Source organism: Phyllobates terribilis, unplaced genomic scaffold (assembly GCF_046119375.1).
Source record: "Phyllobates terribilis strain yellow unplaced genomic scaffold, ASM4611937v1 Scaffold_2__4_contigs__length_985480577, whole genome shotgun sequence".
NCBI classification, from domain to species: Eukaryota; Metazoa; Chordata; class Amphibia; order Anura; family Dendrobatidae; genus Phyllobates; species Phyllobates terribilis.
In genome coordinates this window covers 564,883,161-564,955,249 of record NW_027362762.1, presented here as the reverse complement: position 1 = coordinate 564,955,249, position 72,089 = coordinate 564,883,161, and positions in this window count along the sequence as shown.

Below are 72,089 nucleotides of genomic sequence, written 5' to 3'. Positions count from 1 at the left end.
TTAGTGGATATTTTCACAAAAAAGTGAAATTTTCAAAAATCCAGAAAATTGGCTGAAAACGACTAAATATCAAGGACTCATTGGGCGTATCGCTCTGGAACTGAAATCGGAACGCTCACTGACATTTCCCCTATCTGAAAGTCTGATCAACGCCAGAAAAATGATTAAGTCCAAAAAAAACTTTTTTTCAACTTTTTTCAATTTTACCTCAGTCGGATATATATTCTACCCACACACATTTGGAACTCTTCTGGGGTACCCTCACACTTATTATTCCCTCATTTAGTGGATATTTTCTCAAAAAAGTGAAATTTTCAAAAATCCAGAAAATTGGCTGAAAACGACTAAATATCAAGGACTCATTGGGCGAATCGCTCTGGAACTGAAATTGGAACGCTCACTGACATTTCCCCTATCTGAAAGTCTGATCAACGCCAGAAAAATGACTAAGTCCAAAAAAAAAATTTTTTCAACTTTTTTCAATTTTACCCCCGTGGGATATATATTCTTCCCAAACACATTTAGAGCTCTCCTGGGGTACCCTCACACATATTATTCCCTCATTTAGTGGATATTTTCACAAAAAAGTGAAATTTTCAAAAATCCAGAAAATTGGCTGAAAACGACTAAATATCAAGGACTCATTGGGCGAAACGCTCTGGAGCTGAAATCGGAACGCTCACTGACATTTCTCGTATCTGAAAGTCTGATAAACGCCGGAAAAATGACTAAGTCCAAAAAAAAATTTTTTTCAACTTTTTTCAATTTTACCCCCGTGGGATATATATTCTTCCCACACACATTTGGTACTCTCCTGCGGTATCCTCACACATATTATTCCCTCATTTAGTGGATATTTTCACAAAAAAGTGAAATTTTCAAAAATCCAGAAAATTGGCTGAAAACGACTAAATATCAAGGACTCATTGGGCGTATCGCTCTGGAACTGAAATCGGAATACTCACTGACATTTGCCCTATCTGAAAGTCTGATCAACGCCAGAAAAAAGACTAAGTCCAAAAAAAATTTTTTTTCAACTTTTTTCAATTTTACCTCCGTCGGATATATATTCTACCCACACACATTTGGAACTCTCCTGGGGTACCCTCACACATATTATTCCCTCATTTAGTGGTTATTTTCACAAAAAAGTGAAATTTTCAAAAATCCAGAAAATTGGCTGAAAACGACTAAATATCAAAGACTCATTGGGCGAATCGCTCTGGAACTGAAATCGGAACGCTCACAGACATTTGCCCTATCTGAAAGTCAGATAAACGCCGGAAAAATGACTAAGTCCAAAAAAAAATTTTTTTCAACTTTTTTCAATTTTACCCCCGTGGGATATATATTCTTCCCACACACATTTAGAGCTCTCCTGGGGTACCCTCACACATAATATTCCCTCATTTAGTGGATATTTTCACAAAAAAGTGAAATTTTCAAAAATCCAGAAAATTGGCTGAAAACGACTAAATATCAAGGACTCATTGGGCGAAACGCTCTGGAGCTGAAATCGGAACGCTCACTGACATTTCTCGTATCTGAAAGACTGATAAACGCCGGAAAAATGACTAAGTCCAAAAAAAAAATTTTTTCAACTTTTTTCAATTTTACCCCCGTGGGATATATATTCTTCCCACACACATTTGGTACTCTCCTGCGGTATCCTCACACATATTATTCCCTCATTTAGTGGATATTTTCACAAAAAAGTGAAATTTTCAAAAATCCAGAAAATTGGCTGAAAACGACTAAATATTAAGGACTCATTGGGCATATCGCTCTGGAACTGAAATCGGAACGCTCACTGACATTTCCCCTATCTGAAAGTCTGATAAACGCCGGAAAAATGACTAAGTCAAAAAAATTTTTTTCAACTTTTTTCAATTTTACCTCCGTCGGATATATATTCTACCCACACACATTTGAAACTCTCCTGGGGTACCCTCACACATATTATTCCCTCATTTAGTGGATATTTTCACAAAAAAGTGAAATTTTCAAAAATCAGGAAAATTGTCTGAAAACGACTAAATATCAAGGACTCATTGGGCGTATCGCTCTGGAACTGAAATCGGAACGCTCACTGACATTTCCCCTATCTGAAAGTCTGATCAACGCCAGAAAAATGATTAAGTCCAAAAAAAACTTTTTTTCAACTTTTTTCAATTTTACCTCAGTCGGATATATATTCTACCCACACACATTTGGAACTCTTCTGGGGTACCCTCACACTTATTATTCCCTCATTTAGTGGATATTTTCTCAAAAAAGTGAAATTTTCAAAAATCCAGAAAATTGGCAGAAAACGACTAAATATCAAGGACTCATTGGGCGAATCGCTCTGTAACTGAAATTGGAACGCTCACTGACATTTCCCCTATCTGAAAGTCTGATCAACGCCAGAAAAATGACTAAGTCCAAAAAAAAAATTTTTTCAACTTTTTTCAATTTTACCCCCGTGGGATATATATTCTTCCCACACACATTTAGAGCTCTCCTGGGGTACCCTCACACATATTATTCCCTCATTTAGTGGATATTTTCACAAAAAAGTGAAATTTTCAAAAATCCAGAAAATTGGCTGAAAACAACTAAATATCAAGGACTCATTGGGCGAATCGCTCTGGAACTGAAATCGGAACGCTCACTGACATTTCCCCTATCTGAAAGTCTGATAAACGCCAGAAAAATGACTAAGTCCAAAAAAAAATTTTTTCAGCTTTTTTCAATTTTACCCCCGTGGGATATATATTCTACCCACACACATTTGGAACTCTCCTGGGGTTCCCTAACACATATTATTCCCTCATTTAGTGGATATTTTCACAAAAAAGTGAAATTTTCAAAAATCCAGAAAATTGGCTGAAAACAACTAAATATCAAGGACTCATTGGGCGAATCGCTCTGGAACTGAAATCGGAACGCTCACTGACATTTCCCCTATCTGAAAGTCTGATAAACTCCGGAAAAATGACTAAGTCCAAAAAAAAATTTTTTTCAACTTTTTTCAATTTTACCCCCGTGGGATATATATTCTTCCCATACACATTTAGAACTCTCCTGGGGTACCCTCACACATATTATTCCCTCATTTAGTGAATATTTTCACAAAAAAGTGAAATTTTCAAAAATCCAGAAAATTGGCTGAAAACAACTAAATATCAAGGACTCATTGGGCGAATCGCTCTGGAACTGAAATTGGAACGCTCACTGACATTTCCCCTATCTGAAAGTCTGATAAACGCCAGAAAAATGACTAAGTCCAAAAAAAAAATTTTTTCAACTTTTTTCAATTTTACCCCCGTGGGATATATATTCTACCCACACACATTTGGAACTCTCCTGGGTTACCCTCACACATATTATTCCCTCATTTAGTGGATATTTTCACAAAAAAGTGAAATTTTCAAAAATCCAGAAAATTGGCTGAAAACGACTAAATATCAAGGACTCATTGGGCGAAACGCTCTGGAGCTGAAATCGGAACGCTCACTGACATTTCTCGTATCTGAAAGTCTGATAAACGCCGGAAAAATGACTAAGTCCAAAAAAAAATTTTTTTCAACTTTTTTCAATTTTACCCCCGTGGGATATATATTCTTCCCACACACATTTGGTACTCTCCTGCGGTATCCTCACACATATTATTCCCTCATTTAGTGGATATTTTCACAAAAAAGTGAAATTTTCAAAAATCCAGAAAATTGGCTGAAAACGACTAAATATCATGGACTCATTGGGCGTATCGCTCTGGAACTGAAATCGGAATACTCACTGACATTTGCCCTATCTGAAAGTCTGATCAACGCCAGAAAAAAGACTAAGTCCAAAAAAAAATTTTTTTCAACTTTTTTCAATTTTACCCCCGTGGGATATATATTCTTCCCACACACATTTAGAGCTCTCCTGGGGTACCCTCACACATAATATTCCCTCATTTAGTGGATATTTTCACAAAAAAGTGAAATTTTCAAAAATCCATAAAATTGGCTGAAAACAACTAAATATCAAGGACTCATTGGGCGAATCGCTCTGGAACTGAAATCGGAACGCTCACTGACATTTGCCCTATCTGAAAGTCTGATCAACGCCAGAAAAATGACTAAGTCCAAAAAAAATTTTTTTTCAACTTTTTTCAATTTTACTCCCGTCGGATATATATTCTACCCACACACATTTGAAACTCTCCTGGGTTACCCTCACACATATTATTCCCTCATTTAGTGGATATTTTCACAAAAAAGTGAAATTTTCAAAAATCCAGAAAATTGGCTGAAAACGACTAAATATCAAGGACTCATTGGGCGAAACGCTCTGGAGCTGAAATCGGAACGCTCACTGACATTTCTCGTATCTGAAAGACTGATAAACGCCGGAAAAATGACTAAGTCCAAAAAAAAAATTTTTTCAACTTTTTTCAATTTTACCCCCGTGGGATATATATTCTTCCCACACACATTTGGTACTCTCCTGCGGTATCCTCACACATATTATTCCCTCATTTAGTGGATATTTTCACAAAAAAGTGAAATTTTCAAAAATCCTGAAAATTGGCTGAAAACGACTAAATATCAAAGACTCATTGGGCGAATCGCTCTGGAACTGAAATGGGAATGCTCACTGACATTTCCCCTATCTTAAAGTCTGATAAACGCCAGAAAAATGACTAACTCCAAAAAAAAAATTTTTTCAACTTTTTTCAATTTTACCCCCGTGGGATATATATTCTACCCACACAAATTTGGAACTTTCCTTCGGTACCCTCACACATTTTATTCCCTCATTTAGTGGATATTTTCACAAAAAAGTGAAATTTTCAAAAATCCAGAAAATTGGCTGAAAACGACTAAATATCAAGGACTCATTGGGCGAATCGCTCTGGAACTGAAATCGGAACGCTCACTGACATTTGCCCTATCTGAAAGTCTGATAAACGCCGGAAAAATGAATAAGTCCCAAAAAAAATTTTTTGCAACTTTTTTCAATTTTACCCCCGTGGGATATATATTCTACCCACACAAATTTGGAACTCTCCTTCGGTACCCTCACACATATTATTCCCTCATTTAGTGGATATTTTCACAAAAAAGTGAAATTTTCAAAAATCCAGAAAATTGGATGAAAACGACTAAATATCAAAGACTCATTGGGCGAATCGCTCTGGAACTGAAATGGGAATGCTCACTGACATTTCCCCTATCTTAAAGTCTGATAAACGCCAGAAAAATGACTAACTCCAAAAAAAAATTTTTTTCAACTTTTTTCAATTTTACCCCCGTGGGATATATATTCTTCCCACACACATTTAGAACTTTCCTGGGGTACCCTCACACATATTATTCCCTCATTTAGTGGATATTTTCACAAAAAAGTGAAATTTTCAAAAATCCAGATAATTGGCTGAAAACGACTAAAAATCAAAGACTCATTGGGCGAATCACTCTGGAACTGAAATGGGAATGCTCACTGACATTTCCCCTATGTTAAAGTCTGATAAACGCCAGAAAAATGACCAAGTCCAAAAAAAAATTTTTTTCAACTTTTTTCAATTTTACCCCCGTGGGATATATATTCTAGCCACACACATTTGGAACTCTCCTGGGGTAACCTCACACATATTATTCCCTCATTTAGTGGATATTTTCACAAAAAAGTGAAATTTTCAAAAGTCCAGAAAATTGGCTGAAAACAACTAAATAACAAGGACTCATTGGGCGAATCGCTCTGGAACTGAAATGGGAATGCTCACTGACATTTCCCCTATCTTAAAGTCTGATAAACGCCAGAAAAATGACTAACTCCAAAAAAAAAATTTTTTCAACTTTTTTCAAATTTACCCCCGTGGGATATATATTCTACCCACACAAATTTGGAACTTTCCTTCGGTACCCTCACACATTTTATTCCCTCATTTAGTGGATATTTTCACAAAAAAGTGAAATTTTCAAAAATCCAGAAAATTGGCTGAAAACGACTAAATATCAAAGACTCATTGGGCGAATCGCTCTGGAACTGAAATGGGAATGCTCACTGACATTTCCCCTATCTTAAAGTCTGATAAACGCCAGAAAAATGACTAAGTCCAAAAAAAAATTTTTTTCAACTTTTTTCAATTTTACCCCCGTGGGATATATATTCTACCCACACACATTTGGAACTCTCCTGGGGTACCCTCATACATATTATTCCCTCATTTAGTGGATATTTTCACAAAAAAGTGAAATTTTCAAAAATCAAGAAAATTGGCTGAAAAAGACTAAATAACAAGGACTCATTGGGCGAATCGCTCTAGAACTAAAATCGGAACGCTCACTGACATTTCCCGTATCTGAAAGTCTGATAAACGCCGGAAAAATGACTAAGTCCAAAAAAAAATTTTTTTAGACTTTTTTCAATTTTACCCCCGTGGGATATATATTCTACCCACACACATTTGGAACTCTCCTGGGGTAACCTCACACATATTATTCCCTCATTTAGTGGATATTTTCACAAAGAACTGAAATTTTCAAAAATCCAGAAAATTGGCTGAAAACGACTAAGTATCAAGGACTCATTGGGCGAATCGCTCAAGAACTGAAATCGGAACGCTCACTGACATTTCCCCTATCTGAAAGTCTGATAAACGCCGAAAAAATGAATAAGTCCCAAAAAAAATTTTTTGCAACTTTTTTCAATTTTATCCCCGTGGGATATATATTCTACCCACACAAATTTGGAACTCTCCTTCGGTACCCTCACACATATTATTCCCTCATTTAGTGGATATTTTCACAAAAAAGTGAAATTTTCAAAAATCCAGCAAATTGGCTGAAAACGACTAAATATCAAAGACTCATTGGGCGAATCGCTCTGGAACTGAAATGGGAATGCTCACTGACATTTCCCCTATCTTAAAGTCTGATAAACGCCAGAAAAATGACTAACTCCAAAAAAAAATTTTTTTCAACTTTTTTCAATTTTACCCCCGTGGGATATATATTCTTCCCACACCCATTTAGAACTCTCCTGGGGTACCCTCACACATATTATTCCCTCATTTAGTGGATATTTTCACAAAAAAGTGAAATTTTCAAAAATCCTGAAAATTGGCTGAAAACAACTAAATAACAAGGACTCATTGGGCGAATCGCTCTGGAACTGTAATCGGAACACTCACTGACATTTCCCCTATCTGAAAGTCTGATAAACGCCGGAAAAATGACTAAGTCCCAAAAAAAATTTTTTTCAACTTTTTTCAATTTTACACCCGTGGGATATATATTCTACCCACACACATTTGGAACTCTCCTGGGGTACCCTCATACATATTATTCCCTCATTTAGTGGATATTTTCACAAAAAAGTGAAATTTTCAAAAATCAAGAAAATTGGCTGAAAAAGACTAAATAACAAGGACTCATTGGGCGAATCGCTCTAGAACTAAAATCGGAACGCTCACTGACATTTCCCCTATCTGAAAGTCTGCCGGAAAAATGACTAAGTCCAAAAAAAAATTTTTTTAGACTTTTTTCAATTTTACCCCCGTGGGATATATATTCTACCCACACACATTTGGAACTCTCCTGGGGTACCCTCACACATATTATTCCCTCATTTAGTGGATATTTTCACAAAGAAGTGAAATTTTCAAAAATCCAGAAAATTGGCTGAAAACGACTAAGTATCAAGGACTCATTGGGCGAATCGCTCTGGAACTGAAATTGGAACGCTCACTGACATTTCCCCTATCTGAAAGTCTGATAAACGCCGGAAAAATGACTAAGTCCGAAAAAAAAATTTTTTCAACTTTTTTCAATTTTACACCCGTGGGATATATATTCTACCCACACAAATTTGGAACTCTCCTTCGGTACCCTCACACATATTATTCCCTCATTTAGTAGATATTTTCACAAAAAAGTGAAATTTTCAAAAATCCAGAAAATTGGCTGAAAACGACTAAATATCAAAGACTCATTGGGCGAATCGCTCTGGAACTGAAATGGGAATGCTCACTGACATTTCCCCTATCTTAAAGTCTGATAAACGCCAGAAAAATGACTAAGTCCAAAAAAAAATTTTTTTCAACTTTTTTCAATTTTACCCCCGTGGGATATATATTCTACCCACACACATTTGGAACTCTCCTGGGGTACCCTCATACATATTATTCCCTCATTTAGTGGATATTTTCACAAAAAAGTGAAATTTTCAAAAATCAAGAAAATTGGCTGAAAAAGACTAAATAACAAGGACTCATTGGGCGAATCACTCTAGAACTAAAATCGGAACGCTCACTGACATTTCCCCTATCTGAAAGTCTGATAAACGCCGGAAAAATGACTAAGTCCAAAAAAAAATTTTTTTAGACTTTTTTCAATTTTACCCCCGTGGGATATATATTCTACCCACACACATTTGGAACTCTCCTGGGGTAACCTCACACATATTATTCCCTCATTTAGTGGATATTTTCACAAAGAACTGAAATTTTCAAAAATCCAGAAAATTGGCTGAAAACGACTAAGTATCAAGGACTCATTGGGCGAATCGCTCAAGAACTGAAATCGGAACGCTCACTGACATTTCCCCTATCTTAAAGTCTGATAAACGCCAGAAAAATGACTAACTCCAAAAAAAAAATTTTTTTCAACTTTTTTCAATTTTACCCCGTGGGATATATATTCTACCCACACAAATTTGGAACTCTCCTTCGGCACCCTCACACATTTTATTCCCTCATTTAGTGGATATTTTCACAAAAAAGTGAAATTTTCAAAAATCCAGAAAATTGGCTGAAAACGACTAAATATCAAAGACTCATTGGGCGAATCGCTCTGGAACTGAAATGGGAATGCTCACTGACATTTCCCCTATCTTAAAGTCTGATAAACGCCAGAAAAATGACTAACTCCAAAAAAAAAATTTTTTCAACTTTTTTCAATTTTACCCCCGTGGGATATATATTCTACCTACACAAATTTGGAACATTCCTTCGGTACCCTCACACATTTTATTCCCTCATTTAGTGGATATTTTCACAAAAAAGTGAAATTTTCAAAAATCCAGAAAATTGGCTGAAAACGACTAAATATCAAAGACTCATTGGGCGAATCGCTCTGGAACTGAAATGGGAATGCTCACTGACATTTCCCCTATCTTAAAGTCTGATAAACGCCAGAAAAATGACTAAGTCCAAAAAAAAATTTTTTTCAACTTTTTTCAATTTTACCCCCGTGGGATATATATTCTACCCACACACATTTGGAACTCTCCTGGGGTACCCTCATACATATTATTCCCTCATTTAGTGGATATTTTCACAAAAAAGTGAAATTTTCAAAAATCAAGAAAATTGGCTGAAAAAGACTAAATAACAAGGACTCATTGGGCGAATCGCTCTAGAACTAAAATCGGAACGCTCACTGACATTTCCCCTATCTTAAAGTCTGATAAACGCCAGAAAAATGACTAACTCCAAAAAAAAATTTTTTACAACTTTTTTCAATTTTACCCCCGTGGGATATATATTCTTCCCACACACATTTAGAACTCTCCTGGGGTACCCTCACACATATTATTCCCTCATTTAGTGGATATTTTCACAAAAAAGTGAAATTTTCAAAAATCCTGAAAATTGGCTGAAAACAACTAAATAACAAGGACTCATTGGGCGAATCGCTCTGGAACTGTAATCGGAACACTCAATGACATTTCCCCTATCTGAAAGTCTGATAAACGCCGGAAAAATGACTAAGTCCCAAAAAAAATTTTTTTCAACTTTTTTCAATTTTACACCCGTGGGATATATATTCTACCCACACACATTTGGAACTCTCCTGGGGTACCCTCATACATATTATTCCCTCATTTAGTGGATATTTTCACAAAAAAGTGAAATTTTCAAAAATCAAGAAAATTGGCTGAAAAAGACTAAATAACAAGGACTCATTGGGCGAATCGCTCTAGAACTAAAATCGGAACGCTCACTGACATTTCCCCTATCTGAAAGTCTGCCGGAAAAATGACTAAGTCCAAAAAAAAATTTTTTTAGACTTTTTTCAATTTTACCCCCGTGGGATATATATTCTACCCACACACATTTGGAACTCTCCTGGGGTACCCTCACACATATTATTCCCTCATTTAGTGGATATTTTCACAAAGAAGTGAAATTTTCAAAAATCCAGAAAATTGGCTGAAAACGACTAAGTATCAAGGACTCATTGGGCGAATCGCTCTGGAACTGAAATTGGAACGCTCACTGACATTTCCCCTATCTGAAAGTCTGATAAACGCCGGAAAAATGACTAAGTCCGAAAAAAAAATTTTTTCAACTTTTTTCAATTTTACACCCGTGGGATATATATTCTACCCACACAAATTTGGAACTCTCCTTCGGTACCCTCACACATATTATTCCCTCATTTAGTAGGTATTTTCACAAAAAAGTGAAATTTTCAAAAATCCAGAAAATTGGCTGAAAACGACTAAATATCAAAGACTCATTGGGCGAATCGCTCTGGAACTGAAATGGGAATGCTCACTGACATTTCCCCTATCTTAAAGTCTGATAAACGCCAGAAAAATGACTAAGTCCAAAAAAAAATTTTTTTCAACTTTTTTCAATTTTACCCCCGTGGGATATATATTCTACCCACACACATTTGGAACTCTCCTGGGGTACCCTCATACATATTATTCCCTCATTTAGTGGATATTTTCACAAAAAAGTGAAATTTTCAAAAATCAAGAAAATTGGCTGAAAAAGACTAAATAACAAGGACTCATTGGGCGAATCACTCTAGAACTAAAATCGGAACGCTCACTGACATTTCCCCTATCTGAAAGTCTGATAAACGCCGGAAAAATGACTAAGTCCAAAAAAAAATTTTTTTAGACTTTTTTCAATTTTACCCCCGTGGGATATATATTCTACCCACACACATTTGGAACTCTCCTGGGGTAACCTCACACATATTATTCCCTCATTTAGTGGATATTTTCACAAAGAACTGAAATTTTCAAAAATCCAGAAAATTGGCTGAAAACGACTAAGTATCAAGGACTCATTGGGCGAATCGCTCAAGAACTGAAATCGGAACGCTCACTGACATTTCCCCTATCTGAAAGTCTGATAAACGCCGAAAAAATGAATAAGTCCCAAAAAAAATTTTTTGCAACTTTTTTCAATTTTATCCCCGTGGGATATATATTCTACCCACACAAATTTGGAACTCTCCTTCGGTACCCTCACACATATTATTCCCTCATTTAGTGGATATTTTCACAAAAAAGTGAAATTTTCAAAAATCCAGCAAATTGGCTGAAAACGACTAAATATCAAAGACTCATTGGGCGAATCGCTCTGGAACTGAAATGGGAATGCTCACTGACATTTCCCCTATCTTAAAGTCTGATAAACGCCAGAAAAATGACTAACTCCAAAAAAAAATTTTTTTCAACTTTTTTCAATTTTACCCCCGTGGGATATATATTCTTCCCACACACATTTAGAACTCTCCTGGGGTACCCTCACACATATTATTCCCTCATTTAGTGGATATTTTCACAAAAAAGTGAAATTTTCAAAAATCCTGAAAATTGGCTGAAAACAACTAAATAACAAGGACTCATTGGGCGAATCGCTCTGGAACTGTAATCGGAACACTCACTGACATTTCCCCTATCTGAAAGTCTGATAAACGCCGGAAAAATGACTAAGTCCCAAAAAAAATTTTTTTCAACTTTTTTCAATTTTACACCCGTGGGATATATATTCTACCCACACACATTTGGAACTCTCCTGGGGTACCCTCATACATATTATTCCCTCATTTAGTGGATATTTTCACAAAAAAGTGAAATTTTCAAAAATCAAGAAAATTGGCTGAAAAAGACTAAATAACAAGGACTCATTGGGCGAATCGCTCTAGAACTAAAATCGGAACGCTCACTGACATTTCCCCTATCTGAAAGTCTGCCGGAAAAATGACTAAGTCCAAAAAAAAATTTTTTTAGACTTTTTTCAATTTTACCCCCGTGGGATATATATTCTACCCACACACATTTGGAACTCTCCTGGGGTACCCTCACACATATTATTCCCTCATTTAGTGGATATTTTCACAAAGAAGTGAAATTTTCAAAAATCCAGAAAATTGTCTGAAAACGACTAAGTATCAAGGACTCATTGGGCGAATCGCTCTGGAACTGAAATTGGAACGCTCACTGACATTTCCCCTATCTGAAAGTCTGATAAACGCCGGAAAAATGACTAAGTCCGAAAAAAAAATTTTTTCAACTTTTTTCAATTTTACACCCGTGGGATATATATTCTACCCACACAAATTTGGAACTCTCCTTCGGTACCCTCACACATATTATTCCCTCATTTAGTAGATATTTTCACAAAAAAGTGAAATTTTCAAAAATCCAGAAAATTGGCTGAAAACGACTAAATATCAAAGACTCATTGGGCGAATCGCTCTGGAACTGAAATGGGAATGCTCACTGACATTTCCCCTATCTTAAAGTCTGATAAACGCCAGAAAAATGACTAAGTCCAAAAAAAAATTTTTTTCAACTTTTTTCAATTTTACCCCCGTGGGATATATATTCTACCCACACACATTTGGAACTCTCCTGGGGTACCCTCATACATATTATTCCCTCATTTAGTGGATATTTTCACAAAAAAGTGAAATTTTCAAAAATCAAGAAAATTGGCTGAAAAAGACTAAATAACAAGGACTCATTGGGCGAATCACTCTAGAACTAAAATCGGAACGCTCACTGACATTTCCCCTATCTGAAAGTCTGATAAACGCCGGAAAAATGACTAAGTCCAAAAAAAAATTTTTTTAGACTTTTTTCAATTTTACCCCCGTGGGATATATATTCTACCCACACACATTTGGAACTCTCCTGGGGTAACCTCACACATATTATTCCCTCATTTAGTGGATATTTTCACAAAGAACTGAAATTTTCAAAAATCCAGAAAATTGGCTGAAAACGACTAAGTATCAAGGACTCATTGGGCGAATCGCTCAAGAACTGAAATCGGAACGCTCACTGACATTTCCCCTATCTGAAAGTCTGATAAACGCCGAAAAAATGAATAAGTCCCAAAAAAAATTTTTTGCAACTTTTTTCAATTTTATCCCCGTGGGATATATATTCTACCCACACAAATTTGGAACTCTCCTTCGGTACCCTCACACATATTATTCCCTCATTTAGTGGATATTTTCACAAAAAAGTGAAATTTTCAAAAATCCAGCAAATTGGCTGAAAACGACTAAATATCAAAGACTCATTGGGCGAATCGCTCTGGAACTGAAATGGGAATGCTCACTGACATTTCCCCTATCTTAAAGTCTGATAAACGCCAGAAAAATGACTAACTCCAAAAAAAAATTTTTTTCAACTTTTTTCAATTTTACCCCCGTGGGATATATATTCTTCCCACACACATTTAGAACTCTCCTGGGGTACCCTCACACATATTATTCCCTCATTTAGTGGATATTTTCACAAAAAAGTGAAATTTTCAAAAATCCTGAAAATTGGCTGAAAACAACTAAATAACAAGGACTCATTGGGCGAATCGCTCTGGAACTGTAATCGGAACACTCACTGACATTTCCCCTATCTGAAAGTCTGATAAACGCCGGAAAAATGACTAAGTCCCAAAAAAAATTTTTTTCAACTTTTTTCAATTTTACACCCGTGGGATATATATTCTACCCACACACATTTGGAACTCTCCTGGGGTACCCTCATACATATTATTCCCTCATTTAGTGGATATTTTCACAAAAAAGTGAAATTTTCAAAAATCAAGAAAATTGGCTGAAAAAGACTAAATAACAAGGACTCATTGGGCGAATCGCTCTAGAACTAAAATCGGAACGCTCACTGACATTTCCCCTATCTGAAAGTCTGCCGGAAAAATGACTAAGTCCAAAAAAAAATTTTTTTAGACTTTTTTCAATTTTACCCCCGTGGGATATATATTCTACCCACACACATTTGGAACTCTCCTGGGGTACCCTCACACATATTATTCCCTCATTTAGTGGATATTTTCACAAAGAAGTGAAATTTTCAAAAATCCAGAAAATTGGCTGAAAACGACTAAGTATCAAGGACTCATTGGGCGAATCGCTCTGGAACTGAAATTGGAACGCTCACTGACATTTCCCCTATCTGAAAGTCTGATAAACGCCGGAAAAATGACTAAGTCCGAAAAAAAAATTTTTTCAACTTTTTTCAATTTTACACCCGTGGGATATATATTCTACCCACACAAATTTGGAACTCTCCTTCGGTACCCTCACACATATTATTCCCTCATTTAGTAGATATTTTCACAAAAAAGTGAAATTTTCAAAAATCCAGAAAATTGGCTGAAAACGACTAAATATCAAAGACTCATTGGGCGAATCGCTCTGGAACTGAAATGGGAATGCTCACTGACATTTCCCCTATCTTAAAGTCTGATAAACGCCAGAAAAATGACTAAGTCCAAAAAAAAATTTTTTTCAACTTTTTTCAATTTTACCCCCGTGGGATATATATTCTACCCACACACATTTGGAACTCTCCTGGGGTACCCTCATACATATTATTCCCTCATTTAGTGGATATTTTCACAAAAAAGTGAAATTTTCAAAAATCAAGAAAATTGGCTGAAAAAGACTAAATAACAAGGACTCATTGGGCGAATCACTCTAGAACTAAAATCGGAACGCTCACTGACATTTCCCCTATCTGAAAGTCTGATAAACGCCGGAAAAATGACTAAGTCCAAAAAAAAATTTTTTTAGACTTTTTTCAATTTTACCCCCGTGGGATATATATTCTACCCACACACATTTGGAACTCTCCTGGGGTAACCTCACACATATTATTCCCTCATTTAGTGGATATTTTCACAAAGAACTGAAATTTTCAAAAATCCAGAAAATTGGCTGAAAACGACTAAGTATCAAGGACTCATTGGGCGAATCGCTCAAGAACTGAAATCGGAACGCTCACTGACATTTCCCCTATCTTAAAGTCTGATAAACACCAGAAAAATGACTAACTCCAAAAAAAAAATTTTTTTCAACTTTTTTCAATTTTACCCCGTGGGATATATATTCTACCCACACAAATTTGGAACTCTCCTTCGGCACCCTCACACATTTTATTCCCTCATTTAGTGGATATTTTCACAAAAAAGTGAAATTTTCAAAAATCCAGAAAATTGGCTGAAAACGACTAAATATCAAAGACTCATTGGGCGAATCGCTCTGGAACTGAAATGGGAATGCTCACTGACATTTCCCCTATCTTAAAGTCTGATAAACGCCAGAAAAATGACTAACTCCAAAAAAAAAATTTTTTCAACTTTTTTCAATTTTACCCCCGTGGGATATATATTCTACCCACACAAATTTGGAACATTCCTTCGGTACCCTCACACATTTTATTCCCACATTTAGTGGATATTTTCACAAAAAAGTGAAATTTTCAAAAATCCAGAAAATTGGCTGAAAACGACTAAATATCAAAGACTCATTGGGCGAATCGCTCTGGAACTGAAATGGGAATGCTCACTGACATTTCCCCTATCTTAAAGTCTGATAAACGCCAGAAAAATGACTAAGTCCAAAAAAAAATTTTTTTCAACTTTTTTCAATTTTACCCCCGTGGGATATATATTCTACCCACACACATTTGGAACTCTCCTGGGGTACCCTCATACATATTATTCCCTCATTTAGTGGATATTTTCACAAAAAAGTGAAATTTTCAAAAATCAAGAAAATTGGCTGAAAAAGACTAAATAACAAGGACTCATTGGGCGAATCGCTCTAGAACTAAAATCGGAACGCTCACTGACATTTCCCCTATCTTAAAGTCTGATAAACGCCAGAAAAATGACTAACTCCAAAAAAAAATTTTTTACAACTTTTTTCAATTTTACCCCCGTGGGATATATATTCTTCCCACACACATTTAGAACTCTCCTGGGGTACCCTCACACATATTATTCCCTCATTTAGTGGATATTTTCACAAAAAAGTGAAATTTTCAAAAATCCTGAAAATTGGCTGAAAACAACTAAATAACAAGGACTCATTGGGCGAATCGCTCTGGAACTGTAATCGGAACACTCACTGACATTTCCCCTATCTGAAAGTCTGATAAACGCCGGAAAAATGACTAAGTCCCAAAAAAAATTTTTTTCAACTTTTTTCAATTTTACACCCGTGGGATATATATTCTACCCACACACATTTGGAACTCTCCTGGGGTACCCTCATACATATTATTCCCTCATTTAGTGGATATTTTCACAAAAAAGTGAAATTTTCAAAAATCAAGAAAATTGGCTGAAAAAGACTAAATAACAAGGACTCATTGGGCGAATCGCTCTAGAACTAAAATCGGAACGCTCACTGACATTTCCCCTATCTGAAAGTCTGCCGGAAAAATGACTAAGTCCAAAAAAAAATTTTTTTAGACTTTTTTCAATTTTACCCCCGTGGGATATATATTCTACCCACACACATTTGGAACTCTCCTGGGGTACCCTCACACATATTATTCCCTCATTTAGTGGATATTTTCACAAAGAAGTGAAATTTTCAAAAATCCAGAAAATTGGCTGAAAACGACTAAGTATCAAGGACTCATTGGGCGAATCGCTCTGGAACTGAAATTGGAACGCTCACTGACATTTCCCCTATCTGAAAGTCTGATAAACGCCGGAAAAATGACTAAGTCCGAAAAAAAAATTTTTTCAACTTTTTTCAATTTTACACCCGTGGGATATATATTCTACCCACACAAATTTGGAACTCTCCTTCGGTACCCTCACACATATTATTCCCTCATTTAGTAGATATTTTCACAAAAAAGTGAAATTTTCAAAAATCCAGAAAATTGGCTGAAAACGACTAAATATCAAAGACTCATTGGGCGAATCGCTCCGGAACTGAAATGGGAATGCTCACTGACATTTCCCCTATCTTAAAGTCTGATAAACGCCAGAAAAATGACTAAGTCCCAAAAAAAATTTTTTTCAACTTTTTTCAATTTTACCCCCGTGGGATATATATTCTACCCACACACATTTGGAACTCTCCTGGGGTACCCTCATACATATTATTCCCTCATTTAGTGGATATTTTCACAAAAAAGTGAAATTTTCAAAAATCAAGAAAATTGGCTGAAAAAGACTAAATAACAAGGACTCATTGGGCGAATCACTCTAGAACTAAAATCGGAACGCTCACTGACATTTCCCCTATCTGAAAGTCTGATAAATGCCAGAAAAATGACTAAGTCCAAAAAAAAATTTTTTTAGACTTTTTTCAATTTTACCCCCGTGGGATATATATTCTACCCACACACATTTGGAACTCTCCTGGGGTAACCTCACACATATTATTCCCTCATTTAGTGGATATTTTCACAAAGAACTGAAATTTTCAAAAATCCAGAAAATTGGCTGAAAACGACTAAGTATCAAGGACTCATTGGGCGAATCGCTCAAGAACTGAAATCGGAACGCTCACTGACATTTCCCCTATCTTAAAGTCTGATAAACGCCAGAAAAATGACTAACTCCAAAAAAAAAATTTTTTTCAACTTTTTTCAATTTTACCCCGTGGGATATATATTCTACCCACACAAATTTGGAACTCTCCTTCGGCACCCTCACACATTTTATTCCCTCATTTAGTGGATATTTTCACAAAAAAGTGAAATTTTCAAAAATCCAGAAAATTGGCTGAAAACGACTAAATATCAAAGACTCATTGGGCGAATCGCTCTGGAACTGAAATGGGAATGCTCACTGACATTTCCCCTATCTTAAAGTCTGATAAACGCCAGAAAAATGACTAACTCCAAAAAAAAAATTTTTTCAACTTTTTTCAATTTTACCCCCGTGGGATATATATTCTACCCACACAAATTTGGAACATTCCTTCGGTACCCTCACACATTTTATTCCCTCATTTAGTGGATATTTTCACAAAAAAGTGAAATTTTCAAAAATCCAGAAAATTGGATGAAAACGACTAAATATCAAAGACTCATTGGGCGAATCACTCTGGAACTGAAATGGGAATGCTCACTGACATTTCCCCTATGTTAAAGTCTGATAAACGCCAGAAAAATGACCAAGTCCAAAAAAAAATTTTTTTCAACTTTTTTCAATTTTACCCCCGTGGGATATATATTCTAGCCACACACATTTGGAACTCTCCTGGGGTACCCTCATACATATTATTCCCTCATTTAGTGGATATTTTCACAAAGAAGTGAAATTTTCAAAAATCAAGAAAATTGGCTGAAAAAGACTAAATAACAAGGACTCATTGGGCGAATCACTCTAGAACTAAAATCGGAACGCTCACTGACATTTCCCCTATCTGAAAGTCTGATAAACGCCGGAAAAATGACTAAGTCCAAAAAAAAATTTTTTTAGACTTTTTTCAATTTTACCCCCGTGGGATATATATTCTACCCACACACATTTGGAACTCTCCTGGGGTAACCTCACACATATTATTCCCTCATTTAGTGGATATTTTCACAAAGAACTGAAATTTTCAAAAATCCAGAAAATTGGCTGAAAACGACTAAGTATCAAGGACTCATTGGGCGAATCGCTCAAGAACTGAAATCGGAACGCTCACTGACATTTCCCCTATCTTAAAGTCTGATAAACGCCAGAAAAATGACTAACTCCAAAAAAAAAATTTTTTTCAACTTTTTTCAATTTTACCCCGTGGGATATATATTCTACCCACACAAATTTGGAACTCTCCTTCGGCACCCTCACACATTTTATTCCCTCATTTAGTGGATATTTTCACAAAAAAGTGAAATTTTCAAAAATCCAGAAAATTGGCTGAAAACGACTAAATATCAAAGACTCATTGGGCGAATCGCTCTGGAACTGAAATGGGAATGCTCACTGACATTTCCCCTATCTTAAAGTCTGATAAACGCCAGAAAAATGACTAACTCCAAAAAAAAAATTTTTTCAACTTTTTTCAATTTTACCCCCGTGGGATATATATTCTACCCACACAAATTTGGAACATTCCTTCGGTACCCTCACACATTTTATTCCCTCATTTAGTGGATATTTTCACAAAAAAGTGAAATTTTCAAAAATCCAGAAAATTGGATGAAAACGACTAAATATCAAAGACTCATTGGGCGAATCACTCTGGAACTGAAATGGGAATGCTCACTGACATTTCCCCTATGTTAAAGTCTGATAAACGCCAGAAAAATGACCAAGTCCAAAAAAAAATTTTTTTCAACTTTTTTCAATTTTACCCCCGTGGGATATATATTCTAGCCACACACATTTGGAACTCTCCTGGGGTACCCTCATACATATTATTCCCTCATTTAGTGGATATTTTCACAAAGAAGTGAAATTTTCAAAAATCCAGAAAATTGGGTGAAAACGACTAAGTATCAAGTACTCATTGGGCGAATCGCTCTGGAACTGAAATCGGAACGCTCACTGACATTTCCCCTATCTGAAAGTCTGATAAACGACGGAAAAATGACTAAGTCCAAAAAAAAAATTTTTTCAACTTTTTTCAATTTTACCCCCTGGGATATATATTCTTCCCACACACATTTAGAACTTTCCTGGGGTAACCTCACACATATTATTCCCTCATTTAGTGGATATTTTCACAAAAAAGTGAAATTTTCAAAAGTCCAGAAAATTGGCTGAAAACAACTAAATAACAAGGACTCATTGGGCGAATCGCTCTGGAACTGAAATGGGAATGCTCACTGACATTTCCCCTATCTTAAAGTCTGATAAACGCCAGAAAAATGACTAACTCCCAAAAAAAAATTTTTTCAACTTTTTTCAATTTTACCCCCGTGGGATATATATTCTACCCACACAAATTTGGAACTTTCCTTCGGTACCCTCACACATTTTATTCCCTCATTTAGTGGATATTTTCACAAAAAAGTGAAATTTTCAAAAATCCAGAAAATTGGCTGAAAACGACTAAATATCAAAGACTCATTGGGCGAATCGCTCTGGAACTGAAATGGGAATGCTCACTGACATTTCCCCTATCTTAAAGTCTGATAAACGCCAGAAAAATGACTAAGTCCAAAAAAAAATTTTTTTAGACTTTTTTCAATTTTACCCCCGTGGGATATATATTCTACCCACACACATTTGGAACTCTCCTGGGGTAACCTCACACATATTATTCCCTCATTTAGTGGATATTTTCACAAAGAACTGAAATTTTCAAAAATCCAGAAAATTGGCTGAAAACGACTAAGTATCAAGGACTCATTGGGCGAATCGCTCAAGAACTGAAATCGGAACGCTCACTGACATTTCCCCTATCTGAAAGTCTGATAAACGCCGTAAAAATGACTAAGTCCAAAAAAAAATTTTTTTCAACTTTTTTCAATTTTACCCCCGTGGGATATATATTCTACCCACACACATTTGGAACTCTCCTGGGGTACCCTCACACATGTTATTCCCTCATTTAGTGGATATTTTCACAAAAAAGTGAAATTTTCAAAAATCCAGAAAATTGGCTGAAAACGACTAAATATCAAGGACTCATTGGGCGAATCGCTCTGGAACTGAAATCGGAACGCTCACTGACATTTGCCCTATCTGAAAGTCTGATAAACGCCGGAAAAATGAATAAGTCCCAAAAAAAATTTTTTGCAACTTTTTTCAATTTTACCCCCGTGGGATATATATTCTACCCACACAAATTTGGAACTCTCCTTCGGTACCCTCACACATATTATTCCCTCATTTAGTGGATATTTTCACAAAAAAGTGAAATTTTCAAAAATCCAGAAAATTGGATGAAAACGACTAAATATCAAAGACTCATTGGGCGAATAGCTCTGGAACTGAAATGGGAATGCTCACTGACATTTCCCCTATCTTAAAGTCTGATAAACGCCAGAAAAATGACTAACTCCAAAAAAAAATTTTTTTCAACTTTTTTCAATTTTACCCCCGTGGGATATATATTCTTCCCACACACATTTAGAACTCTCCTGGGGTACCCTCACACATATTATTCCCTCATTTAGTGGATATTTTCACAAAAAAGTGAAATTTTCAAAAATCCAGATAATTGGCTGAAAACGACTAAAAATCAAAGACTCATTGGGCGAATCACTCTGGAACTGAAATGGGAATGCTCACTGACATTTCCCCTATGTTAAAGTCTGATAAACGCCAGAAAAATGACCAAGTCCAAAAAAAAATTTTTTTCAACTTTTTTCAATTTTACCCCCGTGGGATATATATTCTAGCCACACACATTTGGAACTCTCCTGGGGTACACTCATACATATTATTCCCTCATTTAGTGGATATTTTCACAAAGAAGTGAAATTTTCAAAAATCCAGAAAATTGGGTGAAAACGACTAAGTATCAAGTACTCATTGGGCGAATCGCTCTGGAACTGAAATCGGAACGCTCACTGACATTTCCCCTATCTGAAAGTCTGATAAACGACGGAAAAATGACTAAGTCCAAAAAAAAAATTTTTTCAACTTTTTTCAATTTTACCCCCTGGGATATATATTCTTCCCACACACATTTAGAACTTTCCTGGGGTAACCTCACACATATTATTCCCTCATTTAGTGGATATTTTCACAAAAAAGTGAAATTTTCAAAAGTCCAGAAAATTGGCTGAAAACAACTAAATAACAAGGACTCATTGGGCGAATCGCTCTGGAACTGAAATCGGAACACTCACTGACATTTCCCCTATCTGAAAGTCTGATAAACGCCGGAAAAATGACTAAGTCCAAAAAAAAATTTTTTTCAACTTTTTTCAATTTTACCCCCGTGTGATATATATTCTACCCACACACATTTGGAAATCTCCTTCGGTACCCTCACACATATTATTCCCTCATTTAGTGGATATTTTCACAAAAAAGTGAAATTTTCAAAAATCAAGAAAATTGGCTGAAAACGACTAAGTATCAAGGACTCATTGGGCGAATCGCTCAAGAACTGAAATCGGAATGCTCACTGACATTTCCCCTATCTGAAAGTCTGATAAACGCCGGAAAAATGAATAAGTCCCAAAAAAAATTTTTTGCAACTTTTTTCAATTTTACCCCCGTGGGATATATATTCTACCCACACAAATTTGGAACTCTCCTTCGGTACCCTCACACATATTATTCCCTCATTTAGTGGATATTTTCACAAAAAAGTGAAATTTTCAAAAATCCAGAAAATTGGATGAAAACGACTAAATATCAAAGACTCATTGGGCGAATAGCTCTGGAACTGAAATGGGAATGCTCACTGACATTTCCCCTATCTTAAAGTCTGATAAACGCCAGAAAAATGACTAACTCCAAAAAAAAATTTTTTTCAACTTTTTTCAATTTTACCCCCGTGGGATATATATTCTTCCCACACACATTTAGAACTCTCCTGGGGTACCCTCACACATATTATTCCCTCATTTAGTGGATATTTTCACAAAAAAGTGAAATTTTCAAAAATCCAGATAATTGGCTGAAAACGACTAAAAATCAAAGACTCATTGGGCGAATCACTCTGGAACTGAAATGGGAATGCTCACTGACATTTCCCCTATGTTAAAGTCTGATAAACGCCAGAAAAATGACCAAGTCCAAAAAAAAATTTTTTTCAACTTTTTTCAATTTTACCCCCGTGGGATATATATTCTAGCCACACACATTTGGAACTCTCCTGGGGTACACTCATACATATTATTCCCTCATTTAGTGGATATTTTCACAAAGAAGTGAAATTTTCAAAAATCCAGAAAATTGGGTGAAAACGACTAAGTATCAAGTACTCATTGGGCGAATCGCTCTGGAACTGAAATCGGAACGCTCACTGACATTTCCCCTATCTGAAAGTCTGATAAACGACGGAAAAATGACTAAGTCCAAAAAAAAAATTTTTTCAACTTTTTTCAATTTTACCCCCTGGGATATATATTCTTCCCACACACATTTAGAACTTTCCTGGGGTAACCTCACACATATTATTCCCTCATTTAGTGGATATTTTCACAAAAAAGTGAAATTTTCAAAAGTCCAGAAAATTGGCTGAAAACAACTAAATAACAAGGACTCATTGGGCGAATCGCTCTGGAACTGAAATCGGAACACTCACTGACATTTCCCCTATCTGAAAGTCTGATAAACGCCGGAAAAATGACTAAGTCCAAAAAAAAATTTTTTTCAACTTTTTTCAATTTTACCCCCGTGTGATATATATTCCACCCACACACATTTGGAACTCTCCTTCGGTACCCTCACACATATTATTCCCTCATTTAGTGGATATTTTCACAAAAAAGTGAAATTTTCAAAAATCAAGAAAATTGGCTGAAAACGACTAAGTATCAAGGACTCATTGGGCGAATCGCTCAAGAACTGAAATCGGAATGCTCACTGACATTTCCCCTATCTGAAAGTCTGATAAACGCCGGAAAAATGAATAAGTCCCAAAAAAAATTTTTTGCAACTTTTTTCAATTTTATCCCCGTGGGATATATATTCTACCCACACAAATTTGGAACTCTCCTTCGGTACCCTCACACATATTATTCCCTCATTTAGTGGATATTTTCACAAAAAAGTGAAATTTTCAAAAATCCAGCAAATTGGCTGAAAACGACTAAATATCAAAGACTCATTGGGCGAATCGCTCTGGAACTGAAATGGGAATGCTCACTGACATTTCCACTATCTTAAAGTCTGATAAACGCCAGAAAAATGACTAACTCCAAAAAAAAATTTTTTTCAACTTTTTTCAATTTTACCCCCGTGGGATATATATTTTTCCCACACACATTTAGAACTCTCCTGGGGTACCCTCACACATATTATTCCCTCATTTAGTGGATATTTTCACAAAAAAGTGAAATTTTCAAAAATCCTGAAAATTGGCTGAAAACAACTAAATAACAAGGACTCATTGGGCGAATCGCTCTGGAACTGTAATCGGAACACTCACTGACATTTCCCCTATCTTAAAGTCTGATAAATGCCAGAAAAATGACTAAGTCCAAAAAAAAATTTTTTTCAACTTTTTTCAATTTTACCCCCGTGGGATATATATTCTACCCACACACATTTGGAACTCTCCTGGGGTACCCTCATACATATTATTCCCTCATTTAGTGGATATTTTCACAAAAAAGTGAAATTTTCAAAAATCAAGAAAATTGGCTGAAAAAGACTAAATAACAAGGACTCATTGGGCGAATCACTCTAGAACTAAAATCGGAACGCTCACTGACATTTCCCCTATCTGAAAGTCTGATAAACGCCGGAAAAATGACTAAGTCCAAAAAAAAATTTTTTTAGACTTTTTTCAATTTTACCCCCGTGGGATATATATTCTACCCACACACATTTGGAACTCTCCTGGGGTAACCTCACACATATTATTCCCTCATTTAGTGGATATTTTCACAAAGAACTGAAATTTTCAAAAATCCAGAAAATTGGCTGAAAACGACTAAGTATCAAGGACTCATTGGGCGAATCGCTCAAGAACTGAAATCGGAACGCTCACTGACATTTCCCCTATCTGAAAGTCTGATAAACGCCGTAAAAATGACTAAGTCCAAAAAAAATTTTTTTTCAACTTTTTTCAATTTTACCCCCGTGGGATATATATTCTACCCACACACATTTGGAACTCTCCTGGGGTACCCTCACACATGTTATTCCCTCATTTAGTGGATATTTTCACAAAAAAGTGAAATTTTCAAAAATCCAGAAAATTGGCTGAAAACGACTAAATATCAAGGACTCATTGGGCGAATCGCTCTGGAACTGAAATCGGAACGCTCACTGACATTTGCCCTATCTGAAAGTCTGATAAACGCCGGAAAAATGAATAAGTCCCAAAAAAAATTTTTTGCAACTTTTTTCAATTTTACCCCCGTGGGATATATATTCTACCCACACAAATTTGGAACTCTCCTTCGGTACCCTCACACATTTTATTCCCTCATTTAGTGGATATTTTCACAAAAAAGTGAAATTTTCAAAAATCCAGAAAATTGGCTGAAAACGACTAAATATCAAAGACTCATTGGGCGAATCGCTCTGGAACTGAAATGGGAATGCTCACTGACATTTCCCCTATCTTAAAGTCTGATAAACGTCAGAAAAATGACTAACTCCAAAAAAAAATTTTTTTCAACTTTTTTCAATTTTACCCCCGTGGGATATATATTCTACCCACACACATTTAGAACTCTCCTGGGGTACCCGCACACATATTATTCCCTCATTTAGTGGATATTTTCACAAAAAAGTGAAATTTTCAAAAATCCAGATAATTGGCTGAAAACGTCTAAATATCAAAGACTCATTGGGCGAATCGCTCTGGAACTGAAATGGGAATGCTCACTGACATTTCCCCTATCTTAAAGTCTGATAAACGCCAGAAAAATGACTTAGTCCCAAAAAAAAATTTTTTTAGACTTTTTTCAATTTTACCCCCGTGGGATATATATTCTACCCACACACATTTGGAACTCTCCTGGGGTACCCTCACACATATTATTCCCTCATTTAGTGGATAATTTCACAAAAAAGTGAAATTTTCAAAAATCCAGAAAATTGGCTGAAAACAACTAAATAACAAGGACTCATTGGGCGAATCGCTCTGGAACTGAAATCAGAACGCTCACTGACATTTCCCCTATCTGAAAGTCTGATAAACGCCGGAAAAATGACTAAGTCCAAAAAAAAATTTTTTCAACTTTTTTCAATTTTACCCCCGTGGGATATATATTCTACCCACACACATTTGGAACTCTCCTGGGGTACCCTCACACATATTATTCCCTCATTTAGTGGATATTTTCACAAAGAAGTGAAATTTTCAAAAATCCAGAAAATTGGCTGAAAACAACTAAATAACAAGGACTCATTGGGCGAATCGCTCTGGAACTGAAATCGGAACGCTCACTGACATTTCCCCTATCTGAAAGTCTGATAAACGCCGGAAAAATGACTAAGTCCAAAAAAAAATTTTTTTAGACTTTTTTCAATTTTACCCCCGTGGGATATATATTCTACCCACACACATTTGGAACTCTCCTGGGGTACCCTCACACATATTATTCCCTCATTTAGTGGATATTTTCACGAAGAAGTGAAATTTTCAAAAATCCAGAAAATTGGCTGAAAACGACTAAGTATCAAGGACTCATTGGGCGAATCTCTCAAGAACTGAAATCGGAACGCTCACTGACATTTCCCCTATCTGAAAGTCTGATAAACGCCGGAAAAATGACTAAGTCCAAAAAAAAATTTTTTTCAACTTTTTTCAATTTTACCCCCGTGGGATATATATTCTACCCACACACATTTGGAACTCTCCTGGGGTACCCTCACACATATTATTCCCTCATTTAGTGGATATTTTCACAAAGAAGTGAAATTTTAAAAAATCCAGAAAATTGGCTGAAAACAACTAAATAACAAGGACTCATTGGGCGAATCGCTCTGGAACTGAAATCGGAACGCTCACTGACATTTCCCCTATCTGAAAGTCTGATAAACGCCGGAAAAATGACTAAGTCCAAAAAAAAATTTTTTTCAACTTTTTTCAATTTTACCCCCGTGGGATATATATTCTACCCACACACATTTGGAACTCTCCTGGGGTACCCTCACACATATTATTCCCTCATTTAGTGGATATTTTCACAAAGAAGTGAAATTTTCAAAAATCCAGAAAATTGGCTGAAAACAACTAAATAACAAGGACTCATTGGGCGAATCGCTCTGGAACTGAAATCGGAACGCTCACTGACATTTCCCCTATCTGAAAGTCTGATAAACGCCGGAAAAATGACTAAGTCCAAAAAAAAATTTTTTTAGACTTTTTTCAATTTTACCCCCGTGGGATATATATTCTACCCACACACATTTGGAACTCTCCTGGGGTACCCTCACACATATTATTCCCTCATTTAGTGGATATTTTCACAAAGAAGTGAAATTTTCAAAAATCCAGAAAATTGGCTGAAAACGACTAAGTATCAAGGACTCATTGGGCGAATCTCTCAAGAACTGAAATCGGAACGCTCACTGACATTTCCCCTATCTGAAAGTCTGATAAACGCCGGAAAAATGACTAAGTCCAAAAAAAAATTTTTTTCAACTTTTTTCAATTTTACCCCCGTGGGATATATATTCTACCCACACACATTTGGAACTCTCCTGGGGTACCCTCACACATATTATTCCCTCATTTAGTGGATATTTTCACAAAGAAGTGAAATTTTCAAAAATCCAGAAAATTGGCTGAAAACGACTAAGTATCAAGGACTCAGTGGGCGAATCGCTCAAGAACTGAAATCGGAACGCTCACTGACATTTCCCCTATCTGAAAGTCTGATAAACGCCGGAAAAATGACTAAGTCCAAAAAAAAATTTTTTTCAACTTTTTTCAATTTTACCCCCGTGGGATATATATTCTACCCACACACATTTGGAACTCTCCTGGGGTACCCTCACACATATTATTCCCTCATTTAGTGGATATTTTCACAAAGAAGTGAAATTTTAAAAAATCCAGAAAATTGGCTGAAAACAACTAAATAACAAGGACTCATTGGGCGAATCGCTCTGGAACTGAAATCGGAACGCTCACTGACATTTCCCCTATCTGAAAGTCTGATAAACGCTGGAAAAATGACTAAGTCCAAAAAAAAATTTTTTTAGACTTTTTTCAATTTTACCCCTGTGGGATATATATTCTACCCACACACATTTGGAACTCTCCTGGGGTACCCTCACACATATTATTCCCTCATTTAGTGGATATTTTCACGAAGAAGTGAAATTTTCAAAAATCCAGAAAATTGGCTGAAAAAGACTAAATAACAAGGACTCATTGGGCGAATCGCTCTGGAACTAAAATTGGAACGCTCACTGACATTTCCCCTATCTGAAAATCTGATAAACGCCGGAAAAATGACTAAGTCCCAAATAAAATTTTTTTCAACTTTTTTCAATTTTACACCCGTGGGATATATATTCTACCCACAAAAATTTGGAACTCTCCTGGGGTACCCTCACACATATTATTCCCTCATTTAGTGGATATTTTCACAAAAAAGTGAAATTTTCAAAAATCCAGAAAATTGGCTGAAAACAACTAAATAACAAGGACTCATTGGGCGAATCGCTCTGGAACTAAAATCGGAACGCTCACTGACATTTCCCCTATCTGAAAGTCTGATAAACGCCGGAAAAATGACTAAGTCGAAGAAAAAATTTTTTTCAACTTTTTTCAATTTTACCCCCGTGGGATATATATTCTACCCACACACATTTGGAACTCTCCTGGGGTACCCTCACACATATTATTCCCTCATTTATTGGATATTTTCACAAAAAAGTGAAATTTTCAAAAATCCAGAAAATTGGCTGAAAACGACTAAATATCAAAGACCCATTGGGCGAATCGCTCTGGAACTGAAATGGGAATGCTCACTGACATTTCCCCTATCTTAAAGTCTGATAAATGCCAGAAAAATGACTAAGTCCAAAAAAAAATTTTTTTAAACTTTTTTCAATTTTACCCCCGTGGGATATATATTCTACCCACACACATTTGGAACTCTCCTGGGGTACCCTCATACATATTATTCCCTCATTTAGTGGATATTTTCACAAAAAAGTGAAATTTTCAAAAATCCAGAAAATTGGCTGAAAAAGACTAAATAACAAGGACTCATTGGGCGAATCGCTCTGGAACTAAAATCGGAACGCTCACTGACATTTCCCCTATCTGAAAGTCTGATAAACGCCGGAAAAATGACAAAGTCCCAAAAAAAAATTTTTTCAACTTTTTTCAATTTTACCCCCGTGGGATATATTTTCTACCCACACAAATTTGGAACTCTCCTTCGGTACCCTCACACATATTATTCCCTCATTTAGTGGATATTTTCACAAAAAAGTGAAATTTTCAAAAATCCAGAAAATTGGCTGAAAACGACTAAATATCAAAGACTCATTGGGCGAATCGCTCTGGAACTGAAATGGGAATGCTCACTGACATTTCCCCTATCTTAAAGTCTGATAAATGCCAGAAAAATGACTAAGTCCAAAAAAAATTTTTTTTCAACTTTTTTCAATTTTACCCCCGTGGGTTATATATTCTACCCACACACATTTGGAACTCTCCTGGGGTACCCTCATACATATTATTCCCTCATTTAGTGGATATTTTCACAAAAAAGTGAAATTTTCAAAAATCCAGAAAATTGGCTGAAAAAGACTAAATAACAAGGACTCATTGGGCGAATCGCTCTGGAACTAAAATTGGAACGCTCACTGACATTTCCCCAATCTGAAAATCTGATAAACGCCGGAAAAATGACTAAGTCCCAAATAAAATTTTTTTCAACTTTTTTCAATTTTACACCCGTGGGATATATATTCTACCCACAAAAATTTGGAACTCTCCTGGGGTACCCTCACACATATTATTCCCTCATTTAGTGGATATTTTCACAAAAAAGTGAAATTTTCAAAAATCCAGAAAATTGGCTGAAAACAACTAAATAACAAGGACTCATTGGGCGAATCGCTCTGGAACTGAAATGGGAATGCTCACTGACATTTCCCTATCTTAAAGTCTGATAAACGCCAGAAAACTGACTAACTCCCAAAAAAATTTTTTTTCAACTTTTTTCAATTTTACCCCCGTGGGATATATATTCTACCCACACACATTTGGAACTCTCCTGGGGTACCCTCATACATATTATTCCCTCATTTAGTGGATATTTTCACAAAAAAGTGAAATTTTCAAAAATCCAGAAAATTGGCTGAAAAAGACTAAATAACAAGGACTCATTGGGCGAATCGCTCTGGAACTAAAATCGGAACGCTCACTGACATTTCCCCTATCTGAAAGTCTGATAAACGCCGGAAAAATGACTAAGTCGAAGAAAAAATTTTTTTCAACTTTTTTCAATTTTACCCCCGTGGGATATATATTCTACCCACACACATTTGGAACTCTCCTGGGGTACCCTCACACATATTATTCCCTCATTTATTGGATATTTTCACAAAAAAGTGAAATTTTCAAAAATCCAGAAAATTGGCTGAAAACGACTAAATATCAAAGACCCATTGGGCGAATCGCTCTGGAACTGAAATGGGAATGCTCACTGACATTTCCCCTATCTTAAAGTCTGATAAATGCCAGAAAAATGACTAAGTCCAAAAAAAAATTTTTTTCAACTTTTTTCAATTTTACCCCCGTGGGATATATATTCTACCCACACACATTTGGAACTCTCCTGGGGTACCCTCATACATATTATTCCCTCATTTAGTGGATATTTTCACAAAAAAGTGAAATTTTCAAAAATCCAGAAAATTGGCTGAAAAAGACTAAATAACAAGGACTCATTGGGCGAATCGCTCTGGAACTAAAATCGGAACGCTCACTGACATTTCCCCTATCTGAAAGTCTGATAAACGCCGGAAAAATGACAAAGTCCCAAAAAAAAATTTTTTCAACTTTTTTCAATTTTACCCCCGTGGGATATATTTTCTACCCACACAAATTTGGAACTCTCCTTCGGTACCCTCACACATATTATTCCCTCATTTAGTGGATATTTTCATAAAAAAGTGAAATTTTCAAAAATCCAGAAAATTGGCTGAAAACGACTAAATATCAAGGACTCATTGGGCGAGTCGATCTGGAACTGAAATCGGAACGCTCACTTACATTTGCCCTATCTGAAAGTCTGATAAACGCCGGAAAAATGACTAAGTCCCAAATAAAAAATTTTTCAACTTTTTTCAATTTTACACCCGTGGGATATATATTCTACCCACACAAATTTGGAACTCTCCTTCGGTACCCTCACACATATTATTCCCTCATTTAGTGGATATTTTCACAAAAAAGTGAAATTTTCAAAAATCCAGAAAATTGGCTGAAAACGACTAAATATCAAAGACTCATTGGGCGAATCGCGCTGGAACTGAAATCGGAACGCTCACTGACATTTGCCCTATCTGAAAGTCTGATAAACGCCGGAAAAATGACTAAGTCCAAAAAAAAAATTTTTTCAACTTTTTTCAATTTTACCCCCGTGGGATATATATTCTTCCCACACACATTTAGAACTCTCCTGGGGTACCCTCACACATATTATTCCCTCATTTAGTGGATATTTTCACAAAAAAGTGAAATTTTCAAAAATCCAGAAAATTGGCTGAAAACAACTAAATAACAAGGACTCATTGGGCGAATCGCTCTGGAACTGAAATCGGAACGCTCACTGACATTTCCCCTATCTGAAAGTCTGATAAATGCCAGAAAAATGACTAAGTCCAAAAAAAATTTTTTTTCAACTTTTTTCAATTTTACCCCCGTGGGATATATATTCTACCCACACACATTTGGAACTCTCCTGGGGTACCCTCATACATATTATTCCCTCATTTAGTGGATATTTTCACAAAAAAGTGAAATTTTCAAAAATCCAGAAAATTGGCTGAAAAAGACTAAATAACAAGGACTCATTGGGCGAATCGCTCTGGAACTAAAATCGGAACGCTCACTGACATTTCCCCTATCTGAAAGTCTGATAAACGCCGGAAAAATGACTAAGTCCCAAATAAAATTTTTTTCAACTTTTTTCAATTTTACACCCGTGGGATATATATTCTACCCACAAAAATTTGGAACTCTCCTGGGGAACCCTCACACATATTATTCCCTCATTTAGTGGATATTTTCACAAAAAAGTGAAATTTTCAAAAATCCAGAAAATTGGCTGAAAACAACTAAATAACAAGGACTCATTGGGCGAATCGCTCTGGAACTGAAATGTGAATGCTCACTGACATTTCCCTATCTTAAAGTCTGATAAACGCCAGAAAAATGACTAACTCCCAAAAAAAATTTTTTTCAACTTTTTTCAATTTTACCCCCGTGGGATATATATTCTACCCACACACATTTGGAACTCTCCTGGGGTACCCTCATACATATTATTCCCTCATTTAGTGGATATTTTCACAAAAAAGTGACATTTTCAAAAATCCAGAAAATTGGCTGAAAACGACTAAATATCAAGGACTCATTGGGCGAGTCGATCTGGAACTGAAATCGGAACGCTCACTGACATTTGCCCTATCTGAAAGTCTGATAAACGCCGGAAAAATGACTAAGTCCAAAAAAAAAAATTTTTTTCAACTTTTTTCAATTTTACCCCCGTGGGATATAAATTCTACCCACACACATTTGGAACTCTCCTGGGGTACCCTCACACATATTATTCCCTCATTTAGTGAATATTTTCACAAAAAAGTGAAATTTTCAAAAATCCAGAAAATTGGCTGAAAACAACTAAATATCAAGGACTCATTGGGCGAATCGCTCTGGAGCTGAAATCGGAACGCTCACTGACATTTCTCGTATCTGAAAGTCTGATAAACGCCGGAAAAATGACTAAGTCCAAAAAAATTTTTTTTTCAACTTTTTTCAATTTTACCCCCGTCGGATTTATATTCTACCCACACACATTTGGAACTCTCCTGGGGTACCCTCACACATATTATTCCCTCATTTAGTGGATATTTTCACAAAAAAGTGAAATTTTCAAAAATCCAGAAAATTGGCTGAAAACGACTAAATATCAAGGACTCATTGGGCGAGTCGATCTGGAACTGAAATCGGAACGCTCACTGACATTTGCCCTATCTGAAAGTCTGATAAACGCCGGAAAAATGACTAAGTCCTAAAAAAATTTTTTTCAACTTTTTTCAATTTTACCCCCGTGGGATATATATTCTACCCACACACATTTGGAACTCTCCTTCGGTACCCTCACACATATTATTCCCTCATTTAGTGGATATTTTCACAAAGAAGTGAAATTTTCAAAAATCCAGAAAATTGGCTGAAAACGACTAATTATCAAGGACTAATTGGGTGAATCGCTGTGGAACTGAAATCGGAACGCTCACTGATATTTCCCCTATCTGAAAGTCTGATAAACGCCGGAAAAATGACTAAGTCCAAAAAAAAATTTTTTTTAACTTTTTTCAATTTTACCCCCGTCGGATATATATTCTACCCACACACATTTGGAACTCTCCTGGGGTACCCTCACACATATTATTCCCTCATTTAGTGGATATTTTCACAAAAAAGTGAAATTTTCAAAAATCCAGAAAATTGGCTGAAAACGACTAAATATCAAGGACTCATTGGGCGAATCGCTCTGGAGCTGAAATGGGAACGCTCACTGACATTTCTCGTATATGAAAGTCTGATAAACGCCGGAAAAATGACTAAGTCCAAAAAAAAATTTTTTCAACTTTTTTCAATTTTACCCCCGTAGGATATATGTTCTACCCACACAAATTTGGAACTCTCCTTCGGTACCCTCACACATATTATTCCCTCACTTAGTGGATATTTTCACAAAAAAGTGAAATTTTCAAAAATCCAGAAAATTGGCTGAAAACGACTAAATATCAAAGACTCATTCGGCGAATCGCTCTGGAACTGAAATGGGAATGCTCACTGACATTTCCCCTATCTTAAAGTCTGATAAACGCCAGAAAAATGACTAAGTCCAAAAAAAATTTTTTTTCAACTTTTTTCAATTTTACCCCTGTGGGATATATATTCTACCCACAAACATTTGGAACTCTCCTGGGGTACCCTCACACATATTATTCCCTCATTTAGTGAATATTTTCACAAAAAAGTGAAATTTTCAAAAATCCAGAATATTGTCTGAAAACGACTAATTATCAAGGACTAATTGGGCGAATCGCTGTGGAACTGAAATCGGAACGCTCACTGATATTTCCCCTATCTGAAAGTCTGATAAACGCCGGAAAAATGACTAAGTCCAAAAAAAAATTTTTTTAAACTTTTTTCAATTTTACCCCCGTCGGATATGTATTCTACCCACACACATTTGGAACTCTCCTGGGGTACCCTCACACATATTATTCCCTCATTTAGTGGATATTTTCACAAAAAAGTGAAATTTTCAAAAATCCAGAAAATTGGCTGAAAACGACTAAATATCAAGGACTCATTAGGCGAATCGCTCTGGAGCTGAAATCGGAACGTTCACTGACATTTCTCGTATATGAAAGTCTGATAAACGCCGGAAAAATGACTAAGTCCAAAAAAAAATGTTTTCAACTTTTTTCAATTTTTCCCCCGTGGGATATATATTCTACCCACACACATTTGGAACTCTCCTGGGGTACCCTCACACATATTATTCCCTCATTTAGTGGATATTTTCACAAAAAAGTGCCATTTTCAAAAATCCAGAAAATTGGCTGAAAACGACAAAATATCAAAGACTCATTGGGAGTATCGCTCTGGAGCTGAAATCGGAACGCTCACTGACATTTCTCGTATCTGAAAGTCTGATAAACGCCGGAAAAATGACTAAGTCCAAAAAAAAATTTTTTTAAACTTTTTTCAATTTTACCCCCGTCGGATATATATTCTACCCACACACATTTGGAACTCTCCTGGGATACCCTCACACATATTATTCCCTCATTTAGTGGATATTTTCACAAAAAAGTGAAATTTTCAAAAATCCAGAAAATTGGCTGAAAAAGACTAAATAACAAAGACTCATTCGGCGAATCACTCTGGAACTGAAATGTGAATGCTCACTGACATTTCCCCTATCTTAAAGTCTGATAAACGCCAGAAAAATGACTAAGTCCAAAAAAAAATTTTTTTCAACTTTTTTCAATTTTACCCCCGTGGGATTTATATTCTACCCACACACATTTGGAACTCTCCTGGGGTACCCTCACACATATTATTCCCTCATTTAGTGAATATTTTCACAAAAAAGTGACATTTTCAAAAATCCAGAAAATTGGCTGAAAACAACTAAATATCAAGGACTCATTGGGCGAATCGCTCTGGAAATGAAATCGGAACGCTCACTGACATTTCCCCTAACTGAAAGTCTGCTAAACGCCGGAAAAATGACTAAGTACTAAAAAAAATTTTTTCAACTTTTTTCAATTTTACCCCCGTGGGATATATGTTCTACCCACACAAATTTGGAACTCTCCTTCGGTACCCTCACACATATTATTCCCTCATTTAGTGGATATTTTCACAAAAAAGTGAAATTTTCAGAAATCCAGAAAATTGGCTGAAAACGACTAAATATCAAAGACTCATTCGGCGAATCACTCTGGAACTGAAATGGGAATGCTCACTGACATTTCCCCTATCTTAAAGTCTGATAAACGCCAGAAAAATGACTAAGTCCAAAAAAAATTTTTTTTCAACTTTTTTCAATTTTACCCCTGTGGGATATATATTCTACCCACACACATTTGGAACTCTCCTGGGGTACCCTCACACATATTATTCCCTCATATAGTGAATATTTTCACAAAAAAGTGAAATTTTCAAAAATCCAGAATATTGGCTGAAAACGACTAATTATCAAGGACTAATTGGGCGAATCGCTGTGGAACTGAAATCGGAACGCTCACTGATATTTCCCCTATCTGAAAGTCTGATAAACGCCGGAAAAATGACTAAGTCCAAAAAAAAATTTTTTTAAACTTTTTTCAATTTTACCCCCGTCGGATATATATTCTACCCACACACATTTGGAACTCTCCTGGGGTACCCTCACACATATTATTCCCTCATTTAGTGGATATTTTCACAAAAAAGTGAAATTTTCAAAAATCCAGAAAATTGGCTGAAAACGACTAAATATCAAGGACTCATTGGGCGAATCGCTCTGGAGCTGAAATCGGAACGCTCACTGACATTTCTCGTATATGAAAGTCTGATAAACGCCGGAAAAATGACTAAGTCCAAAAAAAAATGTTTTCAACTTTTTTCAATTTTACCCCCGTGGGATATATATTCTACCCACACACATTTGGAACTCTCCTGGGATACCCTCACACATATTATTCCCTCATTTAGTGGATATTTTCACAAAAAAGTGAAATTTTCAAAAATCCAGAAAATTGGCTGAAAAAGACTAAATAACAAAGACTCATTCGGCGAATCGCTCTGGAACTGAAATGTGAATGCTCACTGACATTTCCCCTATCTTAAAGTCTGATAAACGCCAGAAAAATGACTAAGTCCAAAAAAAAATGTTTTCAACTTTTTTCAATTTTACCCCCGTGGGATATATATTCTACCCACTCACATTTGGAACTCTCCTTCGGTACCCTCACACATATTATTCCCCCATTTTGTGGATATTTTCACAAAAAAGTGCCATTTTCAAAAATCCAGAAAATTGGCTGAAAACGACTAAATATCAAAGAGTCATTGGGCGAATCGCTCTGGAACTGAAATCGGAATGCTCACTGTCATTTCCCCTATCTTAAAGTCTGATAAACGCCGGAAAAATGACTAAGTAAAAAAAAAAATGTTTTCAACTTTTTTCAATTTTACCCCCGTGGGATATATATTCTACCCACACACATTTGGAACTCTCCTGGGGTACCCTCACACATATTATTCCCTCATTTAGTGGATATTTTCACAAAAAAGTGAAATTTTCAAAAATCCAGAAAATTGGCTGAAAACGACTAAATATCAAGGACTCATTGGGCGAATTGTTCTGGAACTGAAATCGGAACGCTCACTGACATTTGCCCTATCTGAAAGTCTGATAAACGCCGGAAAAATGACTAAGTCCAAAAAAAAAAATTTTTCAACTTTTTTCAATTTTACCCCCGTGGGATATATATTCTACCCACACACATTTGGAACTCTCCTGGGGTACCCTCACACACATTATTCCCTCATTTAGTGAATATTTTCACAAAAAAGTGACATTTTCAAAAATCCAGAAAATTGGCTGAAAACAACTAAATATCAAGGACTCATTGGGCGAATCGCTCTGGAAATGAAATCGGAATGCTCACTGACATTTCCCCTAACTGAAAGTCTGCTAAACGCCGGAAAAATGACTAAGTCCTAAAAAAAATATTTTCAACTTTTTTCAATTTTACCCCCGTGGGATATATGTTCTACCCACACAAATTTGGAACTCTCCTTCGGTACCCTCACACATATTATTCCCTCACTTAGTGGATATTTTCACAAAAAAGTGAAATTTTCAAAAATCCAGAAAATTGGCTGAAAACGACTAAATATCAAGGACTCATTGGGCGAATCGCTCTGGAGCTGAAATCGGAACGCTCACTGACATTTCTCGTATATGAAAGTCTGATAAACGCCGGAAAAATGACTAAGTCCAAAAAAAAATTTTTTTCAACTTTTTTCAATTTTACCCCCGTGGGATATATATTCTACCCACACAAATTTGGAACTCTCCTTCGGTACCCTCACACATATTATTCCCTCATTTAGTGGATATTTTCACAAAAAAGTGAAATTTTCAAAAATGCAGAAAATTGGCTGAAAACGACTAAATATCAAAGACTCATTGGGTGAATCGCTCTGGAACTGAAATGGGAATGCTCACTGACATTTCCCCTATCTTAAAGTCTGATAAACGCCAGAAAAATGACTAAGTCCCAAAAAAAATTTTTTTCAACTTTTTTCAATTTTACCCCCGTGGGATGTATATTCTACCCACACACATTTGGAACTCTCCTGGGGTACCCTCATACATATTATTCCCTCATTTAGTGGATATTTTCACAAAAAAGTGAAATTTTCAAAAATCCAGAAAATTGTCTGAAAACGACTAAATATCAAGGACTCATTGGGCGAGTCGATCTGGAACTGAAATCGGAACGCTCACTGACATTTGCCCTATCTGAAAGTCTGATAAACGCAGGAATAATGACTAAGTCCAAAAAAAAAATTTTTTCAACTTTTTTCAATTTTACCCCCGTCGGATTTATATTCTACCCACACACATTTGGAACTCTCCTGGGGTACCCTCACACATATTATTCCCTCATTTAGTGGATATTTTAAAAAAAAAGTGAAATTTTCAAAAATCAAGAAAATTGGCTGAAAACGACTAAATAACAAGGACTCATTGGGCGAATCGCTCTGGAACTGAAATCAGAACGCTCACTGGTATTTCCCCTATCTGAAAGACTGATACACGCCGGGAAAATGACTAAGTCCAAAAAAAAATATTTTCAACTTTTTTCAATTTTACCCCCGTGGGATATATATTCTACCCACACACATTTGGAACTCTCCTGGGGTACCCTCACACATATTATTCCCTCATTTAGTGGATATTTTCACAAAAAAGTGCCATTTTCAAAAATCCAGAAAATTGGCTGAAAATGACTAAATATCAAAGACTCATTGGGAGTATCGCTCTGGAGCTGAAATCGGAACGCTCACTGACATTTCTCGTATCTGAAAGTCTGATAAACGCCGGAAAAATGACTAAGTCTAAAAAAAAATTTTTTTAAACTTTTTTCAATTTTACCCCCGTCGGATATATATTCTACCCACACACATTTGGAACTCTCCTGGGATACCCTCACACATATTATTCCCTCATTTAGTGAATATTTTCACAAAAAAGTGACATTTTCAAAAATCCAGAAAATTGGCTGAAAACGACTAAATATCAAGGACTCATTGGGCGAATCGCTCTGGAGCTGAAATCGGAACGCTCACTGACATTTCTCGTATATGAAAGTCTGATAAACGCCGGAAAAATGACTAAGTCCAAAAAAAAAATTTTTTCAACTTTTTTCAATTTTACCCCCGTGGGATATATATTCTACCCACACAAATTTGGAACTCTCCTTCGGTACCCTCACACATATTATTCCCTCATTTAGTGGATATTTTTAAAACAAAGTGAAATTTTCAAAAATCAAGAAAATTGGCTGAAAACGACTAAATAACAAGGACTCATTGGGCGAATCGCTCTGGAACTGAAATCGGAATGCTCACTGATATTTCCCCTATCTGAAAGACTGATACACGCCGGGAAAATGACTAAGTCCAAAAAAAAATGTTTTCAACTTTTTTCAGTTTTACCCCCGTGGGATATATATTCTACCCACACACATTTGGAACTCTCCTGGGGTACCCTCACACATATTATTCTCTCATTTAGTGGATATTTTCACAAAAAAGTGCCATTTTCAAAAATCCAGAAAATTGGCTGAAAACGACTAAATATCAAAGACTCATTGGGCGAATCGCTCTGGAACTGAAATCGGAACGCTCACTCACATTTCCCCTATCTGAAAGTCTGCTAAACGCCGGAAAAATGACTAAGTCCTAAAAAAATTTTTTTCAACTTTTTTCAATTTTACCCCCGTGGGATATATATTCTACCCACTCACATTTGGAACTCTCCTTCGGTACCCTCACACATATTATTCCCCCATTTAGTGGATACTTTCACAAAAAAGTGAAATTTTCAAAAATCCAGAAAATTGGCTGAAAACGACTAAATATCAAAGACTCATTGGGAGTATCGCTCTGGAGCTGAAATCGGAACGCTCACTGACATTTCTCGTATCTGAAAGTCTGATAAACGCCGGAAAAATGACTAAGTCCAAAAAAAAATTTTTTTAAACTTTTTTCAATTTTACCCCCGTCGGATATATATTCTACCCACACACATTTGGAACTCTCCTGGGATACCCTCACACATATTATTCCCTCATTTAGTGGATATTTTCACAAAAAAGTGAAATTTTCAAAAATCCAGAAAATTGGCTGAAAACGACTAAATAACAAAGACTCATTCGGCGAATCGCTCTGGAACTGAAATGGGAATGCTCACTGACATTTCCCCTATCTTAAAGTCTGATAAACGCCAGAAAAATGACTAAGTCAAAAAAAAAATTTTTTTCAACTTTTTTCAATTTTACCCCCGTGGGATATATATTCTACCCACAAACATTTGGAACTCTCCTGGGGTACCCTCACACATATTATTCCCTCATTTAGTGAATATTTTCACAAAAAAGTGAAATTTTCAAAAATCCAGAAAATTGGCTGAAAACGACTAATTATCAAGGACTAATTGGGCGAATCGCTCTGGAACTGAAATCGGAACGCTCACTGATATTTCCAGTATCTGAAAGACTGATACACGCCGGAAAAATGACTAAGTCCAAAAAAAAATGTTTTCAACTTTTTTCAATTTTACCCCCGTGGGATATATATTCTACCCACTCACATTTGGAACTCTCCTTCGGTACCCTCACACATATTATTCCCCCATTTTGTGGATATTTTCACAAAAAAGTGCCATTTTCAAAAATCCAGAAAATTGGCTGAAAACGACTAAATATCAAAGACTCATTGGGCGAATCGCTCTGGAACTGAAATCGGAATGCTCACTGACGTTTCCCCTATCTTAAAGTCTGATAAACGCCGGAAAAATGACTAAGTCAAAAAAAAAATGTTTTCAACTTTTTTCAATTTTACCCCCGTGGGATATATATTCTACCCGCACACATTTGGAACTCTCCTGGGGTACCCTCATACATATTATTCCCTCATTTAGTGGATATTTTCATAAAAAAGTGACATTTTCAAAAATCCAGAAAATTGGCTGAAAACGACTAAATATCAAGGACTCATTGGGCGAATCGATCTGGAACTGAAATCGGAACCCTCACTGACATTTGCCCTATCTGAAAGTCTGATAAACGCCGGAAAAATTACTAAGTCCTAAAAAAATTTTTTCAACTTTTTTCAATTTTACCCCCGTGGGATATATATTCTACCCACTCACATTTGGAACTCTCATTTGGTACCCTCACACATATTATTCCCTCATTTAGTGGATATTTTCACAAAGAAGTGAAATTTTCAAAAATCCAGAAAATTGGCTGAAAACGACTAATTATCAAGGACTAATTGGGCGAATCGCTGTGGAACTGAAATCGGAACGCTCACTGATATTTCCCCTATCTGAAAGACTGATACACGCCGGAAAAATGACTAAGTCCAAAAAAAAATTTTTTTAAACTTTTTTCAATTTTACCCCCGTCGGATATATATTCTACCCACACACATTTGGAACTCTCCTTCGGTACCCTCACACATATTATTCCCCCATTTAGTGGATATTTTCACAAAAAAGTGAAATTTTCAAAAATCCAGAAAATTGGCTGAAAACGACTAATTATCAAGGACTAATTGGGCGAATCGCTCTGGAACTGAAATCGGAACGCTCACTGATATTTCCCCTATCTGAAAGACTGATACACGCCGGAAAAATGACTAAGTCCAAAAAAAAATGTTTTCAACTTTTTTCAATTTTACCCCCGTGGGATATATATTCTACCCACTCACATTTGGAACTCTCCTTCGGTACCCTCACACATATTATTCCCCCATTTTGTGGATATTTTCACAAAAAAGTGCCATTTTCAAAAATCCAGAAAATTGGCTGAAAACGACTAAATATCAAAGACTCATTGGGCGAATCGCTCTGGAACTGAAATCGGAATGCTCACTGACGTTTCCCCTATCTTAAAGTCTGATAAACGCCGGAAAAATGACTAAGTAAAAAAAAAAATGTTTTCAACTTTTTTCAATTTTACCCCCGTGGGATATATATTCTACCCGCACACATTTGGAACTCTCCTGGGGTACCCTCATACATATTATTCCCTCATTTAGTGGATATTTTCATAAAAAAGTGACATTTTCAAAAATCCAGAAAATTGGCTGAAAACGACTAAATATCAAGGACTCATTGGGCGAATCGATCTGGAACTGAAATCGGAACCCTCACTGACATTTGCCCTATCTGAAAGTCTGATAAACGCCGGAAAAATGACTAAGTCCTAAAAAAATTTTTTCAACTTTTTTCAATTTTACCCCCGTGGGATATATATTCTACCCACTCACATTTGGAACTCTCATTCGGTACCCTCACACATATTATTCCCTCATTTAGTGGATATTTTCACAAAGAAGTGAAATTTTCAAAAATCCAGAAAATTGGCTGAAAACGACTAATTATCAAGGACTAATTGGGCGAATCGCTGTGGAACTGAAATCGGAACGCTCACTGATATTTCCCCTATCTGAAAGACTGATACACGCCGGAAAAATGACTAAGTCCAAAAAAAAATTTTTTTAAACTTTTTTCAATTTTACCCCCGTCGGATATATATTCTACCCACACACATTTGGAACTCTCCTTCGGTACCCTCACACATATTATTCCCCCATTTAGTGGATACTTTCACAAAAAAGTGAAATTTTCAAAAATCCAGAAAATTGGCTGAAAACGAATAAATATCAAGGACTCATTGGGCGAATCACTCTGGAACTGAAATCGGAATGCTCACTGACATTTCCCCTATCTGAAAGTCTGATAAAAGCCGGAAAAATGACTAAGTCCCCAAAAAATTTTTTTTCAGCTTTTTTCAATTTTACCCCCGTGGGATATAAATTCTACCCACACACATTTGGAACTCTCCTGGGGTACCCTCACACATATTATTCCCTCATTTAGTGGATATTTTCACAAAAAAGTGAAATTTTCAAAAATCCAGAAAATTGGCTGAAAACGACTAAATATCAAAGACTCATTGGGCGAATCACTCTGGAACTGAAATCGGAACGCTCACTGACATTTCCCCTACCTGAAAGACTGATACACGCCGGAAAAATGTCTAAGTCCAAAAAAAAATATTTTCAACTTTTTTCAATTTTACCCCCGTGGGATATATATTCTACCCACACACATTTGGAACTCTCCTGGGGTACCCTCACACATATTATTCCCTCATTTAGTGGATATTTTCACAAAAAAGTGACATTTTCAAAAATCCAGAAAATTGGCTGAAAACGAATAAATATCAAGGACTCATTGGGCGAATCGCTCTGGAAATGAAATCGGAACGCTCACTGACATTTCCCCTATCTGAAAGTCTGCTAAACGCCGGAAAAATGACTAAGTCCTAAAAAAAATTTTTTCAACTTTTTTCAATTTTACCCCCGTGGGATATATATCCTACCCTCTCACATTTGGAACTCTCCTTCGGTACCCTCACACATATTATTCCCTCATTTAGTGGATATTTTCACAAAGAAGTGAAATTTTCAAAAATACAGATAATTGGCTGAAAACAACTAAATAACAAGGACTCATTGGGCGAATCGCTCTGGAACTGAAATTGGAATGCTCACTGATATTTCCTCTATCTGAAAGACTGATACACGCCGGAAAAATGTCTAAGTCCAAAAAAAAATATTTTCAACTTTTTTCAATTTTACCCCCGTGGGATATATATTCTACCCACACACATTTGGAACTCTCCTGGGGTACCCTCACACATATTATTCCCTCATTTAGTGGATATTTTCACAAAAAAGTGAAATTTTAAAAAGTACTGAAAATTGGCTGAAAACGACTAAATAACAAAGACTCATTGGGCGAATCGCTCTGGAACTGAAATCGTAACGCTCACTGACATTTGCCCTATCTGAAAGTCTGATAAACGCCGGAAAAATGACTAAGTCCAAAAAAAAAATTTTTTCAACTTTTTTCAATTTTTCCCCCGTGGGATATATATTCTACCCACACCCATTTGGAACTCTCCTTCAGTGCCCTCACACATATTATTCCCTCATTTAGTGGATATTTTCACAAAAAAGTGAAATTTTCAAAAATCCAGAAAATTGGCTGAAAACTACTAAACATCAAAGACTCATTGGGCGAATCGCTCTGGAACTGAAACCGAAATGCTCACTGATATTTGCCCTATCTGAAAGTCTGATAAACGCCGGAAAAATGACTAAGTCCAAAAAAAAAATTTTTTCAACTTTTTTCAATTTTACCGCCGTGGGATATATATTTTACCCACACACATTTGGAACTCTCCTGGGGTACACTCACACATATTATTCCCTCATTTAGTGGATATTTTCACAAAAAAGTGAAATTTTCAAAAATCCAGAAAATTGGCTGAAAACAACTAAATAACAAGGACTCATTGGGCGAAACGCTCTGGAACTAAAATCGGAACGCTCACTGACATTTCCCCTATCTGAAAGTCTGATAAACGCCGGAAAAATGACTAAGTCCAAAAAAAAATTTTTTTCAACTTTTTTTAATTTTACCCCCGTGGGATATATATTCTACCCACACACATTTGGAACTCTCCTGGGGTACCCTCACACATATTATTCCCTCATTTAGTGGATATTTTCACAAAAAAGTGAAATTTTCAAAAATCCAGAAAATTGGCTGAAAACGACTAAATATCAAAGACTCATTGGGCGAATCGCTCTGGAACTGAAATGGGAATGCTCACTGTCATTTCCCCTATCTTAAAGTCTGATAAACGCCGGAAAAATGACTAAGTAAAAAAAAAAATGTTTTCAACTTTTTTCAATTTTACCCCCGTGGGATATATATTCTACCCACACACATTTGGAACTCTCCTGGGGTACCCTCATACATATTATTCCCTCATTTAGTGGATATTTTCACAAAAAAGTGAAATTTTCAAAAATCCAGAAAATTGGCTGAAAACGACTAAATATCAAAGACTCATTCGGCGAATCGCTCTGGAACTGAAATGGGAATGCTCACTGACATTTCCCCTATCTTAAAGTCTGATAAACGCCAGAAAAATGACTAAGTCCAAAAAAAATTTTTTTTCAACTTTTTTCAATTTTACCCCTGTGGGATATATATTCTACCCACACACATTTGGAACTCTCTTGGGGTACCCTCACACATATTATTCCCTCATTTAGTGAATATTTTCACAAAAAAGTGAAATTTTCAAAAATCCAGAAAATTGGCTGAAAACGACTAATTATCAAGGACTAATTGGGCGAATCGCTGTGGAACTGAAATCGGAACGCTCACTGATATTTCCCCTATCTGAAAGTCTGATAAACGCCGGAAAAATGACTAAGTCCAAAAAAAAATTTTTTTAAACTTTTTTCAATTTTACCCCCGTCGGATATATATTCTACCCACACACATTTGGAACTCTCCTGGGGTACCCTCACACATATTATTCCCTCATTTAGTGGATATTTTCACAAAAAAGTGAAATTTTCAAAAATCCAGAAAATTGGCTGAAAACGACTAAATATCAAGGACTCATTGGGCGAATCGCTCTGGAGCTGAAATCGGAACGCTCACTGACATTTCTCGTATATGAAAGTCTGATAAACGCCGGAAAAATGACTAAGTCCAAAAAAAAAATTTTTTCAACTTTTTTCAATTTTACCCCCGTGGGATATATATTCTACCCACACAAATTTGGAACTCTCCTTCGGTACCCTCACACATATTATTCCCTCATTTAGTGGATATTTTCACAAAAAAGTGAAATTTTCAAAAATGCAGAAAATTGGCTGAAAACGACTAAATATCAAAGACTCATTGGGTGAATCGCTCTGGAACTGAAATGGGAATGCTCACTGACATTTCCCCTATCTTAAAGTCTGATAAACGCCAGAAAAATGACTAAGTCCAAAAAAAAAATTTTTTCAACTTTTTTCAATTTTACCCCCGTGGGATATATATTCTACCCACACACATTTGGAACTCTCCTGGGGTACCCTCATACATATTATTCCCTCATTTAGTGGATATTTTCACAAAAAAGTGAAATTTTCAAAAATCCAGAAAATTGGCTGAAAACGACTAAATATCAAGGACTCATTGGGGGAGTCGATCTGGAACTGAAATCGGAACGCTCACTGACATTTGCCCTATCTGAAAGTCTGATAAACGCAGGAATAATGACTAAGTCCAAAAAAAAAATTTTTTCAACTTTTTTCAATTTTACCCCCGTCGGATTTATATTCTACCCACACACATTTGGAACTCTCCTGGGGTACCCTCACACATATTATTCCCTCATTTAGTGGATATTTTAAAAAAAAAGTGAAATTTTCAAAAATCAAGAAAATTGGCTGAAAACGACTAAATAACAAGGACTCATTGGGCGAATCGCTCTGGAACTGAAATCAGAACGCTCACTGGTATTTCCCCTATCTGAAAGACTGATACACGCCGGGAAAATCACTAAGTCCAAAAAAAAATGTTTTCAACTTTTTTCAATTTTACCCCCGTGGGATATATATTCTACCCACACACATTTGGAACTCTCCTGGGGTACCCTCACACATATTATTCCCTCATTTAGTGGATATTTTCACAAAAAAGTGCCATTTTCAAAAATCCAGAAAATTGGCTGAAAACGACTAAATATCAAAGACTCATTGGGAGTATCGCTCTGGAGCTGAAATCGGAACGCTCACTGACATTTCTCGTATCTGAAAGTCTGATAAACGCCGGAAAAATGACTAAGTCTAAAAAAAAATTTTTTTAAACTTTTTTCAATTTTACCCCCGTCGGATATATATTCTACCCACACACATTTGGAACTCTCCTGGGATACCCTCACACATATTATTCCCACATTTAGTGAATATTTTCACAAAAAAGTGACATTTTCAAAAATCCAGAAAATTGGCTGAAAACAACTAAATATCAAGGACTCATTGGGCGAATCGCTCTGGAAATAAAATCGGAACGCTCACTGACATTTCCCCTAACTGAAAGTCTGCTAAACGCCGGAAAAATGACTAAGTCCTAAAAAAAATTTTTTCAACTTTTTTCAATTTTACCCCCGTGGGATATATATTCTACCCACTCACATTTGGAACTCTCCTTCGGTACCCTCACACATATTATTCCCCCATTTTGTGGATATTTTCACAAAAAAGTGCCATTTTCAAAAATCCAGAAAATTGGCTGAAAACGACTAAATATCAAAGACTCATTGGGCGAATCACTCTGGAACTGAAATCGGAATGCTCTCTAACATTTCCCCTATCTTAAAGTCTGATAATCGCCGGAAAAATGACTAAGTCAAAAAAAAAATGTTTTCAACTTTTTTCAATTTTACCCCCGTGGGATATATATTCTACCCACACACATTTGGAACTCTCCTGGGGTACCCTCATACATATTATTCCCTCATTTAGTGGATATTTTCACAAAAAAGTGAAATTTTCAAAAATCAAGAAAATTGGCTGAAAACGACTAAATATCAAAGACTCATTGGGCGAATCGCTCTGGAACTGAAATGGGAATGCTCACTGACATTTCCCCTATCTTAAAGTCTGATAAATGCCAGAAAAATGACTAAGTCCAAAAAAATTTTTTTTCAACTTTTTTCAATTTTACCCCCGTGGGATATATATTCTACCCACACACATTTGGAACTCTCCTGGGGTACCCTCATACATATTATTCCCTCATTTAGTGGATATTTTCACAAAAAAGTGAAATTTTGAAAAATCCAGAAAATTGGCTGAAAACAACTAAATAACAAGGACTCATTGGGCGAATCGCTCTGGAACTGAAATGGGAATGCTCACTGACATTTCCCTATCTTAAAGTCTGATAAACGCCAGAAAAATGACTAACTCCCAAAAAAAATTTTTTTCAACTTTTTTCAATTTTACCCCCGTCGGATATATATTCTACCCACACACATTTGGAACTCTCCTGGGGTACCCTCACACATATTATTCCCTCATTTAGTGGATATTTTCACAAAAAAGTGAAATTTTCAAAAATCCAGAAAATTGGCTGAAAACGACTAAATATCAAGGACTCATTGGGCGAATCGCTCTGGAGCTGAAATCGGAACGCTCACTGACATTTCTCGTATATGAAAGTCTGATAAACGCCGGAAAAATGACTAAGTCCAAAAAAAAAATTTTTTCAACTTTTTTCAATTTTACCCCCGTGGGATATATATTCTACCCACACAAATTTGGAACTCTCCTTCGGTACCCTCACACATATTATTCCCTCATTTAGTGGATATTTTAAAAAAAAAGTGAAATTTTCAAAAATCAAGAAAATTGGCTGAAAACGACTAAATAACAAGGACTCATTGGGCGAATCGCTCTGGAACTGAAATCGGAATGCTCACTGATATTTCCCCTATCTGAAAGACTGATACACGCCGGGAAAATGACTAAGTCCAAAAAAAAATGTTTTCAACTTTTTTCAATTTTACCCCCGTGGGATATATATTCTACCCACACACATTTGGAACTCTCCTGGGGTACCCTCACACATATTATTCTCTCATTTAGTGGATATTTTCACAAAAAAGTGCCATTTTCAAAAATCCAGAAAATTGGCTGAAAACGACTAAATATCAAAGACTCATTGGGCGAATCGCTCTGGGACTGAAATCGGAATGCTCACTGACATTTCCCCTATCTTAAAGTCTGATAAACGCCGGAAAAATGACTAAGTAAAAAAAAAAATGTTTTCAACTCTTTTCAATTTTACCCCCGTGGGATATATATTCTACCCACACACATTTGGAACTCTCCTGGGGTACCCTCATACATATTATTCCCTCATTTAGTGGATATTTTCATAAAAAAGTGACATTTTCAAAAATCCAGAAAATTGGCTGAAAACGACTAAATATCAAGGACTCATTGGGCGAATCGATCTGGAACTGAAATCGGAACGCTCACTGACATTTCCCCTATCTGAAAGTCTGCTAAACGCCGGAAAAATGACTAAGTCCTAAAAAAATTTTTTGCAACTTTTTTCAATTTTACCCCCGTGGGATATATATTCTACCCACTCACATTTGGAACTCTCCTTCGGTACCCTCACACATATTATTCCCCCATTTAGTGGATACTTTCACAAAAAAGTGAAATTTTCAAAAATCCAGAAAATTGGCTGAAAACGACTAAATATCAAAGACTCATTGGGAGTATCGCTCTGGAGCTGAAATCGGAACGCTCACTGACATTTCTCGTATCTGAAAGTCTGATAAACGCCGGAAAAATGACTAAGTCCAAAAAAAAATTTTTTTAAACTTTTTTCAATTTTACCCCCGTCGGATATATATTCTACCCACACACATTTGGAACTCTCCTGGGATACCCTCACACATATTATTCCCTCATTTAGTGGATATTTTCACAAAAAAGTGAAATTTTCAAAAATCCAGAAAATTGGCTGAAAACGACTAATTATCAAGGACTAATTGGGCGAATCGCTCTGGAACTGAAATCGGAATGCTCACTGATATTTCCCCTATCTGAAAGACTGATACACGCCGGAAAAATGACTAAGTCCAAAAAAAAATGTTTTCAACTTTTTTCAATTTTACCCCCGTGGGATATATATTCTACCCACTCACATTTGGAACTCTCCTTCGGTACCCTCACACATATTATTCCCCCATTTTGTGGATATTTTCACAAAAAAGTGCCATTTTCAAAAATCCAGAAAATTGGCTGAAAACGACTAAATATCAAAGACTCATTGGGCGAATCGCTCTGGAACTGAAATCGGAATGCTCACTGACGTTTCCCCTATCTTAAAGTCTGATAAACGCCGGAAAAATGACTAAGTCAAAAAAAAAATGTTTTCAACTTTTTTCAATTTTACCCCCGTGGGATATATATTCTACCCGCACACATTTGGAACTCTCCTGGGGTACCCTCATACATATTATTCCCTCATTTAGTGGATATTTTCATAAAAAAGTGACATTTTCAAAAATCCAGAAAATTGGCTGAAAACGACTAAATATCAAGGACTCATTGGGCGAATCGATCTGGAACTGAAATCGGAACCCTCACTGACATTTGCCCTATCTGAAAGTCTGATAAACGCCGGAAAAATGAGTAAGTCCTTAAAAAATTTTTTCAACTTTTTTCAATTTTACCCCCGTGGGATATATATTCTACCCACTCACATTTGGAACTCTCATTCGGTACCCTCACACATATTATTCCCTCATTTAGTGGATATTTTCACAAAGAAGTGAAATTTTCAAAAATCCAGAAAATTGGCTGAAAACGACTAATTATCAAGGACTAATTGGGCGAATCGCTGTGGAACTGAAATCGGAACGCTCACTGATATTTCCCCTATCTGAAAGACTGATACACGCCGGAAAAATGTCTAAGTCCAAAAAAAAATATTTTCAACTTTTTTCAATTTTACCCCCGTGGGATATATATTCTACCCACACACATTTGGAACTCTCCTGGGGTACCCTCACACATATTATTCCCTCATTTAGTGGATATTTTCACAAAAAAGTGAAATTTTAAAAAGTACTGAAAATTGGCTGAAAACGACTAAATAACAAAGACTCATTGGGCGAATCGCTCTGGAACTGAAATCGTAACGCTCACTGACATTTGCCCTATCTGAAAGTCTGATAAACGCCGGAAAAATGACTAAGTCCAAAAAAAAAATTTTTTCAACTTTTTTCAATTTTACCGCCGTGGGATATATATTTTACCCACACACATTTGGAACTCTCCTGGGGTACACTCACACATATTATTCCCTCATTTAGTGGATATTTTCACAAAAAAGTGAAATTTTCAAAAATCCAGAAAATTGGCTGAAAACAACTGAATAACAAGGACTCATTGGGCGAATCGCTCTGGAACTGAAATCGGAACGCTCACTGACATTTCCCCTCTCTGAAAGTCTGATAAATGCCGGAAAAATGACTAAGTACAAAAAAAAATTTTTTTCAACTTTTTTCAATTTTACCGCCGTGGGATATATATTTTACCCACACACATTTGGAACTCTCCTGGGGTACCCTCATACATATTATTCCCTCATTTAGTGGATATTTTCACAAAAAAGTGAAATTTTCAAGAATCCAGAAAATTGGCTGAAAACGACTAAATATCAAGGACTCATTGGGCGAATCGCTCTGGAACTGAAATGGGAATGCTCACTGACATTTCCCCTATCTGAAAGTGTGATAAACGCCGGAAAATTGACTAAGTCCAAAAAAAAAATTTTTTCAACTTTTTTCAATTTTACCGCCGTGGGATATATATTTTACCCACACACATTTGGAACTCTCCTGGGGTACACTCACACATATTATTCCCTCATTTAGTGGATATTTTCACAAAAAAGTGAAATTTTCAAAAATCCAGAAAATTGGCTGAAAACGACTAAATATCAAGGACTCATTGGGCGAATCACTCTGGAACTGAAATCGGAATGCTCACTGACATTTCCCCTATCTGAAAGTCTGATAAACGCCGGAAAAATGACTAAGTCCAAAAAAAAAATTTTTTCAACTTTTTTCAATTTTACCCCCGTGGGATATATATTCTTCCCACACACATTTAGAACTCTCCTGGGGTACCCTCACACATATTATTCCCTCATTTAGTGGATATTTTAACAAAAAAGTGAAATTTTCAAAAATCCAGAAAATTGGCTGAAAACAACTAAATAACAAGGACTCATTGGGCGAATCGCTCTGGAACTAAAATCGGAACGCTCACTGACATTTCCCCTATCTGAAAGTCTGATAAACGCCGGAAAAATGACTAAGTCCAAAAAAATTTTTTTTTCAACTTTTTTCAATTTTACCCCCGTGGGATATATATTCTACCCATACACATTTGGAACTCTCCTGGGGTACCCTCACACATATTATTCCCTCATTTAGTGGATATTTTCACAAAAAAGTGAAATTTTCAAAAATCCAGAAAATTGACTGAAAACAACTAAATAACAAGGACTCATTGGGCGAATCGCTCTGGAACTAAAATCGGAACGCTCACTGACATTTCCCCTATCTGAAAGTCCGATAAACGCCGGAAAAATGACTAAGTCCAAAAAAAATTTTTTTTCAACTTTTTTCAATTTTACCCCCGTGGGATATATATTCTACCCACACACATTTGGAACTCTCCTGGGGTACCCTCAGACATATTATTCCCTCATTTATTGGATATTTTCACAAAAAAGTGAAATTTTCAAAAATCCAGAAAATTGGCTGAAAACAACTAAATAACAAGGACTCATTGGGCGAAACGCTCTGGAACTAAAATCGGAACGCTCACTGACATTTCCCCTATCTGAAAGTCTGATAAACGCCAGAAAAATGACTAAGTCCCAAAAAAAATTTTTTCAACTTTTTTCAATTTTACCCCCGTGGGATATATATTCTACCCACACACATTTGGAACTCTCCTGGGGTACCCTCATACATATTATTCCCTCATTTAGTGGATATTTTCACAAAAAACTGAAATTTTCAAGAATCCAGAAAATTGGCTGAAAACGACTAAACATCAAGGACTCATTGGGCGAATCGCTCTGGAACTGAAATCGGAATGCTCACTGATATTTGCCCTATCTGAAAGTCTGATAAACGCCGGAAAAATGACTAAGTCCAAAAAAAAATTTTTTTAAACTTTTTTCAATTTTACCCCCGTAGGATATATATTCTACCCACACACATTTGGAACTCTCCTGGGGTACCCTCACACATATTATTCCCTCATTTAGTGGATATTTTCACAAAGAAGTGAAATTTTCAAAAATCCAGAAAATTGGCTGAAAACGACTAATTATCAAGGACTCATTGGGCGAATCGCTCTGGAACTGAAATCGGAACGCTCACTGACATTTCCCCTATCTGAAAGTCTGATAAACGTCGGAAAAATGACTAAGTCCAAAAAAAATTTTTTTTAAACTTTTTTCAATTTTACCCCCGTGGGATATATATTCTACCCACACAAATTTGGAACTCTCCTGGGGTACCCTCACACATATTATTCCCTCATTTAGTGGATATTTTCACAAAAAAGTGAAATTTTCAAAAATCCAGAAAATTGGCTGAAAACGACTAAATATCAAAGACTCATTGGGCGAATTGCTCTGGAACTGAAATGGGAATGCTCACTGACATTTCCCCTATCTGAAAGTCTGATAAACGCCGGAAAAATGACTAAGTCCAAAAAAAATTTTTTTTCAACTTTTTTCAATTTTACCCCCGTGGGATATATATTCTACCCACACACATTTGGAACTCTCCTGGGGTACCCTCACACATATTATTCCCTCATTTAGTGGATATTTTCACAAAGAAGTGAAATTTTCAAAAATCCAGAAAATTGGCTGAAAACGACTAATTATCAAGGACTCATTGGGCGAATCGCTCTGGAACTGAAATCGGAACGCTCACTGACATTTCCCCTATCTGAAAGTCTGATAAACGTCGGAAAAATGACTAAGTCCAAAAAAAATTTTTTTTAAACTTTTTTCAATTTTACCCCCGTGGGATATATATTCTACCCACACAAATTTGGAACTCTCCTGGGGTACCCTCACACATATTATTCCCTCATTTAGTGGATATTTTCACAAAAAAGTGAAATTTTCAAAAATCCAGAAAATTGGCTGAAAACGACTAAATATCAAAGACTCATTGGGCGAATTGCTCTGGAACTGAAATGGGAATGCTCACTGACATTTCCCCTATCTGAAAGTCTGATAAACGCCGGAAAAATGACTAAGTCCAAAAAAAATTTTTTTTCAACTTTTTTCAATTTTACCCCCGTGGGATATATATTCTACCCACACACATTTGGAACTCTCCTGGGGTACCCTCAGACATATTATTCCCTCATTTAGTGGATATTTTCACAAAAAAGTGAAATTTTCAAAAATCCAGAAAATTGGCTGAAAACAACTAAATAACAAGGACTCATTGGGCGAAACGCTCTGGAACTAAAATCGGAACGCTCACTGACATTTCCCCTATCTGAAAGTCTGATAAACGCCGGAAAAATGACTAAGTCCAAAAAAAAATTTTTTTCAACTTTTTTTAATTTTACCCCCGTGGGATATATATTCTACCCACACACATTTGGAACTCTCCTGGGGTACCCTCACACATATTATTCCCTCATTTAGTGGATATTTTCACAAAAAAGTGAAATTTTCAAAAATCCAGAAAATTGGCTGAAAACGACTAAATATCAAAGACTCATTGGGCGAATCGCTCTGGAACTGAAATGGGAATGCTCACTGACATTTCCCCTATCTGAAAGTCTGATAAACGCCGGAAAAATGACTAAGTCCAAAAAAAAATTTTTTTAAACTTTTTTCAATTTTACCCCCGTGGGATATATATTCTACCCACACACATTTGGAACTCTCCTGGGGTACCCTCACACATATTATTCCCTCATTTAGTGGATATTTTCACAAAGAAGTGAAATTTTCAAAAATCCAGAAAATTGGCTGAAAACGACTAATTATCAAGGACTCATTGGGCGAATCGCTCTGGAACTGAAATCGGAACGCTCACTGACATTTCCCCTATCTGAAAGTCTGATAAACGTCGGAAAAATGACTAAGTCCAAAAAAAATTTTTTTTAAACTTTTTTCAATTTTACCCCCGTGGGATATATATTCTACCCACACAAATTTGGAACTCTCCTTCGGTACCCTCACACATATTATTCCCTCATTTAGTGGATATTTTCACAAAAAAGTGAAATTTTCAAAAATCCAGAAAATTGGCTGAAAACGACTAAATATCAAAGACTCATTTGGCGAATCGCTCTGGAACTGAAATGGGAATGCTCACTGACATTTCCCCTGCCTTAAAGTCTGATAAACGCCGGAAAAATGACTAAGTCCAAAAAAAAAATTTTTTCAACTTTTTTCAATTTTACCCCCGTGGGATATATATTCTACCCACACACATTTGGAACTCTCCTTCGGTACCCTCACACATATTATTCCCTCATTTAGTGGATATTTTCACAAAAAAGTGAAATTTTCAAAAATCCAGAAAATTGACTGAAAACAACTAAATAACAAGGACTCATTGGGCGAATCGCTCTGGAACTAAAATCGGAACGCTCACTGACATTTCCCCTATCTGAAAGTCTGATAAACGCCGGAAAAATGACTAAGTCCAAAAAAAATTTTTTTTCAACTTTTTTCAATTTTACCCCCGTGGGATATATATTCTACCCACACACATTTGGAACTCTCCTGGGGTACCCTTAGACATATTATTCCCTCATTTAGTGGATATTTTCACAAAAAAGTGAAATTTTCAAAAATCCAGAAAATTGGCTGAAAACAATTAAATAAAAGGACTCATTGGGCGAAACGCTCTGGAACTAAAATCGGAACGCTCACTGACATTTCCCCTATCTGAAAGTCTGATAAACGCCGGAAAAATGACTAAGTCCAAAAAAAAATTTTTTTCAACTTTTTTTAATTTTACCCCCGTGGGATATATATTCTACCCACACACATTTGGAACTCTCCTGGGGTACCCTCACACATATTATTCCCTCATTTAGTGGATATTTTCACAAAAAAAGTGAAATTTTCAAAAATCCAGAAAATTGGCTGAAAACGACTAAATATCAAAGACTCATTGGGCGAATCGCTCTGGAACTGAAATGGGAATGCTCACTGACATTTCCCCTATCTTAAAGTCTGATAAACGCCAGAAAAATGACTAAGTCCAAAAAAAAATTTTTTCAACTTTTTTCAATTTTACCCCCGTGGGATATATATTCTACCCACACACATTTGGAACTCTCCTGGGGTACCCTCACATATATTATTCCCTCATTTAGTGGATATTTTCACAAAAAAGTGAAATTTTCAAAAATCCAGAAAATTGGCTGAAAACGACTAAATATCAAAGACTCATTGGGCGAATCGCTCTGGAACTGAAATGGGAATGCTCACTGACATTTCCCCTATCTTAAAGTCTGATAAACGCCAGAAAAATGACTAAGTCCAAAAAAAAATTTTTTCAACTTTTTTCAATTTTACCCCCGTGGGATATATATTCTACCCACACACATTTGGAACTCTCCTGGGGTACCCTCACACATATTATTCCCTCATTTAGTGGATATTTTCACAAAAAAGTGAAATTTTCAAAAATCCAGAAAATTGGCTGAAAACGACAAAATAACAAGGACTCATTGGGTGAATCGCTCTGGAACTGAAATCGGAACGCTCACTGACATTTCCCCTATCTGAAAGTCTGATAAACGCCGGAAAAATGACTAAGTCCAAAAAAAAAATTTTTTCAACTTTTTTAAATTTTACCGCCGTGGGATATATATTTTACCCACACACATTTGGAACTCTCCTGGGGTACACTCACACGTATTATTCCCTCATTTAGTGGATATTTTCACAAAAAAGTGAAATTTTCAAAAATCCAGAAAATTGGCTGAAAACAACTAAATAACAAGGATTCATTGGGCGAATCGCTCTGGAACTGAAATCGGAATGCTCACTGACATTTCCCCTATCTGAAAGTCTGATAAACGCCGGAAAAATGACTAAGTCCAAAAAAAAAATTTTTACAACTTTTTTCAATTTTACCCCCGTGGGATATATATTCTTCCCACACACATTTAGAACTCTCCTGGGGTACCCTCACACATATTATTACCTCATTTAGTGGATATTTTCACAAAAAAGTGAAATTTTCAAAAATCCAGAAAATTGGCTGAAAACGACTAAATATCAAAGACTCATTGGGCGAATCGCTCTGGAACTGAAATGGGAATGCTCACTGACATTTCCCCTATCTTAAAGTCTGATAAACGCCAGAAAAATGACTAAGTCCAAAAAAAAATTTTTTCAACTTTTTTCAATTTTACCCCCGTGGGATATATATTCTACCCACACACATTTGGAACTCTCCTTCGGTACCCTCACACTTATTATTCCCTAATTTAGTGGATATTTTCACAAAAAAGTGAAATTTTCAAAAATCCAGAAAATTGGCTGAAAACGACAAAATAACAAGGACTCATTGGGCGAATCGCTCTGGAACTGAAATCGGAACGCTCACTGACATTTCCCCTATCTGAAAGTATGATAAAAGGCGGAAAAATGACTAAGTCCAAAAAAAATTTTTTTTCACATTTTTTCAATTTTACCCCCGTGGGATATATATTCTTCCCACACACATTTGGACCTCTCCTGCGATACCCTCACACATATTAATCCCTCATTTAGTGGATATTTTCACAAAAAAGTGAAATTTTCAAAAATCCAGAAAATTGGCTGAAAACGACTAAATATCAAGGACTCATTGGGCGAATCACTCTGAAACTGAAATCAGAATGCTCACTGACATTTCCCCTATCTGAAAGTCTGATAAACGCCGGAAAAATGACTAAGTCCAAAAAAAAAATTTTTTCAACTTTTTTAAATTTTACCGCCGTGGGATATATATTTTACCCACACACATTTGGAACTCTCCTGGGGTACACTCACACGTATTATTCCCTCATTTAGTGGATATTTTCACAAAAAAGTGAAATTTTCAAAAATCCAGAAAATTGGCTGAAAACAACTAAATAACAAGGATTCATTGGGCGAATCGCTCTGGAACTGAAATCGGAATGCTCACTGACATTTCCCCTATCTGAAAGTCTGATAAACGCCGGAAAAATGACTAAGTCCAAAAAAAAAATTTTTACAACTTTTTTCAATTTTACCCCCGTGGGATATATATTCTTCCCACACACATTTAGAACTCTCCTGGGGTACCCTCACACATATTATTCCCTCATTTAGTGGATATTTTAACAAAAAAGTGAAATTTTCAAAAATCCAGAAAATTGGCTGAAAACAACTAAATAACAAGGACTCATTGGGCAAATCGCTCTGGAACTAAAATCGGAACGCTCACTGACATTTCCCCTATCTGAAAGTCTGATAAACGCCGGAAAAATGATTAAGTCCAAAAAAATTTTTTTTTCAACTTTTTTCAATTTTACCCCCGTGGGATATATATTCTACCCACACACATTTGGAACTCTCCTGGGGTACCCTCACACATATTATTCCCTCATTTAGTGGATATTTTCACAAAAAAGTGAAATTTTCAAAAATCCAAAAAATTGGCTGAAAACAACTAAATAACAAGGACTCATTGGGCGAATCGCTCTGGAACTGAAATCGGAACGCTCACTGACATTTCCCCTATCTGAAAGTCTGATAAACGCCGGAAAAATGACTAAGTCCAAAAAAAATTTTTTTTCAACTTTTTTCAATTTTACCCCCGTGGGATATATATTCTACCCACACACATTTGGAACTCTCCTTCGGTACCCTCACACTTATTATTCCCTAATTTAGTGGATATTTTCACAAAAAAGTGAAATTTTCAAAAATCCAGAAAATTGGCTGAAAACGACAAAATAACAAGGACTCATTGGGCGAATCGCTCTGGAACTGAAATCGGAACGCTCACTGACATTTCCCCTATCTGAAAGTATGATAAAAGGCGGAAAAATGACTAAGTCCAAAAAAAATTTTTTTTCACATTTTTTCAATTTTACCCCCGTGGGATATATATTCTTCCCACACACATTTGGACCTCTCCTGCGATACCCTCACACATATTAATCCCTCATTTAGTGGATATTTTCACAAAAAAGTGAAATTTTCAAAAATCCAGAAAATTGGCTGAAAACGACTAAATATCAAGGACTCATTGGGCGAATCACTCTGAAACTGAAATCAGAATGCTCACTGACATTTCCCCTATCTGAAAGTCTGATAAACGCCGGAAAAATGACTAAGTCCAAAAAAAAAATTTTTTCAACTTTTTTAAATTTTACCGCCGTGGGATATATATTTTACCCACACACATTTGGAACTCTCCTGGGGTACACTCACACGTATTATTCCCTCATTTAGTGGATATTTTCACAAAAAAGTGAAATTTTCAAAAATCCAGAAAATTGGCTGAAAACAACTAAATAACAAGGATTCATTGGGCGAATCGCTCTGGAACTGAAATCGGAATGCTCACTGACATTTCCCCTATCTGAAAGTCTGATAAACGCCGGAAAAATGACTAAGTCCAAAAAAAAAATTTTTACAACTTTTTTCAATTTTACCCCCGTGGGATATATATTCTTCCCACACACATTTAGAACTCTCCTGGGGTACCCTCACACATATTATTCCCTCATTTAGTGGATATTTTAACAAAAAAGTGAAATTTTCAAAAATCCAGAAAATTGGCTGAAAACAACTAAATAACAAGGACTCATTGGGCAAATCGCTCTGGAACTAAAATCGGAACGCTCACTGACATTTCCCCTATCTGAAAGTCTGATAAACGCCGGAAAAATGATTAAGTCCAAAAAAATTTTTTTTTCAACTTTTTTCAATTTTACCCCCGTGGGATATATATTCTACCCACACACATTTGGAACTCTCCTGGGGTACCCTCACACATATTATTCCCTCATTTAGTGGATATTTTCACAAAAAAGTGAAATTTTCAAAAATCCAAAAAATTGGCTGAAAACAACTAAATAACAAGGACTCATTGGGCGAATCGCTCTGGAACTGAAATCGGAACGCTCACTGACATTTCCCCTATCTGAAAGTCTGATAAACGCCGGAAAAATGACTAAGTCCAAAAAAAATTTTTTTTCAACTTTTTTCAATTTTACCCCCGTGGGATATATATTCTACCCACACACATTTGGAACTCTCCTGGGGTACCCTCAGACATATTATTCCCTCATTTAGTGGATATTTTCACAAAAAAGTGAAATTTTCAAAAATCCAGAAAATTGGCTGAAAACAACTAAATAACAAGGACTCATTGGGCGAAACGCTCTGGAACTAAAATCGGAACGCTCACTGACATTTCCCCTATCTGAAAGTCTGATAAACGCCGGAAAAATGACTAAGTCCAAAAAAAAATTTTTTTCAACTTTTTTTAATTTTACCCCCGTGGGATATATATTCTACCCACACACATTTGGAACTCTCCTGGGGTACCCTCACACATATTATTCCCTCATTTAGTGGATATTTTCACAAAAAAGTGAAATTTTCAAAAATCCAGAAAATTGGCTGAAAACGACTAAATATCAAAGACTCATTGGGCGAATCGCTCTGGAACTGAAATGGGAATGCTCACTGACATTTCCCCTATCTGAAAGTCTGATAAACGCCGGAAAAATGACTAAGTCCAAAAAAAAAATTTTTTCAACTTTTTTAAATTTTACCGCCGTGGGATATATATTTTACCCACACACATTTGGAACTCTCCTGGGGTACACTCACACGTATTATTCCCTCATTTAGTGGATATTTTCACAAAAAAGTGAAATTTTCAAAAATCCAGAAAATTGGCTGAAAACAACTAAATAACAAGGATTCATTGGGCGAATCGCTCTGGAACTGAAATCGGAATGCTCACTGACATTTCCCCTATCTGAAAGTCTGATAAACGCCGGAAAAATGACTAAGTCCAAAAAAAAAATTTTTACAACTTTTTTCAATTTTACCCCCGTGGGATATATATTCTTCCCACACACATTTAGAACTCTCCTGGGGTACCCTCACACATATTATTCCCTCATTTAGTGGATATTTTAACAAAAAAGTGAAATTTTCAAAAATCCAGAAAATTGGCTGAAAACAACTAAATAACAAGGACTCATTGGGCAAATCGCTCTGGAACTAAAATCGGAATGCTCACTGACATTTCCCCTATCTGAAAGTCTGATAAACGCCGGAAAAATGATTAAGTCCAAAAAAATTTTTTTTTCAACTTTTTTCAATTTTACCCCCGTGGGATATATATTCTACCCACACACATTTGGAACTCTCCTGGGGTACCCTCACACATATTATTCCCTCATTTAGTGGATATTTTCACAAAAAAGTGAAATTTTCAAAAATCCAAAAAATTGGCTGAAAACAACTAAATAACAAGGACTCATTGGGCGAATCGCTCTGGAACTGAAATCGGAACGCTCACTGACATTTCCCCTATCTGAAAGTCTGATAAACGCCGGAAAAATGACTAAGTCCAAAAAAAATTTTTTTTCAACTTTTTTCAATTTTACCCCCGTGGGATATATATTCTACCCACACACATTTGGAACTCTCCTGGGGTACCCTCAGACATATTATTCCCTCATTTAGTGGATATTTTCACAAAAAAGTGAAATTTTCAAAAATCCAGAAAATTGGCTGAAAACAACTAAATAACAAGGACTCATTGGGCGAAACGCTCTGGAACTAAAATCGGAACGCTCACTGACATTTCCCCTATCTGAAAGTCTGATAAACGCCGGAAAAATGACTAAGTCCAAAAAAAAATTTTTTTCAACTTTTTTTAATTTTACCCCCGTGGGATATATATTCTACCCACACACATTTGGAACTCTCCTGGGGTACCCTCACACATATTATTCCCTCATTTAGTGGATATTTTCACAAAAAAGTGAAATTTTCAAAAATCCAGAAAATTGGCTGAAAACGACTAAATATCAAAGACTCATTGGGCGAATCGCTCAGGAACTGAAATGGGAATGCTCACTGACATTTCCCCTATCTTAAAGTCTGATAAACGCCAGAAAAATGACTAAGTCCAAAAAAAAATTTTTTCAACTTTTTTCAATTTTACCCCCGTGGAATATATATTCTACCCACACACATTTGTAACTCTCCTGGGGTACCCTCATACATATTATTCCCTCATTTAGTGGATATTTTCACAAAAAAGTGAAATTTTCAAGAATCCAGAAAATTGGCTGAAAACGACTAAACATCAAGGACTCATTGGGCGAATCGCTCTGGAACTGAAATCGGAATGCTCACTGATATTTGCCCTATCTGAAAGTCTGATAAACGCCGGAAAAATGACTAAGTCCAAAAAAAAATTTTTTTAAACTTTTTTCAATTTTACCCCCGTGGGATATATATTCTACCCACACACATTTGGAACTCTCCTGGGGTACCCTCACACATATTATTCCCTCATTTAGTGGATATTTTCACAAAGAAGTGAAATTTTCAAAAATCCAGAAAATTGGCTGAAAACGACTAATTATCAAGGACTCATTGGGCGAATCGCTCTGGAACTGAAATCGGAACGCTCACTGACATTTCCCCTATCTGAAAGTCTGATAAACGTCGGAAAAATGACTAAGTTCAAAAAAAATTTTTTTTAAACTTTTTTCAATTTTACCCCCGTGGGATATATATTCTACCCACACAAATTTGGAACTCTCCTTCGGTACCCTCACACATATTATTCCCTCATTTAGTGGATATTTTCACAAAAAAGTGAAATTTTCAAAAATCCAGAAAATTGGCTGAAAACGACTAAATATCAAAGACTCATTTGGCGAATCACTCTGGAACTGAAATGGGAATGCTCACTGACATTTCCCCTGCCTTAAAGTCTGATAAACGCCGGAAAAATGACTAAGTCCAAAAAAAAAATTTTTACAACTTTTTTCAATTTTACCCCCGTGGGATATATATTCTTCCCACACACATTTAGAACTCTCCTGGGGTACCCTCACACATATTATTCCCTCATTTAGTGGATATTTTAACAAAAAAGTGAAATTTTCAAAAATCCAGAAAATTGGCTGAAAACAACTAAATAACAAGGACTCATTGGGCAAATCGCTCTGGAACTAAAATCGGAATGCTCACTGACATTTCCCCTATCTGAAAGTCTGATAAACGCCGGAAAAATGATTAAGTCCAAAAAAATTTTTTTTTCAACTTTTTTCAATTTTACCCCCGTGGGATATATATTCTACCCACACACATTTGGAACTCTCCTGGGGTACCCTCACACATATTATTCCCTCATTTAGTGGATATTTTCACAAAAAAGTGAAATTTTCAAAAATCCAAAAAATTGGCTGAAAACAACTAAATAACAAGGACTCATTGGGCGAATCGCTCTGGAACTGAAATCGGAACGCTCACTGACATTTCCCCTATCTGAAAGTCTGATAAACGCCGGAAAAATGACTAAGTCCAAAAAAAATTTTTTTTCAACTTTTTTCAATTTTACCCCCGTGGGATATATATTCTACCCACACACATTTGGAACTCTCCTGGGGTACCCTCAGACATATTATTCCCTCATTTAGTGGATATTTTCACAAAAAAGTGAAATTTTCAAAAATCCAGAAAATTGGCTGAAAACAACTAAATAACAAGGACTCATTGGGCGAAACGCTCTGGAACTAAAATCGGAACGCTCACTGACATTTCCCCTATCTGAAAGTCTGATAAACGCCGGAAAAATGACTAAGTCCAAAAAAAAATTTTTTTCAACTTTTTTTAATTTTACCCCCGTGGGATATATATTCTACCCACACACATTTGGAACTCTCCTGGGGTACCCTCACACATATTATTCCCTCATTTAGTGGATATTTTCACAAAAAAGTGAAATTTTCAAAAATCCAGAAAATTGGCTGAAAACGACTAAATATCAAAGACTCATTGGGCGAATCGCTCTGGAACTGAAATGGGAATGCTCACTGACATTTCCCCTATCTTAAAGTCTGATAAACGCCAGAAAAATGACTAAGTCCAAAAAAAAATTTTTTCAACTTTTTTCAATTTTACCCCCGTGGAATATATATTCTACCCACACACATTTGTAACTCTCCTGGGGTACCCTCATACATATTATTCCCTCATTTAGTGGATATTTTCACAAAAAAGTGAAATTTTCAAGAATCCAGAAAATTGGCTGAAAACGACTAAACATCAAGGACTCATTGGGCGAATCGCTCTGGAACTGAAATCGGAATGCTCACTGATATTTGCCCTATCTGAAAGTCTGATAAACGCCGGAAAAATGACTAAGTCCAAAAAAAAATTTTTTTAAACTTTTTTCAATTTTACCCCCGTGGGATATATATTCTACCCACACACATTTGGAACTCTCCTGGGGTACCCTCACACATATTATTCCCTCATTTAGTGGATATTTTCACAAAGAAGTGAAATTTTCAAAAATCCAGAAAATTGGCTGAAAACGACTAATTATCAAGGACTCATTGGGCGAATCGCTCTGGAACTGAAATCGGAACGCTCACTGACATTTCCCCTATCTGAAAGTCTGATAAACGTCGGAAAAATGACTAAGTTCAAAAAAAATTTTTTTTAAACTTTTTTCAATTTTACCCCCGTGGGATATATATTCTACCCACACAAATTTGGAACTCTCCTTCGGTACCCTCACACATATTATTCCCTCATTTAGTGGATATTTTCACAAAAAAGTGAAATTTTCAAAAATCCAGAAAATTGGCTGAAAACGACTAAATATCAAAGACTCATTTGGCGAATCACTCTGGAACTGAAATGGGAATGCTCACTGACATTTCCCCTGCCTTAAAGTCTGATAAACGCCGGAAAAATGACTAAGTCCAAAAAAAAAATTTTTTCAACTTTTTTCAATTTTACCCCCGTGGGATATATATTCTACCCACACACATTTGGAACTCTCCTTCGGTACCCACACACATATTATTCCCTCATTTAGTGGATATTTTCACAAAAAAGTGAAATTTTCAAAAATCAAGAAAATTTCTCTGAAAACGACTAAATATCAAGGACTTATTGGGCGAATCGCTCTGGAACTGAAATCGCAACGCTCACTGACATTTCCCCTATCAGAAAGTCTGATAAACGCCGGAAAAATGACTAAGTCCAAAAAAAAATTTTTTTCAACTTTTTCAATTTTACCGCCGTGGGATATATATTTTACCCACACACATTTGGAACTCTCCTTCGGTACCCTCACACTTATTATTCCCTAATTTAGTGGATATTTTCACAAAAAAGTGAAATTTTCAAAAATCCAGAAAATTGGCTGAAAACGACAAAATAACAAGGACTCATTGGGCGAATCGCTCTGGAACTGAAATCGGAACGCTCACTGACATTTCCCCTATCTGAAAGTATGATAAAAGGCGGAAAAATGACTAAGTCCAAAAAAAAATTTTTTTCACATTTTTTCAATTTTACCCCCGTGGGATATATATTCTTCCCACACACATTTGGACCTCTCCTGCGATACCCTCACACATATTATTCCCTCATTTAGTGGATATTTTCACAAAAAAGTGAAATTTTCAAAAATCCAGAAAATTGGCTGAAAACGACTAAATATCAAGGACTCATTGGGCGAATCACTCTGAAACTGAAATCAGAATGCTCACTGACATTTCCCCTATCTGAAAGTCTGATAAACGCCGGAAAAATGACTAAGTCCCAAAAAAATTCTTTTCAACTTTTTTCAATTTTACCCCCGTGGGATATATATTCTACCCACACACATTTGGAACTCTCCTGGGGTACTCTCATACATATTATTCCCTCATTTAGTGGATATTTTCACAAAAAAGTGAAATTTTCAAAAATCCAGAAAATTGGCTGAAAACTACTAAATATCAAGGACTCATTGGGCGAATCACTCTGGAACTGAAATGGGAATGCTCACTGACATTTCCCCTATCTTAAAGTCTGATAAACCCCAGAAAAATGACTAAGTCCAAAAAAAATTTTTTTTCAACTTTTTTCAATTTTACCCCCGTGGGATATATATTCTTCCCACACACATTTGGAACTCTCCTGGGGTACCCTCACACATATTATTCCCTCATTTAGTGAATATTGTCACAAAAAAGTGAAATTTTCAAAAATCCAGAAAATTGGCTAAAAACAACTAAATAACAAGGACTCATTGGGCGAATCGCTCTGGAACTGAAATCGGAACGCTCACTGACATTTCCCCTATCTGAAAGTCAGATAAATGCCAGAAAAATGACTAAGTCCAAAAAAAAAATTTTTCAACTTTTTTCAATTTTACCCCCGTGGGATATATATTCTACCCACACACATTTGGAACTCTCCTGGGGTACCCTCATACATATTATTCCCTCATTTAGTGGATATTTTCACAAAAAAGTGAAATTTTCAAGAATCCAGAAAATTGGCTGAAAACGACTAAACATCAAGGACTCATTGGGCGAATCGCTCTGGAACTGAAATCGGAATGCTCACTGATATTTGCCCTATCTGAAAGTCTGATAAACGCCGGAAAAATGACTAAGTCCAAAAAAAAATTTTTTTAAACTTTTTTCAATTTTACCCCTGTGGGATATATATTCTACCCACACACATTTGGAACTCTCCTGGGGTACCCTCACACATATTATTCCCTCATTTAGTGGATATTTTCACAAAGAAGTGAAATTTTCAAAAATCCAGAAAATTGGCTGAAAACGACTAATTAACAAGTACTCATTGGGCGAATCGCTCTGGAACTGAAATCGGAACGCTCACTGACATTTCCCCTATCTGAAAGTCTGATAAACGCCGAAAAAATGACTAAGTCCAAAAAAATAATTTTTTCAACTTTTTCCAATTTTACCCCCGTGGGATATATATTCTACCCACACACATTTGGGACTCTCCTTCGGTACCCTCACACATATTATTCCCTCATTTAGTGGATATTTTCACAAAAAAGTGAAATTTTCAAAAATCCAGAAAATTGGCTGAAAACGACAAAATAACAAGGACTCATTGGGCGAATCACTCTGAAACTGAAATCAGAATGCTCACTGACATTTCCCCTATCTGAAAGTCTGATAAACGCCGGAAAAATGACTAAGTCCCAAAAAAATTCTTTTCAACTTTTTTCAATTTTACCCCCGTGGGATATATATTCTACCCACACACATTTGGGACTCTCCTGGGGTACCCTCATACATATTATTCCCTCATTTAGTGGATATTTTCACAAAAAAGTGAAATTTTCAAAAATCCAGAAAATTGGCTGAAAACGACTAAATATCAAGGACTCATTCGGCGAATCGCTCTGGAACTGAAATGGGAATGCTCACTGACATTTCCCCTATCTTAAAGTCTGATAAACCCCAGAAAAATGACTAAGTCCAAAAAAAAATTTTTTTCAACTTTTTTCAATTTTACCCCCGTGGGATATATATTCTTCCCACACACATTTGGAACTCTCCTGGGGTACCCTCACACATATTATTCCCTCATTTAGTGAATATTGTCACAAAAAAGTGAAATTTTCAAAAATCCAGAAAATTGGCTAAAAACAACTAAATAACAAGGACTCATTGGGCGAATCGCTCTGGAACTGAAATCGGAACGCTCACTGACATTTCCCCTATCTGAAAGTCAGATAAATGCCAGAAAAATGACTAAGTCCAAAAAAAAAATTTTTCAACTTTTTTCAATTTTACCCCCGTGGGATATATATTCTACCCACACACATTTGGAACTCTCCTGGGGTACCCTCATACATATTATTCCCTCATTTAGTGGATATTTTCACAAAAAAGTGAAATTTTCAAGAATCCAGAAAATTGGCTGAAAACGACTAAACATCAAGGACTCATTGGGCGAATCGCTCTGGAACTGAAATCGGAATGCTCACTGATATTTGCCCTATCTGAAAGTCTGATAAACGCCGGAAAAATGACTAAGTCCAAAAAAAAATTTTTTTAAACTTTTTTCAATTTTACCCCTGTGGGATATATATTCTACCCACACACATTTGGAACTCTCCTGGGGTACCCTCACACATATTATTCCCTCATTTAGTGGGTATTTTCACAAAGAAGTGAAATTTTCAAAAATCCAGAAAATTGGCTGAAAACGACTAATTAACAAGTACTCATTGGGCGAATCGCTCTGGAACTGAAATCGGAACGCTCACTGACATTTCCCCTATCTGAAAGTCTGATAAACGCCGAAAAAATGACTAAGTCCAAAAAAATAATTTTTTCAACTTTTTCCAATTTTACCCCCGTGGGATATATATTCTACCCACACACATTTGGGACTCTCCTTCTGTACCCTCACACATATTATTCCCTCATTTAGTGGATATTTTCACAAAAAAGTGAAATTTTCAAAAATCCAGAAAATTGGCTGAAAACGACAAAATAACAAGGACTCATTGGGCGAATCACTCTGAAACTGAAATCAGAATGCTCACTGACATTTCCCCTATCTGAAAGTCTGATAAACGCCGGAAAAATGACTAAGTCCCAAAAAAATTCTTTTCAACTTTTTTCAATTTTACCCCCGTGGGATATATATTCTACCCACACACATTTGGGACTCTCCTGGGGTACCCTCATACATATTATTCCCTCATTTAGTGGATATTTTCACAAAAAAGTGAAATTTTCAAAAATCCAGAAAATTGGCTGAAAACGACTAAATATCAAGGACTCATTCGGCGAATCGCTCTGGAACTGAAATGGGAATGCTCACTGACATTTCCCCTATCTTAAAGTCTGATAAACCCCAGAAAAATGACTAAGTCCAAAAAAAAATTTTTTTCAACTTTTTTCAATTTTACCCCCGTGGGATATATATTCTTCCCACACACATTTGGAACTCTCCTGGGGTACCCTCACACATATTATTCCCTCATTTAGTGAATATTGTCACAAAAAAGTGAAATTTTCAAAAATCCAGAAAATTGGCTGAAAACAACTAAATAACAAGGACTCATTGGGCGAATCGCTCTGGAACTGAAATTGGAACGCTCACTGACATTTCCCCTATCTGAAAGTCTGATAAATGCCAGAAAAATGACTAAGTCCAAAAAAAAATTTTTTCAACTTTTTTCAATTTTACCCCCGTGGGATATATATTCTACCCACACACATTTGGAACTCTCCTGGGGTACCCTCATACATATTATTCCCTCATTTAGTGGATATTTTCACAAAAAAGTGAAATTTTCAAGAATCCAGAAAATTGGCTGAAAACGACTAAACATCAAGGACTCATTGGGCGAATCGCTCTGGAACTGAAATCGGAATGCTCACTGATATTTGCCCTATCTGAAAGTCTGATAAACGCCGGAAAAATGACTAAGTCCAAAAAAAAATTTTTTTAAACTTTTTTCAATTTTACCCCCGTGGGATATATATTCTACCCACACACATTTGGAACTCTCCTGGGGTACCCTCACACATATTATTCCCTCATTTAGTGGATATTTTCACAAAGAAGTGAAATTTTCAAAAATCCAGAAAATTGGCTGAAAACGACTAATTATCAAGGACTCATTGGGCGAATCGCTCTGGAACTGAAATCGGAACGCTCACTGACATTTCCCCTATCTGAAAGTCTGATAAACGTCGGAAAAATGACTAAGTCCAAAAAAAATTTTTTTTAAACTTTTTTCAATTTTACCCCCGTGGGATATATATTCTACCCACACAAATTTGGAACTCTCCTTCGGTACCCTCACAAATATTATTCCCTCATTTAGTGGATATTTTCACAAAAAAGTGAAATTTTCAAAAATCCAGAAAATTGGCTGAAAACGACTAAATATCAAAGACTCATTTGGCGAATCGCTCTGGAACTGAAATGGGAATGCTCACTGACATTTCCCCTGCCTTAAAGTCTGATAAACGCCGGAAAAATGACTAAGTCCAAAAAAAAAAATTTTTTCAACTTTTTTCAATTTTACCCCCGTGGGATATATATTCTACCCACACACATTTGGAACTCTCCTTCGGTACCCTCACACATATTATTCCCTCATTTAGTGGATATTTTCACAAAAAAGTGAAATTTTCAAAAATCCAGAAAATTGGCTGAAAACGACTAAATATCAAGGACTTATTGGGCGAATCGCTCTGGAACTGAAATCGAAACGCTCACTGACATTTCTCCTATCTGAAAGTCTGATAAACGTCGGAAAAATGACTAAGTCCAAAAAAAAATTTTTTCAACTTTTTTCAATTTTACCCCCGTGGGATATATATTCTACCCACACACATTTGGAACTCTAGTGGGGTACCCTCACACATATTATTCCCTCATTTAGTGGATATTTTCACAAAAAAGTGAAATTTTCAAAAATCCAGAAAATTGGCTGAAAACGACTAATTATCAAGGACTCATTGGGCGAATCGCTCTGGAACTGAAATCGGAACGCTCACTGACATTTCCCCTATCTGAAAGTCTGATAAACGTCGGAAAAATGACTAAGTCCAAAAAAAATTTTTTTCAACTTTTTTCAATTTTACCCCCATGGGATATATATGTTACCCACACACATTTGGAACTCTCCTGGGGTACCCTCACACATATTATTCCCTCATTTAGTGGATATTTTCACAAAAAAGTGAAATTTTCAAAAATCAAGAAAATTGGCTGAAAACGACTAAATATCAAGGATTCATTGGGAGAATCGCTGTGGAACTGAAATCGGAACACTCACTGACATTTCCCCTATCTGAAAGTCTGATAAACGGCGGAAAAATGACTAAGTCCAAAAAAAAATTTTTTTCAACTTTTTCAATTTTACCCCCGTGGGATATATATTCTTCCCACACACATTTGGAACTCTCCTGGGGTACCCTCACACTTATTATTCCCTAATTTAGTGGATATTTTCACAAAAAAGTGAAATTTTCAAAAATCCAGCAAATTGGCTGAAAACGACAAAATAACAAGGACTCATTGGGCGAATCGCTCTGGAACTGAAATCGGAACGTTCACTGACATTTCCCCTATCTGAAAGTCTGATAAAAGGCGGAAAAATGACTAAGTCCAAAAAAAAATTTTTTTCACATTTTTTCAATTTTACCCCCGTGGGATATATATTCTTCCCACAAACATTTGGACCTCTCCTGCGATACCCTCACACATATTATTCCCTCATTTAGTGGATATTTTCACAATAAAGTGAAATTTTCAAAAATCCAGAAAATTGGCTGAAAACGACTAAATATCAAGGACTCATTGGGTGAATCACTCTGAAACTGAAATCAGAATGCTCACTGACATTTCCCCTATCTGAAAGTCTGATAAACGCCGGAAAAATGACTAAGTCCCAAAAAAATTCTTTTCAACTTTTTTCAATTTTACCCCCGTGGGATATATATTCTACCCACACACATTTGGAACTCTCCTGGGGTACCCTCATACATATTATTCCCTCATTTAGTGGATATTTTCACAAAAAAGTGAAATTTTCAAAAATCCAGAAAATTGGCTGAAAACGACTAAATATCAAGGACTCATTGGGCGAATCGCTCTGGAACTGAAATGGGATTGCTCACTGACATTTCCCCTATCTTAAAGTCTGATAAACCCCAGAAAAATGACTAAGTCCAAAAAAAAAATTTTTTCAACTTTTTTCAATTTTACCCCCGTGGGATATATATTCTTCCCACACACATTTGGAACTCTCCTGGGGTACCCTCACACATATTATTCCCTCATTTAGTGGATATTGTCACAAAAAAGTGAAATTTTCAAAAATCCAGAAAATTGGCTGAAAAAAACTAAATAACAAGGACTCATTGGGCGAATCGCTCTGGAACTGAAATCGGAACGCTCACTGACATTTCCCCTATCTGAAAGTCTGATAAATGCCGGAAAAATGACTAAGTCCCAAAAAAAATTTTTTTCAACTTTTTTCAATTTTACCCCCGTGGGATATATATTCTTCCCACACACATTTGGAACTATCCTTCGGTACCCTTACACATATTATTCCCTCATTTAGTGGATATTTTCACAAAAAAGTGAAATTTTCAAAAATCCAGAAAATTGGCTGAAAACGACTAAATATCAAGGACTCATTGGGCGAATCACTCTGAAACTGAAATCAGAATGCTCACTGACATTTCCCCTATCTGAAAGTCTGATAAACGCCGGAAAAATGACTAAGTCCCAAAAAAATTCTTTTCAACTTTTTTCAATTTTACCCCCGTGGGATATATATTCTACCCACACACATTTGGAACTCTCCTGGGGTACCCTCATACATATTATTCCCTCATTTAGTGGATATTTTCACAAAAAAGTGAAATTTTCAAAAATCCAGAAAATTGGCTGAAAACGACTAAATATCAAGGACTCATTGGGCGAATCGCTCTGGAACTGAAATGGGAATGCTCACTGACATTTCCCCTATCTTAAAGTCTGATAAACCCCAGAAAAATGATTAAGTCCAAAAAAAAATTTTTTTCAACTTTTTTCAATTTTACCCCCGTGGGATATATATTCTTCCCACACACATTTGGAACTCTCCTGGGGTACCCTCACACATATTATTCCCTCATTTAGTGGATATTGTCACAAAAAAGTGAAATTTTCAAAAATCCAGAAAATTGGCTGAAAACAACTAAATAACAAGGACTCATTGGGCGAATCGCTCTGGAACTGAAATCGGAACGCTCACTGACATTTCCCCTATCTGAAAGTCTGATAAATGCCAGAAAAATGACTAAGTCCAAAAAAAAATTTTTTCAACTTTTTTCAATTTTACCCCCGTGGGATATATATTCTACCCACACACATTTGGAACTCTCCTGGGGTACCCTCATACATATTAT